The sequence below is a fragment of the Lycium barbarum genome, chromosome 7 (assembly GCF_019175385.1).
Source record: "Lycium barbarum isolate Lr01 chromosome 7, ASM1917538v2, whole genome shotgun sequence".
NCBI lineage: Eukaryota > Viridiplantae > Streptophyta > Magnoliopsida > Solanales > Solanaceae > Lycium > Lycium barbarum.
This window is the reverse complement of record NC_083343.1, coordinates 95,456,122-95,528,210: the sequence shown is the minus strand read 5'-3', so window position 1 is coordinate 95,528,210 and position 72,089 is coordinate 95,456,122. Positions and strand designations below refer to the sequence as shown.

The 72,089-nt window shown below is 39.5% G+C and overlaps 2 protein-coding genes and 2 long non-coding RNA genes across 6 annotated transcripts; 2 read left to right on the top strand and 2 right to left on the bottom strand.

The window, feature by feature from the left end:
• Positions 1-42,205: 42,205 nt before the first annotated feature.
• LOC132601618 (uncharacterized) lies at positions 42,206-44,405 on the top strand. Its single transcript, XM_060314699.1, has 2 exons — positions 42,206-43,013; positions 44,248-44,405. The coding sequence occupies exons 1-2, from the start codon at positions 42,206-42,208 to the stop codon at positions 44,403-44,405; spliced, it is 966 nt and encodes a 321-aa protein (XP_060170682.1).
• A 1,745-nt stretch (positions 44,406-46,150) lies between these two features.
• On the bottom strand, positions 46,151-55,121 carry LOC132603591 (uncharacterized). The gene is made up of 2 exons (XR_009568425.1): positions 54,417-55,121; positions 46,151-46,433 (listed from the first exon to the last, which is right to left on the bottom strand). It is a non-coding gene; the product is annotated as an uncharacterized LOC132603591 (long non-coding RNA).
• LOC132603590 (uncharacterized) lies at positions 47,377-51,462 on the top strand. 3 transcript variants are annotated; one of them, XR_009568422.1, is made up of 6 exons: positions 47,377-47,778; positions 48,230-48,391; positions 48,794-49,188; positions 49,377-50,007; positions 50,443-50,544; positions 51,151-51,462. It is a non-coding gene; the product is annotated as an uncharacterized LOC132603590 (long non-coding RNA). The 3 variants fall into 3 exon arrangements; XR_009568424.1 differs by lacking the exon at positions 48,230-48,391 and having other exon boundaries at positions 51,151-51,461; XR_009568423.1 differs by lacking the exons at positions 47,377-47,778; positions 48,230-48,391 and adding an exon at positions 48,446-48,611 and having other exon boundaries at positions 51,151-51,461.
• Positions 55,122-63,704: 8,583 nt separating the features above from the next.
• On the bottom strand, positions 63,705-65,118 carry LOC132601617 (uncharacterized). The gene is made up of 3 exons (XM_060314698.1): positions 64,961-65,118; positions 64,394-64,836; positions 63,705-63,928 (listed from the first exon to the last, which is right to left on the bottom strand). The coding sequence occupies exons 1-3, from the start codon at positions 65,116-65,118 to the stop codon at positions 63,705-63,707; spliced, it is 825 nt and encodes a 274-aa protein (XP_060170681.1).
• Between the last annotated feature and the right edge of the window lie 6,971 nt (positions 65,119-72,089).

Sequence of the window (72,089 nt, the reverse complement as noted above, 5' to 3'; positions counted from 1 at the left end):
ATTTTGGTTGTTGTCGTAATGAATTCTATGATGAAAATGATGGTTTGGTAACTTGAAAGAAAGTTGTCGACGTGTAGGTTGTTGATCTAGTTCATGAATTTGAAAGTAAGGAATGTGTTGTTGATGTTTTTATTTAACTTGGAAGGTTGCAGATTGTGTTGTGATAATCGGTTGGAACCTAAAAGAAATGCCGTTGAATTATGTAAAACAAGTTATTAACGTTAGAATGCATTTTGAGTAAATTGTTGAAGTTTGGAGATATGATTGTTGGCATAGTTGTTGATATTTTGGCCGAGTTCCATTCTCGGGTTTGTTGTTGATGATTTAGCCGAGATAGACTCTCGGGGGTGGTGTAGTTACAGGGGAGATGCTGCCGAAATTTCGGTAGAATATAAGTGAATTAATTTGAAAAACTAAGACAAGTATATATCGATGAATCTAATGATTATGTCAATTTTCTTAAATGTAGATTAGCAAGGTTGGACAAATAGGCGTAGCTAGTTGGTCGTGAGACAGGTATGTAAGGCTTACCCTTTCTTTCTTTGGCATGTCTTAGAGCCCAATAAGGTATGATATGCATCTTGGGGATTACTCTATTCTGTGATTCCGAGTTTGATTATGATTCGTATTCACTCTTTTTGATATGTCTCTATGATTTCTTAAGTTCTATTTAATATGTTTCCGAGTCTGCCTATGATTCTGATTCATTTCTGATATAAGTATGTCCGATATGATCGAGTCTGTTATACGATTGAATAATGAGATAAGTATAAAGAGTTTTGTTTCTGAAAGAATTCTGTAAGTTTTAATGTTCCTAACCTTCCAAAGGATCTCGGATTTGCTTTGAAACGCTTATGGAATGTTCTGTACTTCAAACATTCACAACTTTCCCATACGAAGTCGGGTTGACCCGAAACTTGTTTCTGAGCCGTCAGATGTCGGTAAGTGTACGTATCTATCGGGTCTTGATTTGTGTGCATATGGTTTCGCACTACTCTGTTCGTGCAAGCTTCAGTTTGGATTTCACTGAGCCCGAGCCAGTATATGTTCTCGTGCGTACTTCTCTGCATTGTTCACCGCGTCCCTCTCACTTGCAGGCCGGGTTATGTTATATGTATGTTATGATGATATGGGGCGGCGGCCAGGATGGCATACGATTCTGTCACCGCGTCCCGCAGTAGAGGGCCGGGATCTGTTATTTACATATCTGATATATGACTTTGGCATACGATGACTCTGTTCACCGCGTCCCTTACTAAAGGGCCGTGATTTGTTATATGCATATATGATACATGATGTCTGCATTTATGATGATATATGAGGTCAGTACTCATGATCTGTATTTGGAAAGTAAGTATTCTGATACTCTGGACGATTTACTCATTTTCTGTACTTACTTTTGTACCGTTATTCCGGTTATGTTTCTATTTTCTGTATTTCATGCTTTACATACTCAGTACATATTCCGTACTGACCCCCTTTCTTCGGGGGCTGCGTTTCATGCCGCGCAGGTACACCCAAATGAGTAGAAGTCGTTACAGAAGATGTTCCAGTGAAGTTGGCAAGCTCCACTCGTTCCTGGTGTGCTGCCGAGTCCGAGTACATGTGTTATGATGTCTGATTATCGCTAGAGACTTTGCAGACAGAGTCGTGGGTATAGTGCGTTAGTTTTGTAAGCGGCTCCATCAGCCGATGTGTTCTTCTGTGTTATATGATACACTCCATATGTTTACAGATTTTGTTTGGTCTGAGCACTACGACAAAGAATATTTCTGAAAGCATTTATTTTATCATAATTGTCATTTTTTGTTTAATTAAATGTCCAAGGAATTACGTCTGTACTAAGAGTCAGTGGGTTTGCTCGGCTCCGAATAAGGGGTCGGGTGCCCATCACACCCTATTAAGGTTAGGGTGTGACAACATAAAGGTGCCTTTTCCGTCGAGGGCAATCAGGTCATACCGCCAATGAATGTTTGGCTCTTAGGAAGATAGTCATAAGGCTAATCGATGAAAAAAACATCACCAATCTTTGGGGGCCTCATTCCATTGTGGTTCATGAAACCATCTTTCCAAATGAAGGAATCATGCTAAACACTCATATTTGGCGTTATGACTTCACTGTCTTCAAACATTCATATGCAGTATTTTTCAGAAATTGGCTAACACAGGAAAGATTCAGCCAGTCAGAGCTGTTTGGAGAGACTCGTCAGTAGGGACATGTCGAAGAATGATTTGCCTTTTCCACTCAGGGGCTCCGAGACATGACATTGAAGAATGTGAAGCTTTTAAGTTCGAGCTGGAGCATCTGGTCCACGCGGGAGAAATTTGGGTTGTACTCCCTCCTTAATATTAAAAGTAAAGGCCTCTTGGCCGGGAAGTATGGTTGAAGGACAAGCAACCACTTTTGATCTCAGGGAGAGATCACCTTTTGGGTAGATATTATAGAAGGATTGTTACACCCCGTATCTTCGAAGAAACATTTATCAAACTTGAAACATAAGTACGTTGAGTTATGATTAAGTAAAATCACTTTGGAATATAAGGGGGCATTATTAAGTATATTTAATGAGTGAAGGATGTATATAAGGTATACCGGAAGGTTTTATAAGGAAATGAGTGGAAGAAATGGAGTAGTACGACTTTGGAGAAAGGATGGGTAAAGTTTCGTGTGAAAATTTTGGTCCAACTTGAGGGAAGAATATCTCTTAGCATATGAAGTATTTTGAAGTGAAACAGAATCCTTAAATGAAGTTCGTCGAGTCTAGTTTCTAATGAAACAAACCGCTCATCGATAGGACATCGGAATAGAGAATTATGGACGTTACAAGTTCGGTTGACAGAGCAGAAACGCGTGCTACAGTAACTGCTACAGTGAAAATGGCTTTCCCTATGACTAGAAGTGTGAGAGTAATAGATGAATGCAGGATAAGTACGACGACTAGCAGGATGAGTGTTTCTCGGTAGTCAGCTCCGGGTACCCGCCATGGCCCCCTAGTCGGGTCGTGGCCAAAGTGGTATCAGAGCAGTTCCGTCCTAGGGTGTGTCTACGAGCCGTGTCTAGCAGAGTCTCGTTTATGGGTGTGAAGCGCGCCACACTTATAAACAAGAAGCTGCGGGAGCCTTTAGGAAAAATGACCATTCTTCTTCTTATGAGATCGTGAGATAGAGCCATGTTATAAGATTTTCTCTTCCCTAATTTTGTGTTATGACTTCAGTGATGCCGCAAAAAAGAAAAGCTACAGCCGCCCCGAAGGGCAAGGGTCAGAAACACGGATAGAAAGGGAGCCGCCAACTAATATAGAAGAAGGTGAATCACATAATGAGGCTCCATCTAACACCTCCCACACTCCACCTATTATAGAAGAACAAGAGGGAGCTTCAGTTCCAGCTCCTATGCCTACCGTTCATCCACCGGCTGCTTCGGGTCAACAAATGACCGAAGCTATTCATCTATTGACACAGTTAGTTGCCGTCCAGGCACAGCGGCAGAGTACGGGTCCAAGTGACAGAGCGGTTAGTACTCGAGCCAGGGATTTTATTAGTTTAAACCCTCCAGAGTTTTTTCGGTCAAAGCCGAATGAAGACCCGCAAGGTTTTATCGATCAGATGTTAAAAATATTGAAAATTATCCTTTCCTCCGAAACTGAATCCGTAGAGTTGGCATCTTATAAACTTCCGGGATGTGGCGGTTCTTTGGTATAATAATTGGATATCCTCCAGAAAGGAAAATGCACCTTCTCCAGTTTGGCAAGAATTTGTAGATGCCTTCATCTGCCACTATTTGCCAATCGAGGTCCGTCGAGCTAGAGCAGAAAGGTTCTGTAATTTGAAGCAAGGAAATATGAGTGCTCGGGAGTATAGTCTTCACTTTAATTCATTGGCTAGATATGCTCCGACAACTATGGTGACCGACATGGGAGATAGAGTGCACAGGCTTGTGAGTGGCTTAGGGCCACATTTGTTCAAAGATTGCTTGACGGCTTTGTTGCAAGAGGGGATGGATATTTCCCGTATTCAGGCCCACGCCCAGAACTTAGAAGAGCAACAACATCTGTAAAGGGGTGAGCGCGACATTGAAAGAGGGCAGAGTAAGAGGGCCAGATCTGTTGGTGCCGGCAACAACTATAGATGGGGATCGAGACAGTCGCATTCTAGATATTCAGGCCAGTCGGAGACTAGTGCACCTCTTCGGTTTGCAGGCAGAAGATTTGATCGCCCCGTTCATTCAGGACAGGGTCAGAGTTCAGGAGTCTCAGGTTCTCAGTTTGGGGGTGATCCTAGCTAGAGAGACCACCAGTGCCGCGATGCAGCCAGTCCGGTAAATTACATTTTGGCCAGTGTCGCCGAGGTTCAGATGCTTGCTATGTCTGTGGTCAGGCCGGGTACATAATGTGAGACTGCTCATCGATGAGTGGTAGAGTTGGGGTTCAGCCCACAGGATTAGCGGCTGGTTTTTCGTCTGTGCGCCCGATAGGGCAGACTCCCCAGATCCCGGCAAGTCAAGGTAGAGGCAAAGGGGGAGCGTCCAGTTCAGGTGGTACCCAGCCCCGTATTATGCCCTAGCCGGATGCCAGGATCTTGAGTGCTCTCCGGATGTGGTTACAGGTATACTATCTATATTCTCTCATGAGGTTTATGCATTGGTAGATCTGGGTTCCACATTGTCTTATGTTACTCCTTATATTGCTGGTCGTATTGGGGTGAAACCTGAGCCAATTAAACCTTTTGAGGTATCTACTCCGGTTGGTGATCCCGTAGTGGCTAGACAAGTATACAAGAATTATATAATTGTGGTATGTGATCACCAGACTAAAGTTGATTTAGTTGAGCTAGAAATTCTAGATTTTGATGTGATCATGGGTATGGATTGGTTGGCCTCTTGTTATGCCAATGTTGATTGCCGAATGAAAGTGGTTCGATTTCAATTTCCGGAAGAGCCCACGCTTGAATGGAAAGGTAATCCAGCATCTCCAAGAGGCAGGTTTATTTCCTACCTTAAGGCAAGAAAGATGATAGCAAAAGGCTATATTTATCACTTAGTTCAAGTTCATAACACCGAAGCAAAGCCACCGACTTTTCAATCCGTCCCGGTAGTGAATGAATTTCTGGATGTATTTCCAGAGGAACTTCCAAGTCTTCCTCCGGAGAAAGAGAAGTCCTCATTTGGAATTTCTATAGATGGAGTTCTTAGATACCAACACAGGCTATGTGTTCCGAATGTTGCGGAATTACATCATTTAATTCTAGAAGAAGCTCATTATTCTCGGTATTCTATTCACCCACGAGCGACAAAGATGTATCATGATCTCAAGCTAATGTATTGGCGGGATGGAATGAAAAAGGACATAGCAGAATTTATAGCTCAATGTCCAAGTTGCCAACAAGTGAAAGTTGAGCACCAAAAGCTAGGAGGATTATTGCAAGCAATGGAGATCCCAGCCTGGAAATGGGAGGTGATCAACATGGATTTTATTGTAGGGTTACCTCTTTCCCGAAGCAAGTACGACTCTATATGGGTGATCGTGGACAGACTCACGAAAGCAGCTCATTTTCTTCCAGTCAGAACCATGTACTCGGCAGAAGATTATGCAAGGTTGTATCTCAAAGAGATTGTGCGACTTCATGGTGTCCCGATATCTATTATCACAAACAGGGGATCACAATTTACAGCTAAATTCTGGAAGTCTTTCCAAGAAGGTTTGGGTACTCGGGTAAGGCTTAGCACAACGTTTCATCCACAAACTGATGGCAAGCTGAACTAACTATTCAGACCTTGGATGATATGTTACGGGCATGTGTGCTAGATTTTGGTGGTAGTTGGGATGACCACTTACCCCTTATTGAGTTTTCTTACAACAATAACTATCATTCAAGTATTCAAATGGCCCCGTATGAATCTCTATATGGAAGAAAGTGCAAATCGCCAATTGGATGGTTTGAAGTCGGGGAGACACAATTAATAGGTCCAGAATTAATTCAACAAGCGGTGGAAAAGGTTAAGGTTATCCGAAATCGATTATTGACAGCCCAAAGTCGCTATAAATCCTATGCGGACAATGGTCGGCGAGACTTAGAATTTCAAGTTGATGATTGGATATTTCTGAAGATGTCACTAATGAAGGGTGTGATGAGATTTGGTAAGAGAGGAAAGCTAAGTCCTTGGTACATTGGACCTTATAAGATTATTCGCAAGGTAGGTCAAGTAGCTTATGAATTGAACTTACCCTTAGAACTTGAAGTAGTCCACCCAGTTTTTCACGTGTCAATGCTCCGAAAATGTGTCGGGGATCCTACTAGGATCGTACCGGTAGATGATGTGCAAGTGATAGAAAAGTTGGCATATGAACAGGTACCCATTGCCATACTAGATAGGCAAGTACGAAGACTTAGAAACAAAGAAGTAGCTTCAGTCAAGGTTTTATGAAGAAATAATAACCGAGAATAAATGACGTGGGAAGCGGAAGAGAATATGAAGTCCAAGTACCCGCACTTGTTTTCACCCCCGGAAGAGATCCAAGATGAGGCATTACCATTATGAGGTAGATACGCTTCATTTTCATGTTATTGGTCGTGTGTGGCCATAATTTCTTGCTATTATGTTGTAGCCCTGTGAGGCATTGTTATTGGGGGCTGTTATGATAGGATGGTAGTGCCATATTATAGGGGAAACTCTGGCGAAATTTTCGTAGAATTCCCGAGAACTTAACATTTGAGGACGAATGTTTTTAAAAGGGGGGAAGAATGTTACACCTCGAAAAAACTTCATGTCGTAGCACAGTGAATAGACTAATGCAAGGTGAGAAGTATATGATATTTTTATAAGTAAGAAGTGGTACCTAACAATTCTAATTGAGATTTCAAAAATATTCGAGGCAAGAGAAGAAAGTTCATCAGGGCATGTGAAGTATAAGCCGAGCTTTGAAAAGGTTTTGCAAAGTACCGAACTAATGCTGATTTAATAAGGTCTTAAGGAAAAGTTATAACGCTCCTTAGATTGCTAATGAAGTGTTAAACAAGTGTTAAGAAGGTTCCATAAGGATTGGAGATCAAACGAAACAACAGAAAAAATTTCGGAAAAGTGGAGTTATACGACCATTTATACAGTCCGTATAAGGGTCCGTATAACCCAACAGGAAGGATGCTTTCCATGATGGTGAACCACAAACACTTATACGGACCGTACAATGTTATACGGACCGTATAATACACGACGTGCTGAATAAGTTGCAAGTATAAATACATATTCCCACTCTTATTTTCTCATTCTTTCCACTTCTCCATCTCTCTCAAGACTTCTAGAGGGTTCTACATATTTCATCAACACCAATTAAAGGCAAATCAAAGATCAACTTCATCAAACCAAGGAAATCAAGTGCAAAACGCTTACTAGGGTTCATCCAAGACAAGAAATCTCTTGGAAGTAGAACTAGGGTTTTGCTCAAGTGAAGTGTTTCCACCTAAAGCTCATTCCCACACTATCAAAGGTAAGTTTTATGATCAATTCATGTTATTTAGAATATTGAGGGGTTGAAATACTTGGATTATACAAGGAAATAGAAAATGGGTTACAAACATGAAAATAGTGACATTATTGAGTAACAGCTTAATATGAATCATGATTCTTGATATGTTGTGATTATAATTATGTTATAAATGACATTACGAACACGGAAGAAACACCATACGAGGATGAATGTAATGTTGTATTACAACCATATTTATAGATGATTTGAACTGGAATTGGGAGACTTGAATAATGTAAGGTGGATGAAGATTGTCAATTATGATATGATAAATGTTATTATTGAAGTTTGGGAGTTGATATATGATATGGAGGAAGTTGTATAAACAAAGGAGATGCTTCCCAATTTTCTTGAGCTTTCGTTCAAGCATGCTTATGTTATCGATTATCTAATATTAGTACGAACTCTCTTGAAGGTAGAAACGTGGATATTGAAGGGGAACGTTCAAGTGATAGAGTAGCTAATCAAAAAGGTATGTAAGGCTAGTCCCTTCCTTCTAAGGCATGATTCTGATGACATGATTTCCCTATCTCTTCATGACTTTCTTACATTCCGAAAGCTATGAGTCCGATTTTGATAAAGAGCGTCATATGAGATAAAGATAAGAGATACCTTATGAGCACGATAATGATGATGATGAGCCTAAGTTTAAAGATCCTAAAGTTCATGACATGATCACTGCCATTAAGCTAATGATCCTCATACGACCCCTTTGATGTGGCTTATTGTTGTTACACTCACCTTATCATGTTAGTTCCTTTAAGGTGAGGCAGAATGCTTATGAATATTCCATAATGGGATCGGGGGTTCACGACCTTACGTCACCCCGGTAGATTTACAGTTTGTTTTGAGTTTCTATGCATGATTCATGATAATTATATGATGATGATATGACACCGTACCTATATGACCGGGCAGACACCGCTAAAGTGTGCAGCGTATACACCATGTCTAGATGGCATGGGCAGGAACCACTAGTGGGCGGCATGAGATGGTTACCCCGGATGCGGGAGGCCTGGGCGCGGGCTAATGATGATCACACCGTACCTATATGGTTTGGCAGCTTATATATATATACTAGTTATGTGAGACTCAAGATATAAAAGTAGATATTTTAATTAAAGAAATATAATTTGTGTTAGTACAAGTGTACAACAACAACAACAACCATATACCCATTGTAGTCCCACAAGTGGGTAATTACGTTAGTAATAAATAAATTTCACGTACGTATATTTTCAATATATGAAAGCAAAATTTTCATTCACTCCTTTAATATTTTAACTTCCATTTTGATGAAATTATTTACTTCAAATTAAATGTGGATCTAGAATTTGACATTTATAAGTTATGTATCCTAATTTTATGAAGTTATTTAGTTCTAAATAAATAATCTATACATAGTTAATGAAATTTTAAGACAAATACATAATTTAACTTGTGCAGTGAATGGAGCTGCTCCTCTCTTAATTAGGGATTAGGGGTTCCAACATGGATATGAAAAAAATCTTTGGAGGAAGCGCTTCCCCCGAATAGGTGCGATACAGTGCGAATTATCTGGATTAATTGAGCTCAAATGCGGATATCGAGCACCGAACAATAAACCAAAGAACATGAAAAATGAGGTAGGAGGTTCGATAGCTTTTGAAAAGTAGACATTAAAAACAAAAAACAAAAAAATTGACTTAAATAAATAAGATTAGGACCTAAAAGTAATTAATTAAAAAGTTTTAAAAAAATTTAGAAATTCTTGTGAGGACTACAAAAGTCCCTAAGTTTGCTCTTATATGTAGTTGTAATATATATATGTATACATGATATCATGACGTTTATGAAGTAAGTTAGCATGCATTATTTAGTCTTAAGTGACAGTCAGTTACAGGTTGTTCCTCACTTGACGTCTCCTTGTTTCATTGATATGTATTATTATTCATGCCTTACATACTTAGAACAATGTTCGTACTGACGTCCTTTCTCTTTGGATGCTATGTTCAAGCCCACAGGTAGACAGGGAGGTGGCCCAGATTCATAGGAGCTGGCCAGCAGATTTGCGAGAGCACTCCATTATTCCGGAGGTGCTATTTGATTTATTGTTTTATGTACATATTTGGGCACGACGGGGTCCCATCCCGTCCCGTCCTTATGTCTAGTACTTTAGTAGAGGCTCATAGATACGTATGTGTGGGTTATATGGTCTCAAGATTTTCCTCATTGTATATATATTATTTTGATAGCTGGAGGGCTTATGTATATAAATGTAGATATGCTTCAAAGTGAAAATGGTTTTCAATGTGACTAGAAGTGTGAGAGTAATAGATGAATGCAGGATAAGTACGATGACTAGTAGGGTGAGTGGTGCTCGGTAGTCAGCTCCGGGTACCCGTCATGGCCCCCTAGTCGGGTCGTGACAATGTTAAGGCTAGTCCCTTTCTTCTAAAGGCATGATTCCTTTCTTATGAATCCAATAGATATTTTCTAAATGTCCCATGATCCCTTTCTGTGAATCCATCAATGTTTTCCGAGAATGTTCTTATTCTCAAAAGCTAGAGATTCATGAATCATAGAGTTTTATGATGCTAAAGATAAGTGTGTTTTATGATGACGAAGATCCTATTTCTAAAAATTCTTATGTTATAATTCCTTACATATTTTCATAACCTCCTTACTTCCACAAGTTAGAAGTTCATGATACAAAGGCGTGACTTTTTTCCTGATAATCCATAAATGCTTTCCAAAATGTCTGTATTTTCCAAATCAGAGATTTATGATTTCGTAAACTCTTATGACAACAATGATGGACATGTTTTCACAATGATAATGATGATGTCAAACATGAGAATATTTCTATGATGATTATGATGATGATGATGATGATAATTTCATGTTTAAAGGTCCCAAGTTTATGATTTATAATGATCGTTCCTTCAAGGTGAGGTAGAGCGATGATGATTGTTCCATAATATAAATCGGAGGTTATCGACCTTACGTCACTCTGATAGAGTCATAGCTTTTAGTTGGGCTCACATGCATGCTTGATGTATGATATTAACACCGTGCCTATACGGCCGGGCAGCACCACTACGATGGGCGGCTATGGATAATGATAGTAACACCGTGCCTACATGGCTAGGCAGCACTGCTAAGGCGGGCGGCTTATACACCGTGTCTATATGGCACAGTCAGCACCACTAGTAGGCGACGTAAGATGGTTAACCCGGACATAGGAGGCCCAGACGTGGGCTAATGATCATGCTACATATATGTATATGAGAAATGTTTTCTTTAAAGTTAAGCATGCATGGTATCTGCCTTAAGAGGCAATCATATGTACAGGTTATTTCCTTACCTCATGTTATGCTATATATTTCTGATTATGTTATTTTTCATGTTCGGTATCTCTTACTATATTATTATTCATGCCTTACATACTCAGTACATTACTCGTACTGATGTCCCTTCTTGTGGATGCTGCGTTCATGCCCGCAGGTTCAGATAGCCAGCCGAGTGAGCCAGACCAGAAGGACCTCTTTCCAGTTCCAGCCAGCAAGCTCTATTTGGACTAGAGCTCTAGCCTTTTGGTATACCTTTTGACATGTACATATATGGGTAGGGTAGGGCCTTGTCCTATCCTTTTTGTAGTCTATATTCCATAGAGGTCTATAGACAGAGTATATATAGTGGGGGTCGTCAGGTGCTTTCAATTGTCCCTTAATTTTGGTGAACATTATATACGATGACCAAGTTGGTCTGCGTTGTCATCCTCTGCTATTATCTTACATATACATATCCATATGCATGTTTCGTGGAATTATAAGATAAGATCTATCGTATAAATGCTACCGCGAACGGTGTCAGTGGAATATCAGTCAAAGTGGGCCACCAAGTTGTTTATTACAGCGTGGGAGTGCGTTTTGGGGTGCTCGATCAGTAGTGGTCGGGTGCTCGTCGCGGCTCATCGGTTTAGGTCGTGACAAAAGTGGTATCAGAGGAGTTCGTCCTAGGGATTGTCTACAGGCCGTGTCCGGTAGAGTCCTGTTTATGGGTGTGAAGCGGGCCATACTTATAAACAGTAGGCTGCAGGGCATTTAGGAATCATTGACCTTTCTTTCTATCTTAGATCGTGCAATTGAGCCAGAGTCTAGGAAGGATCGCTTCTGACCCCTTTTTCCTATAGGTAAGCACAAATTAATAAAGATGAAAAGATCAGCCTCAGATAGTGGGGGTGCTAAGAAGACCCCTAGAGTAGATTTAGGACCACAGGCTACGGGACCGAGCAGGAGGAGGCTTAGCGATTCCATCGAGACGGATCCCTCTGAGGACCCAGCGACGATTCCTCTAGAGTTTCTGACTTCCATAGAGGAGGATCCGTCGGAGGACAGTTATGGCACGGACCCGTCTGAGGGTTCGTATGGGACACCGGAGGAGGAGATTCCCGAGGCCGTAACAGCTTCTCCTATGGTAGAGCACTATGTCAGGCTAGCTACGCCTGAGAGTGTTACTGATTATTCTAGTCCATTATCTTGGCTATTAGTAAATCAGGAGTTGCCCGATTATCCGTATCCCTTGGACTCAGATGAGAGAGATGACGAAGGCCAGACTAGCAGATGGTGGGAAGACAATGATGAAGAGCACACTTCACTTTATAGCCCACCAGATTAGGCTAAGGACCGATCGGCTATAGGTATATGAGTATTTTATTAGAATTTCCTATGTATATGCATTTACTGTAGGTTATTACTTAATAGCGGCGAGCGGAAATCCTAAAGGGACCAATAACAAAAGTATTTATAAGTAACTACGATCAAGGTGTTTTCGCCACCATTGGGAATCTTGAAATTTGGGATGAAAAGTGGTCATACATGCAGATCGAAGGTGATTATTGAGGATTTCAAAGGCCAAATTAACATTTGCTTAGTCGGAAGAGTAAGAGATCCCTTTTAATCCGGAGGGAGATGCATTGAGAATTTATTGGAATTCCTTAGAACTTCAACTTGTTCAAGGTCATGCGATAATGGTCACGCAGTAGGGTGGATGCGATCGTACCAGCACTAGCACATCGGGTCCCATTAGCACTCCAAGGTTAAGCGTGCTGAGGTGAGAGTAATACTAGGATGGGTGACTCTCTGGGAAGTGTACTAAGAGTCCTACAAATTCAGACATAAGAGACAGATGAGAAACTAGAGTAACCTAAGGGAAATTGGAGTATGCGGAGTGGTTGGAATCCCTAAAATATCGCGAAGGATGAGGCAGACTAGACCGGTAAAGAGAAAGAAGGTGCATCACAACTCTAGAATTAGGACAAGTTTGAATAGTATTTGGAAATACTTTGTAAGCGAGGCGTTAGTGTGTGTGTGTGTATATATATATATATATATGCGTATGACATCCCATATGTGGCTACGCCAACCGAGATGTGTGTCCCAGCAACCGATGTTGCTATATACTGAAGGCATTAACCGAACAGGGTAATGAAGTTCAAGTGACAAAAGTGATACAAATGTTACAAGGTAAGCTGATGTTATTTTCACCACAGGTTAGAGTTGGAAAGTCCTAATGCAATAACATCAGGGAAAGGAAGAAAGTGAGTATATAGAAAGTAAAGAGATTAGAATGTCTTGAGAAAAGCAAAAAAAGTGTAAGAAACGAGGGTGAGTAAAGCTTCCAAGAGAGACGATGGGCAAGGTAAGGGACTATTTGGATAAAATTCGAAGGTAGGCATGCGAAAGGGATAAAGTGTGGTAGTATGGAACAATAGATGAATGTGTGGGGTCAGAGAACAGACTTCGATAAGTGGGACTAAAGGATAGTAACCACAAATAGGGATGTGAAGTAAGAGAGAGAATGATCAGGCCCTGCAACGATACAAAGAGATTTCCAGCTCTCGAGAGGTATATAAAGGGATAAATGTGTAGTCATACTGACATGGTTGCCTCGAAAACGGAGAAGCTTTCCTAAAAGATGATTTAAGAATAGAATGGATTTGCATATTTAAAGGAATATTTCACGAACTTCAGGGTCGATACTATAAAATTACAAGTAGAGAAGGGCGCTCGGGGAGGAAGGAACTCAAGGAAGGTTTGAGAATTAAAGTAGGAAAGGTACACTAAGGGGCTGGTCAAGAGGAAAGGAGAGAAGAAGAAGGGAAGAAAAAAAAATTGAGCAATCACCAAGGACAAGCGAGAGGATAATGAACTAATAAAGATAACCAGGAGGTAGTACATCAATGGCATGGGATGAGAATAAGGAATACCGAGATTCGATTATAAAGGAAATAGAAGGATATATTGGAAATATTCATGAGTATGGACTAGCCTTGGTAGCAGGAAGGAGATGAAAGAAGAGAGTATATTTTCAAGGATTTCATGACACGAACAAGAAGTGGCAGAACACTGGAAGAGGTACAACGCATAGGTGGGATGCAAATAAGTAGTCAAGGAAAATTTCGGATAAGTGAGCTAAGTGAATAAAAGGATTGATAGTGGAAGTGGAAGAGTGTAGAATATTAACTCTCAATGATAAATGGTAGATGTAAAGTGAAACAGGAAACTCAGAGTAAGAAGAATTTCAGTGATAATTGTTGTGGAGGAAGACACGGGATAAAAAAGAGCAAAGTGTGACCAAACGCTCCGTAAAATGTTTTGATGGATTCCAATGTCCCCATTAACCAATTGAATTCAGGAAATGTTCAGTCGTAAAAGGTAGAAGTAGAAGGGCCTTAAAAAAAAAGCAGCGAGAATGGATCTGTAATGCATAAGCGCTTCGTTTAAATGCAAAGCCCTCGATTAGCAGAAAGGAAAAAATAAGTCAAGCTATACGATATGAGAATTCCAATATTATAAGAGGCCAAAAGAGTTGGAGGATAGTTAGGGTTGGTCGATGACTACTGATACTCGGGAGTTACTAGTGTATAAGAACACCCTTAAAAAGGGGGGAAGAGCAGATCTAGTCCTGAAACGAGGTATGCCATGGTCAAAATTCCAAAAAAAGAAAGATGTTAGCTTAAAGAGGCCGAAATTCGGGACGTAGTGGCATATCAAGAATGCATTAAGAGGGAGTAGAGATGAATTAAAGATAAGCATACCACAAAGCAGGTATGAAAGGAAATTATAAATGGATCAAGAGAATACTTCATGCGGACATGAGATATGATATTTCTAGACCAGGGAAATTTGTGCCGCACCTAAATAGGTAGCGACGTATCCTAAAGAGTAATAAAGAGAGTAAGAAAGGTCTGCAAGCTAACTACAAAGAGAATGACAAAATGGATGATGAGTACAAAGGACACTTTGGGTTACAACGGAAGAAAATCTTGATATTAAAGGAAAAATATGAGAATCTTAACAAAAGAAGTAACGATAAGCGGTGTGGCGATCTCTAAATGGAGGAAGAATGATATGGGTGTAGATAGAAAGGCAGCAGCATCACTAGAAATTAGAAAGTATATCACGAGTCACTAACCATACTGAGTATAAGGGTATGTCCTATAGAATTATATGAACCATCAGCATAAGGTTATGTCCCGCAGATGGGAATGGACACACCGAAAAAGCCAACAAGGAATGACAGCTAACTAAGTGATCACTGGAATAAGGAAGTCAAGGGTAAGTATACCATACTGATGTTGGAAAAGAAGCTGTGGTAAAGTGAGAATTGCCCTAACTTTATAATTATAAGTTATATTGCAAGATTTGAGGCAAAGGAATTAAAGGAATAGTTTTGACAAGAACTCTAAGATATTGTGAGCTATAGACCAATTCGAACTATGATTATTGGTTCATCGCAATATATAATCCCGGTACGAGGAATAATAAAGATGGTGATGGAACATTAGGAACCGTTAAGAGGTTGTATTGAGGATATGGTTATAACTGATCATGGAAAGGAATTAAGACGGATGGCTGAAGAAACATAACTGTTAAGAGTAAGGATTTGTCACTAGCAAAGTACCGCTGAACAAGCAATTGGACGTTAGTAGAAGAAAATTTACGATGAATTAGAGAGCTTGGCTGATGAATTACTAGGGAATAATCTAGCACGTATCTAAGCTCAATGAGTACAAGTAGGGATAGCCAAGATAGTATCGGAGGAGTCAACAAAAGAAAGTGTTGTATTCGAGCAAGGGAGTTATTCGTTAATAAAAAAATGAGGAACGAAGAGGAAGGACGTTTGCAGGATGGCGAGTAGCCATGGTGTGGCCAGTTAAACCACAGGAATCCAGACAGAATGAGAATGGAATACTAGTTGACTTGTTATTATATATATGAGGTTTGAGGACTGTACGACTCACAAATGAATTTGATAAAGAGCTAAGAAGAACATGACGAAACTGACCAAATTATAGTATAAGTATATGGTAGTCGAACAAAAAGATTCAATGAGGCTATTGAGGATCGACGCACTACACCATTTGAGGACGAATGTTTTTAAGGGGGGAAGGATATTACACTCCGTATCTTCGAAGAAACATTTATCAAATTTGAAACATAAGTACGTTGAGTTATGGTTAAGTAAAACCACTTTGGAATATAAGCAAGAATTATTAAGTATATTTAATGAGTGAAGGATGTGTATAAGGTATACCGAAAGGTTTTATAAGGAAATGAGGGGAAGAAATGGAGTAGTACGACTTTGGAGAAAGGATGGGTAAAGTTTCGTGTGAAAATTTTGGTCCAACTTGAGGGAAGAATATCCTTTAGCATATGAAGTGTTTTGAAGTGAAACAAAATCCTAAAATGAAGTTCGTCAAGTCTCGTTTCCAACGCAACAAACCGCTTGTTGATAGGGCATCGGAGTAGAGAATTATGGACGTTATAGATTCAGCTGACAAAGAAAAAATGCGTATTACAGTAACCAACCTGCTTCAGTAAACTGCTACAGTGACCTGACCCGAATTTGAACCTCATAAAAGGGGAAAAACCACATTTTTTTTACCAAAAATCATATTTTAGAGCTCAGCACATATAGGGGTAATTTGGTCATAAAAAGTTAAGAGCATTGAGTGATTTTAGCTAATCAAGGCTCGGATAGTGCGTAGTTGTGATCACGGTATTATTTTGTGTTGGATTTGGCTTGGATTCAAGGTGGAATCTTGATGATATTATCGTTTTGACAAGAAAAAGGTATGAATCTTTATCTTTTGGTATTGTTTAACGCTTATTTACGGAGATAAAGCCGTTAAATAATGGTGTAGCGAATTTGTGAAGGGAGAAATGGGATAAATACTGTGTGACGTGTTTTATGGAATACTTTGATGTTACCAATAATGTTATTGATGTTGGTATTGTTGTTATTGTTGTTGGTTGTTGAATTGAGATTTCGGGCTTGGCATATAAACATGGGAGATTCTGCCCGATTTTCGGCAGGATATAGAACAGTTTAACTTGAATGCTTAAAACAAGTATACTACAATGAGTCTAATGATAGTGCGAATCCTCTTGGATGTAGATTGTGAGACCGAAAATAGGTGGAAGAGCCGAGACGTGAATTTTCAGGTATGTTAAGGCTAGTCCCTTTCTTCTAAAGGCATGATTCCTTTCTTTTAAATCCAATAGATGTTTTCCAAATATCCCATGATCCCTTTCTGTGAATCCATAAATGTTTTCCAAGAATGTTCTTATTCTCAAAAGCTAGAGATTCATGAATCATAGAGTTTTTATGATGCTAGAGATAAGTGTGTTTTATGATGACGACGATCCTATTTCTAGAAATTCCTATGTTATAATTCCTTACATATTTTCATAACCTCCTTACTTCAACAAGTTAGAAGTTCATGATTCAAAGGCATGACTCCTTTCCAGATAATCCATAAATGCTTTCGAAAATGTCCGTATTTTCCAAATCAGAGATTTATGATTCCATAAGCTCTTATGACAACAATGATGGACATGTTTTTACAATGATAACGATGATGTCAAAGATGAGAATATTTCTAAAATGATTATGATGATGATGATTTCATGTTTAAAGGTCCCAAGTTTATGATTTCAGTGTTATTATGAGAATGTTGAGTATTTCATGATTTTCTTGATGTTATTCATTGTTGTTAATCTCACCTTATAATGATTGTTCCTTGAAGGTGAGAAAGAGCAATGATGATTGTTCCATAATATAAAGTGGAGGTTACTGAACTTATGTCACTTCGATAGGGTCGTAGCTTTTAGTTGGGCTCTCATGCATGCTTGATGTATGATATTAAGACCGTGCCTGTACGGCCGGGTAGCACCATTACTGTGGGTAGCTATGGATAATGATAGTAACATCATGCTAACATGGACGGGCAGCACCACTAAGGCGGGCAGCTTATACACCGTGTCTATATGGCACGGGCAACACCACTAGTGGGCGGCGTAAGATGGTTACCCCCGATACAGGAGACTCGGACGCGGGCTAATGATTATGCTACATATATGTATATGAGAAATGTTTTCTTTAAAGTTAAGCATGCATGGTATCTGCCTTAAGAGGCAATCATATGTACAGGTTATTTCCTTACTTCATGATATGCTCTATATTTCTCATTATGTTCTTTTTCATGTTCGTATCTCTTAATATATTATTATTCATGCCTTACATACTCAGTACATTACTCTTACTGGCGTCCCTTCTTGTGGACGCTGCGTTTATGCCCACAGGTTTAGATAGCTAGCCGAGTGAGCCAGACCAGTAGGATCTCTTTCAAGTTCTAGCCAACAAGCTCCATTTGGACTGGAGATCTAGCCCTTTGGTATACCTTTTGACATATACATATATGGGCATGGCAGGGCCTTGTCCTGTCCTTTTTGTAGTCTATATTCCATAGAGGTATGTAGACAGTGTATATATAGTGGGGGTCGTCAGGTGCTTTAAGTTGTCCCTTAATTTTGGTGAACAATATATACGGTGACCAAGTTGGTCTGCATCCTCTGCTAGTATCTTACATATACATGTCCATGTGCATGTTTCGTGGAATTCTGAGATAAGATTTATCGTATAAATGCAACCGCGAATGGTACCAGTGGAATATCAGTCAAAGTGGGCCACCAAGTTGTTTATTACAGAGTGGGAGTGAGTTTAGGGGTTCTCGATCAGTAGTGGTCGAGTGCTCGTCGTGGCTCATCGGTTTGGGTCGTAACAAGGATCCCCTTTTTAATTTTACACAGATTTGTCCCCCTCCCATATTTTGTAAAAGAAACTACGTCTGACCTGATGTCCCGCGGAGGGATACGTAGGAAGCCCCTATAGGGCCTGATCTGGGTAGGGTAAGTAGGAGAGTCTTTATTTTTATGTAAAACAAACTACGAAAGGGTCTGATTTCCCAAGTAGGGATATGTAGGTAGTCTACATAAGATTCGGTCCTTGTATCTTATATGTATATATTCCTTACTTAACAAAAGCCAAAATACCCGAAAACCCGATACAAGAGATTATTCAAGCATTAAATTCAAATGTATGATAAGTTGTGTTATACTTCCTTTACATGCTTACTCTGTGCGATATTTTGTTTATTTTATCTTGATCTAACAACTAACTTTGTTACCTTTGAGTGATTTTTCATCTTATAGAAGAGAAAGTTGATCCGAGCTCACACTGCATACTTTATGAGATCTAACGCTGCAATAACATCCCTATCCCAATAAGACCGAGGCAAAGGTATACTAACTGGTATACTAGAAAATGAGCAGAACCAAACTAACCTCGCTCTTGGAGAGTCGCCTGTGGCCAAACCACAAGGACCCTTGCCTTCCGAGGATATAATCATGCTACTGTTAGAAAAGGTCGCCGATATTCAGGAGAAGGCAGCAAGAACTGAAACAACTAATGCTGCTAGGAAGCATCCACTGCAATGAGAAGGCCTCCGCCGCTTCCATCTCTAAGTTCTCCATTACCCGACCATTTCCCCACCTATCCCGCTGGGACCCCGCACTATTTATCGAACACATTGGCACCTCGTACCAAGCCCCACCCCCAACCGACACTAACCGAATCCCTAGAACCACACATTCTATTCCTTCTTACCAAATGCCATAAAACACCCATACAACTTCGCTACACAAACACTGTTTCGCCACTAACCACAAAAGCCACCCACGCGCCCAGAAATCACCCTGCCTATCCAACTGTTTCTTTCCATACACCCATCACAAAGATACCTTATCAACCGATCACCAAGATATTGACTACTATAAAGAGATGGAGAAGGCATGGAGGGCCGAGTAGGACAAGCGCAATAAAGAAATAGAGCTCAAAATGGCCGAGACGTTGGAACAATCCACGAGATCCACTCGAAAGGCTACGGGCTTAAGCTATGATGACCTATGCATGCCTCCCGACTAGGATTTGGCCGAAGGCTTCAAGGTGCTGAAATTTGAAATGTTCAATGGAATGGGGAAACAACCAAGCACTTATCATGAGACTATTTAGTCAGAGTTTGACTGCTGAAAGATTCTGCTTCAACATGGAAACAATGCTGGACAGGTATTACCTAGAAAAAGTGAAGCAAAAATCCACCGAGAACTATCGCGAGTGCGCGAGTAGGTAGAGAACCGAAGCTTTCAAGTGCAACCACCTATGGGGGAGGAAGAACTAGTTTTATTCTTTATCTGTTCCTAAGAAATATATTTCTACGATCGAATGCTTTCAATGGCTGGGAGGATATTTTCCAAACTTGTCAAAATGGGAGAGGCCATAGAAGATGGCCTTAAATCAGGGCGATTTGTGAGTGTAAATGGTTGAGCTACTGGAACAAGTTCGACATGAATTTCTCGAAAGAAGAAGGAAGACGTGGCAAAAGTCTCCCATACCGCCGGTCCCAGACTCAAAAGGAAGGAGGATTTTCAGTCTCCAATAGACATATATTCTTCACCACCTCCAAATGCCTACATAACTACCTCATACAACCCAGTGCCTGTTTACTATGCACAACCCACTTTTCAAACACCACCGCCCACTTACCAAGCTCCACAAAATACCTTCCAAACACCACCGCCTACTTACAAAGCGCCACAAAATACCCCAAACACCACAGTCCGCTTACCAAGCTCCACCAAATACTTTCCAATCACCACCAAACTATAAATCTTCCCCCACTTTCTTTTGGACCCTTGTTGGCACTTAATTTTTGACCTCCCATAATTTATTTTAATTACCCAGATTCCTTGGATATTAAACAGAGTGACATATGTATTTTTCTACAAGTCAAAATGATTTTATAAAATTATTTAGATAATGTTTTCCATATTTTTTGGGAAAATAACCTCTATTATAATATTAAGTCATGTTTATAAAATAACTTATATCTTTAAATATGAAACATTTGCTAATTTTAATCAAGAAAAAACAGTTTTGAAACAATTATTTATTTGATTGTTGGAATTAGCAATTAGCAAGTATTTTACTCTGTTTAATTCAAAGAATCTAATTATTTAAATGAATGTCATTTTACCATCAGCCTTTAATCTATTGCATATGCATTTTGTGCATTTTATTAGAATTAATAATAATTAATTAATTAATTGTTTAATTCTATAAATTTTCTGTTGCGTGGCTAATAGCGGCTATAATTGAAATAAGCAATTGTAAACTAATTCTAACCTCAATTGAAATGATCAAATTCATTGCTCCAAATCAATTAAGGTCGTTGTTGTAAATTAGCATTTAGTTGTTTAATTAAGCCAAATGTGGACATAATTAAAATGACCTATTCCATAGGTTAGAATCAATTAAGGTTATAGTTGCAGTTTGAACCCGTTTACATGATTAGTCATGTTGGGTTGCTTAATTAGCCATGAGCTGTCATGTTTGACCGCATTTGAGGAGTTCAAATTGATTGACCTTCTTAATTATGACCATTTATTTAAATTAGTATAGAATTACCTTTATATATATATATATATATATATATATATATATATATATATATATATATATATATTGTTGCCCCCCCCCCCCTCTAATCCTTTTAAAGCTGGCCAGGCCCAGTCCATTAATGGACCGACCCAGCCAAGCCACTATATAAAGGGGTAACACCCCTCGTCTCACTTCCGTTCTCAGCAAACAGGCCTTAGGGTTCTCTCCCAAAGAGGAGGTAAACCCTAGGCACTGCCTCGCTTATTTTCTCTCTCCTACATCATTGCAACACTGGAAATAGCAAAGATAAGGGCCTGCATGGTTTTTGCAGCTGTGGACTTGACCGAGAATGGCAAGAGCATTAAATGCTCTGCCATTTCTCAACCACTATTACCAAAACTCAGCTCAAACACAGTATTACAACCTCTTTTTTTCACTTTGCTTTTGCTTTACAATAATTGATTAACTGAGTTTTCTTAATGGTTTTTGTTGTTATTCAATTTTGAACTCTGGGTCCTCATTTGCTCATGAGGAATCCAGTAGATCAAACAAAGGAGGCTTAAATATAGCCCTTTATCTGTTGTTTGTGCCAGATCCGCACCAAACGTTGATGATTGTGAGGAAAAAAGTCAAAAAAATGGACTTGTCCCACATCGATGCGCTTAGGGTTTGAAGGATTTGGGGTTTTCTACATAAATGGACCCTAAGTTACATTGTTAGACAAGCTTTTTGACTGAGTATTCACATATATTCAATCATATACTTGAAATACCTAAATTTTAGGGCTTTCAGCTTTAAAATTTTAAGAGTTCAAGTTAATAAAATTTTAAAGTCTTATCCTCTATTTTCTTGTGTGGATTCTATGTTCTTGAGCTTGGGTGGAGGAACACATATCTCCAAGTCCATTCTCGATAACAGGCTGCTAAAAAAGGAGGTAATCTCTTTCCCTTTTTTTTTAAGCATTTATTAGCTATTTTCTGCTTATATGTGCTAGATTGTTTAGTGTAGTAGTGTTAATTGTTAGCTTAGTTATTATTCATATGTGTTTATCATTCTTGCCTAGCATGTTTATCAATTGCTAGTTTTAAGCCCATTTGAATCCTGTTTAGCTATGTTTGCTCATGTTTAAATCCTATTTAGTTAGGTTGATGAGTATTAACTTCCTGTTTTAGTCCCTCTAAGTTGTTTTAGTTTGTTGTTGATGGCTGAGTCTTTATTATGTGGAACTAGACCCTGCTTATGTGTTAACTTAGTCTAAAATATTGTCTAGCTGCCGTTTGTCCTGTTTAAGTTTAGCCTGTGCTAAAGATAAGTTTGTATAGTCTAAATTACATATATGTGTTTAGCATGGGAATGGGACTATCTGCTGGTGTGTTTCTGTCACGACCCGACTAGGGGGCCATGAAGGGTACCCGGAGCTGACTACCGAGCACCTCTCACTAAGCAAATCATCACACTCAACCTGAACATATATAATCTCCCAAGCAACACATATCTATATACATAAGCCCACACGGCTACAAAAATGATATACAAAAGTACAATGTAGTCATCATGGGACATCTACTACCCACATGTACGTATCTACAAGCCTCTACTAGAACACTAGACATAAGGACGGGATAGGACCCCGTCGTTCCCAAATATGTACACAAAATAAAATACATCAATAACTGGCCCCTCCGGAATAATGAAGTGCTCTTGTATAGTTATTGATGGACTCCTATGAATCTGGGCCACCTTTCTGCTACTTATGGGTATGAACACAGCGTCCAAAAAGAAAGGACGTCAGTACGAACATTGTACTGAGTATGTAAGGCAACAATAATAACATATCGAAGAAATAAGGGAACATCAACTAAGGAATCAACCTGTAACTGAAGATCATTTAAACGAACCAATGTATGCTAACTTACATCATAAACATCATCATCATATCAAGTATGCATATGTTAACTGCCCGATCATATAGGTACGGTGTGATCATCATTAGCCCGCGTCCAGGCTTCTTGCGTCTGGGGTAAACATCTCATGCGCCCACTAGTGGTGTCTGCCCATGCCCTCTAGACATGGTGTATATGCCGCCCGCTTTAGAGGTGTCTTCCCGGCTATATAGGCACGGTGTAATCTCATCATCGTGTACATCTCATAAAGCATGCATAAGAATTTAAAGACAAACTATAACTCTACTGGGGTGAAATAAGGTCGTGAACCCCCAATTTCCATTGTGGCATATTCATGAGCACCCTGCCTCACCTTGAAAGAACTAACATTATAAGGTGAGTGTAACAACAATGAGCAATATAAAAGAATCATGTAAGGATCATTAACTTCGTAGAAATATCATATCATGAGCTTTAGAGTCTTTAGACTTAGACTCATCATCATCATTATCATATTCATAACATATCTCTTATCTTTATCTCATGTGAGGCTCTTTATAAACATAGACTCGTAATTTTCAGAGTGTAAGAAGGTCATGGAAAGATAAAGAAAGCCATGTCATAGGATTCATGCCTTAGAAGAGGAAGGACTAGCCTTACATACCTTGATGTCGCTCTAACTTATCAATTTAAGCGTTTTCCTCCAATGTTCACGATCCTACATTCAAGAGAATTCGTACTAGATTTAGATAATCGGAACCATATTTCAACTTAAGCTAAAGCTAATGAAAATTGGGCAGCATCTCCTTTGTTTCTATAACTTTCTTCGTGTAATATAACAACTTCCAAGCGTCAACAACACACCCACAATATCATAATCAATAAACTTTATTAAGTTGGCCATTATTCAATTCTTACTATTTCCTCTCAAAGTCATCCATAACCATGGTGGTTCCCCAACATCATATTCATTTACATATCATGCTTCTCCAATATTTTTAGTATTATTTATAACATAATTATACTCGTAACGTGTCAAGATTCATGATTCGTGTAAAGATACTACTAAAAAAATACTACTATTCTCATATTTGCAACCCATCCTCTACTTCCTTTCATAATCCAAGTCTTTCAACCTCTCAATGTCCTAAATAACATGAAATTATCATAAAACTCACGTTTGATTGAGTAGGAATGGGTTTTGGATGGAGATGGTTCACTTGGAGAAAACCCTAGCTTCAATTCAAAGAGATTTCTTGACTCCAAGCGACCATAGAGAGCTTCCTTACTCTTGTTTTTCTTTGGATTGATGATATTGATCTTTGATTTGCCTTGTACTTATGTTGATGAAATATGTAGAACCCTCTAGAAGTCTTGAGAGAAGTGGAGAAGTTGAAAGAATGAGAAAATAAGAGTGGGCACACATTTATATACTCAAAAGTGCTCAGCCCGTCGGGACTTATACGGACCTTTATATGGTCCGTATAACATTGTATGGTCCGTATAAGTGTCCGTACTTCACCATTAGGGAAAAAATGATTTCTGTTAGGTTATACGGACCGTATAAGTGGTCGTATAACTCCACTTCCCTGAAACTATTTCCGTCATTTCGTTTGATCTCCAATCCTTAGGGAACTTTCTTAGAACTTGTTTAACACTTCATTAGCAATCTAAGAAGTGTTATAAATTTTTCTCAAGACATCATTAGATCAACATTAGCTCGGTACTTTGGAAACCCTTTTCAAAGCACGACTTAGACTTGGCATTCTTCAACGGACTTTCTTCATTTGCTTCAAACGTCTTTGGAATCTTAATGAGAACCGTTAAGTACTACTTCTTTCTTGTAGAAACATCATATTCATCTCACCCTGCGTTAGTCTATCTATCGTACGACGACATGAAATTTTTCGAGGTGTAACAGTTTGCCTAAACATGATTAGTTGGATCAAATGTTTCAGTTAAATGAGTAATGATTTATCTGAGATTAGCATAAAGACTGTTGGTTGTTTGTTGACTTAGCCTGATAGAATGTTATGTAATTAAGAAGTAGTCCTGGTCCAAATTTGGATTAAGCTTAAAATCCTTTTAGTGATAACTTTATATAGTGTGATTATGTATGCTTAAGAGTTAGTTGAAAATGGGATCTGGGCATGTTGAACTTGGTTTAGCATCATGATAGAGGCTATTGTGTATTATTTGGTTTTAAAAAAATGTTTAAGCTAGTTATTTGATAATCTGATGATCATGTTTTGGACTTGGATCTTGAGACTCTTAATAGGAAAATCTGGTATATATGCCTAAGCTGATATCAAACATGTTATGATAAATTCCTCTTTTGTGTTGAATGTGGCATAAGCCCTTAAGTTGATTAAGTGTTCTTATCTGTTGAAAGAGTATTCCCATGCTACATTATCTGCCTATTGGAGTCTATTTTTAAGTCCATGCATATCTCTTTTTAACTCTAATGTTATTAGCACATGATAATAATATGATGATTATGTTTTTCAGAAATAGTAGTGAGGTTTAGACATGCGTTTAGGGGTCTGACTATGATGTTTTCCTATCATGAAATAGTTTGTAAGGTGTGTGCATGTCCTTTTCTAATTGCTCCTATATTGAACCTGTGTTAGTGTGCATTCATAGGTGCTTGTTTTGCCCTTCCCATAACACATGCCAAGACTATGTAATGACCTGCCTGGTCGTTATAGCGGTTTTGACCCATTAACCCTTATTGACCCTTCCCTAAGTCTCGTTAGCATGATCTATTACTTAATGAAGTCATTGGGTTGGTTCCCGCAAGGTTTGAGTGTAAATTGAGTCACTAATGGAGAAGCTAGTTAAGTTAACGAGTTAGAGTTAACCACGGTAAACGCCGGGTTAGGATGACCCCGTGTCAATGTTTTGGAAGTTCCAACAAGTTAATATGATAATTTTGAAATTCTCCACAAGTTTTGGTGAGGTTCTGAAGAGTTTCAAATGGGTTTGGGTTTTGTCGCGCTCGTATTCGATGTTTTTGCCGTAGGTTTTTGGTTAGAAAGTGCTCCACATTGTTCAAATGACCTTTTTTTAGTGAGGTGTGAACCATTAGATCCGTATCATAATTACGAAGCTATAACAAAAAGAATCGTCGCGTTTCGCCTCCGTATGAGGGAGTTATGACCATTTTCGTTCGGGCTGTTCCAGAAAGTCCGCTATAGCGGATCCATGGCCGCCATAGCGGGTCTGCTGTAGCAAACCTAATAACCACCGCAGAGGCCGACGGGGGCAGAATACCCTCTTTTTATATTCCAACTCCGAACCATTACCTACAAGACCCCCAAAGTCAATTTTCAAGAGAGAGAGGCAAACTTCATTCCATTCATTGGTGAAAGCATCTTGGACGGTAAGTCCCCACCTTATTTGTTCCTTTCCTTCCTTCTTCAAGTTTCATAATTATTTTAAGGTCCAAAAATGGTGGGTGAAAATCCTAGAACCTTAGAATTAGTAAACCCTTAAATAATTGATGGGTTGTTGACTAATCATCTTGGAGTATAGATTATCACTTTTTAGGAAGGGAATTTGATTTCTTATGGTTAAAATTGCATGTTGAGACTTAGGGTTCTAATAAAAATGGAAACTTTGTCCTAAAATCTGTTTGAAAGGGTAAAATTGATTAGAAACTCATGAATTGAAGATTAATGATTGTAGAGATAGAAGTTATGATAAATTCACCATTAAAGGATGGTTTCATCCATTGAAAAGTGTAGAAGTAAGTGGGTCTTCTTCCCTAAATTATTGTTCTTCTTTAAATAGATGGTTTGATTCTTACTTAGCATCATATTGTTAGAATTTGACCGTTCTAAGGCGCTTCGAAAATAGAAGGCTTGTGTGGAGTAGTTCGTGGCGCCTATTCTACATTTGAGGTAGGTTACGACTTACCTTAGTTAGACTTTGATTAACGAAACATATGTATTGTGTAGAATAGATGGGAAAACCATGATTAGGTCTTCGGACATGGTGTTTTGGTTGGATATTAGCTAGGTTTGGTATGACTTTTGATTTTGTGGGCTCGTCGCCATTATATTATGTACTGAAATATGAGGTGTAGTTGTATTCATATTGTGGTGATTCAGGATGGATTTCTATTTGGTTGATTGTTGTTGATGGTGGCTTGTTGCCCTATTATTGTGATTAGACTTATTACCTAAATTTTCGTGTTGTACTCAGTTCTCTCTTATTGTGATACATATCATCGGAGAAAGGTAGGATACTGAGTTTAGACCTGACACATGATTTATATATTTATGATAGTATGTAGATAAACACTTGATGTATGATTTACTGTTGATGATAATATATAGACAAATAGAGCATCTTGGTGATACAGGACTTTGTTATGAGCGTACTTGTTATATGTGGAAGTAAAGAGGGACATAGACTTTTATGTTGGTTGAGGCGGTTTGTATGATTCATTTCATGGTTGAGTTGGTCTAAGTCTTGATATAACTTGTGGCTTTGTGACTTGTACCTTCACTGTTGCTTTATTGGTTTGCATTGATTTACCATGTTTACACTCATTTATGTATTCATACACTCATACATGATGGAAATGGTTCGAAAATGATTCATGAAAGACTTGTCGTATGATGCCTTGTGTTTGACATTGATACTGCTAACTTTTCATAGTCCATACAAACTAATGAACTGGAATACGTTGAGACAAAAATTGTGATATGAAATTAATGAAGAAGTTAATATAATTTTCTTGTTGAACTCGTGATACTATTTCATACATGGTACTTGATAATCAATCATTAAAAGTGATGTGAAAATATATATATATATATATATATATATATATATATATATATATATATATATATATATATATATATATATATATATATATATATGAAAAGGCACCTTTGTCCGTATGCTTTCTATGATCATTCAGTGCTCATGCCTTCATTTGAACTCTTATGTGACATTTCATTCCTGTTATCCCTTTAATTCTGTTGGTGCATGTCTCTCTTTTGAAGCATAATTACATTAAGATTTGGCTAAGTATAAGGACCTATGTGGACACATATGTGATCTGGTTGAAAAGGTTGTCACTTGATACGCAGTTGATCATAGGTGTGACTTACCTAGGGCTAGGAAAAAAGAGGATAAGGCTTGGAGTTTTAGTCAAACTCATCCTAGTCCCCTCTACTCTAGGTTGTTGGGGTTCCCTTCTGTGAAACTATACACCATGGGACCCTTTAAGGCTAAAATAAGTAGAAATATATATACACTGCATGATTAAGTTGTCTTTTGAGGATCAAAAAATGACATGATATACCTTATTTGTCAACTAATACCCTGCATATGTTTGCCATTGAACTTTGTGTACAATGCATATCCTGTCTGCTACATCTTATTCTTTCTTCTTTTGGGAATCTGTCTTTGTACCCTTTAAATGAAGCTCTAAAACAATAAGTAGAACAAAATATGTCTTTAACTGAGTTAAGTGTTAATTTCTGTTTGAATATATAGGGAATATACCTGAATATACTAGGTAGATACAGTTTCAATATATCTTTGGTATATAGGAACTTGTATGCTGAAGTATTAACATGGCACACTACCTATGTGGACTCAGAACTGTTGGTTGTGCATGATAATAGTGTTGAATTGAGCTTGTTCCTTGTTTGTTTGCTGCATTAGGCCTTGTCCCTTTACATTTTGGGCTCATTCTTTTGTTTATCTTCGTTAAGGTTGTATTTGGGCTTGTTTTCTCTTCATCGTGTTGTTGGGGTCCCCTCTACGTGTTGAGTTTTGGTGTTTGGGCCTGTCCAGTTGAATTTTGGCGAGATTATCCATCTGGGCTCTGAATCTCTTTAGTTGTGATTGATTTGGGCCTGAGATTTCCATAAAGTATTTCACATGTTTCTTTTTCTATGTATGTGTATTTGGTCCGTGTTTTATTTTGCTTACTCAAATATTTGATGCTTTAGTTTAAATGTATAGACCTTTGCTAATCTTTACCCTTTTTATGTTCCATGTGATCCAATACTGGGCCATTCAGGCCACTCTCTACATTTGAACCTTGTTGGGCTAAAGGCCAAACAATCCTTTCTTCATCGGGTTCGTATGGCAAGGGAGGCTAATATTGTCTTGAAGGCCCAGTTATGGGTGAAAGCCCACCAGCCTAAATTGTCTTGAAAGCCCACCAGCCCACCAGCTAATATTGTCTTGAAAGCCCACCAGCCCACCAGCTAATATTGTCTTGAAAGCCCACCAGCCTAAATTCCTTCTTTTCTATTCATATTCATGTGAAAAAAATGTATTGGTAAATACTTGATAATTATCGAAACCCGTGTGAATGTTAGAACTTAGGGAACACATAGTATTTAGGGAAGTCACCTCAAACATCTTTAAACTTAATCCTTTTTTCTTAAAATTCATGAGATTTAAATTACTTAATTTTATATGGTTAAGTTTTAAACTGTTTTAATGACAAGGTTAAATGATCTTCAAAAAATGGCTAAGTAGTAATTTTGGGCCTTCCGCCATATTAGTTGAAATTTGATAAATGTTATATTTTGGGCCTTAAGCCCGTGATTAAGTGGAACTGCCTAATGGGTCTTTAAATAACTAAATCTGAGTTAGCACAAAAACTTATTTCAAAAGGCGTTGTAAAATGATAAGAGATAACTTTGAAAATTTGGGTTAATCAATAAAAGAGGTACCAAATTTGGACATTTTCAGAACTTTAAAGAACGATTTTTGGGCCTAGAATGAGTTTTGGACAGCCTGAGAATTGGACTTGGATATAATTTTGGAGAAAGGAAAGACCTTTGGGCCTGGAAACCCAACACCGAATTTGGACCGAAAAAACTGACTTATTGGACCAAACATGAGAGCAAGATGGATTTGGGCCTGGAATATTATTGACATGGTGGGCTTCAATGCTAAAACCGGACTTAAATCAACAACTTGTGGTTTTCTTTATCTATATACATGTATAAAATCGGAGATATACTCCATATTTTGTATATACGTGCAATAAAACTCGTAAGAACTAAACTCATTTTACTAGGACTAGAATAGTGATCACTCTACTCGGGAGAAATCCCGGGTATGTCCTAGTCCGACAATAAAGTGAGTTGAACACTTGCGCAAAATTTTTAAACCCAAAACCCCCTTTTTAGGGGAACTTTTTACCAAATGTTTCTCGAGTTTTTGATACAAACGAATGACATTTTTTGTGGAAAGCTAATTTTTTTTAAGCAAATAAATACATTAATCACACATTGAAGCTCGTAGATCAACTGTATTCTACGAAATTTTAATACTAGGGTGCGTAAAACCTTCCCTAGGGATCACCAGAACCCTTACTTCGAACTTTGGTACCAAAAAGATTTCTCTCTTGCTTGAGAAATCTTTCACCTGATTTTCCTAGTTTTCCTTTAATAAATTAGGTGGCGACTCTAAAAATACTAAAATCCAATTAGAGCACCAACAACTTCGTAGTAGCTTTTATGCCTTAACCGGCGTATAAGCGAACCGTTACAGATGGCGACTCTACTGGGGATTTTCTAGGTTCTAACCATAATGTTTTCAATATAATGTGATTTTAACTGTATTTATTTACTTATGTTTTTAATTTCCACAATTATAAATGTCATTCATCTCATATCATAAACTGCACCACTCCTGGCAAAAAGCATGGTTTTAAAGGGGAAACGCGGGATTGCCGTCTAGCTTTCACTAAAAAACCTGAAACACCCTTTCTTTGGAACACGTTGAACGTTAAGTTGGTGTGCGGTTACCTAACGGCCGACAACGGTTCACCCCGAGTCGTCCGCTTGGGTCCAAGGTCAATTCAAAAAATCCACTCTTACATATGCCTAGGTTAGAGCTAAACAAAATTCAAATATGAAGTAGACTGGGTAGTTTGGATATTTTAGACATATCCAAACCTGATAGGAAGACTAGCCTGTGTCAAGTACGATCTATGGCCCGACAAACACTGCATCTCATCTTATATGCTATTTGGAAACATGTAATATGCCTATGAATAAAACCATTGCCTTGAGAAATTAACCTTGACTTGTGTTTTGTAGATGTCGATCAACTTGTGTTTCGACATGGTTTTGACTACACCAAAGTTGCAGTGCATTTGGTGCGGCCAAATGTCCCCGGAGGAGAAAAGGGGATTTCGTGTCATTTAGGAATCTGACATCCATCATGACTATGACGGGTTGCAAGGAATTAATACAAGTAATCATCGGGGTTTGGGACAGAGATAGGATGGTTTTTTGATTTGCGGACGACATCGAGATGACGTCTACCTTAGAGGAGTTCAGGGATGTGTTGACTAGTGTAGGCTCGGGATTGAAAAGAAGAAAAAAACCCGACCAAAATGCCTTAATCCCAGAAAAACCCACCTGCTCCCAAATTTGCAAAATGCTTTCCTTGAACTATGCCAATTGGGCCCACGATCCAACTATACCCTTTAGAGAGATATAAAACAGGTTTGGAAGCCCAAATGGATTTGTGGAGCATCCCGGGGAGTTCAAGACTTATGCCGAATGGACGACCACCATACCTTTAGCGCTGACCATTTTTTTTAGGAACCATGGTTTTTCCCAAAGATTGGTCCTTATCCATAGACACTCGAATCATTTCGGTCACCCATGCCATCTTCTACGGCATAACCTAACAAGAAGAAACTAAATACTTTGACCTAGCACTAATCATCCTAGCCGATTTGTACCGAGACTTGAGCCTCTGTCAAAACCATTACAAATGCCTCCAAGGCTATAACTTACTCCTACAATGGTGGATCCTCAAGCACATGATTAGAGTTAGGGGTGAACAACACTTAAGTATGCCAGCCGAAAGATATGGCCTCTTGGATTTTTGTCCAAACTTCGGGGAGAAAATAGACAAAGTTGGACATTCACCTTTTCCAAGTGGAAAGAGAAAAGAGTTCAACGGATGCTCCACGCCATGTCCGATAAAGTTATAGTTAAGGGTAGAAAGTTTTCACTCGTACCGCTTATGGGGATCCGAGGGATTCGCCCTTATGCACCTGTTAGGGACTTGAGGCAATTTGGGAGGATCCAAGTCATACCCTAGGTAGGAGGCATGGGAGATTTTATTATTGACTATGATATCGATAGACCACCGAGGGCTTTGGATTGTGTATGAGAATGGAAGGGTCTCATAATTTGGGATCCCGATACCTTAGCCGAAGATAGGTTCCGTTCGGGTTGTGTTGTGGGGTATAAAGATTGGTTGAGGGCCGCCTTACAAGGTACACTTCCTCCCAGACCTATTCTCTATAGTTGTGTGCAAGATAAGGATTCACAAGTCGAGATTCGAGCCCATTTAGTTCAAAAGAGAGCTGACGTCAGAGATGCCAAGTATTTGGAGAAGATTGAGCATGACAAAGCCATCATAGAGAGCCTGAGACATGAGTTGGAACTTACTAATGACTGTTTGGTTGAGCTCGATGATCGGATGAAGAAGAATTTAGATGATGTTGCTCTACTGACTTTCACACAGAAGGGATTTTTGATGGAAACCACTTCGATATCAGCCCATCCTCATATCCAGACTACCCTCCGAAAGGGGAAGAGGGCCAAGAACGATTGAGATCGGGCTTCATCATCCACCACCGGAGGAGTTTTTTGCTTTTTTACTTTAAGCACTGTCTCTACTTTATCTTTTGTACCCCTCCGAGGAAGAATATTATTATTAATGATTATGGGGCAATGGTTTGATTCAAATGACACATATATATTTCAAACGATTAGTATGTTTAGGAACACGAGTAGTGTAATTTTATAAACTACTTTGTGTGACTTACTTGCTTTCACATGTTTCGCTTAGATGCTTAATTGATCTCAAGTACCGCCCACTCTCCCAAAGAAAAATAATGAAAAAAAAAAAAAAAACCCGTACTGAGTCTAGCAGTCTTCTCAGAATCTGAAGATGAACACCAAGGACGCACTAGAGCTGGAAGTTATGAGGAAGAATGAGGTCTCGCTTCGCCGAAAGATTCAGGATCTCGAAAAGAAAATCCGAGCAGTCAAGGCCAAGATCAAAGAGGCTGATGAGTTAATGGATTCGGCGGAAAGTCCGCCCAAGGAACCAATTGAAACTCAAGGAGAGAATGTCCTAGACAAGGGAAAAGAAATCCTTCCCGAATACATCCTGAAAATGGAGGAGTCCGAGGAGGAAGAAATGGAATCGGACCCGCAGGAACCCACTTGGCCATCGAAGGAAGCTGCCTCCGCTGCGGCACTTAGCCCAAAAAGGGAAGGAACTTCTGTTGCTCCATCATGTCCCAGGGGAGAGCCCGAGGAACGGATTGATCATGTCCAACGAGCCTCACTGGAATGGTGGGATATTGCACTTAAGGCGTTGGATTGTCCCTACTGCATCTCGCCTAAGCACATAACGAGCGAGGAGATGTTGATCAAGTTTCAAAGCAAAGGGATAGTCAGTATCAGCTTTGACATGTTGCCACCGTATGCTCTGGTCATCGCGCACAAGAGATGCCCTTATCACAGGTACTAGGACGGGCACACTATCAACGAATGTTTGGCCTTCAAGAGAAGGCTAATCGAGCTGATAGATAAGAAAAGCATCACCAAGATGTGGGGCCCACAATCACTTTTGGTCCACGACAACATCTCCCCAACCGAAAGAATTACGCTAAACACTCATATTTGGCATTATGACTCTACGATATTTAAGGACTCTTACGCTAGTATCTTCCAGAAATTTGTCAACATCGGGAAGATTAGCCCTATCAGAACCAGAAGTGCTCAAACTGAAGGATTTGGCTGCCGCAAAATGTGTCTGTACCATTCTAGAGCTTTGGGGAACGACATAGAAGAGTGCGATGCATTCAAGTTTGAGATGGAGAACTTGGTCCAAAAAGACACCATTTGGTTGGTGCTCCCACCTCAGTATTAGAATTTAGGGCCTTTAGGGTCAGAAAAGGGTTGAGTGGGCAAACAACTTGTTTTGATCTCAAAAGAAAGGTCACCTTTTGCGTAGTTTTAGGGGATCCCATTTATTGTACTTAATACATATTTGTTCCCCCTATTTTCTGTAAATGGAACTGCACTGACCTAATGTCTCGAGGAGGGATACGCAGGAAGCCCCTATCGGGCCTTGTCATGGGTAGGTTTTAAGGTAGGGAGTCTATTCTTATGTAAACCAAACTACGAAAGGGCCAGATTTCCCGCGAGGGATACGTCGGCAGTCTACGTAAGACTCGGTCCCTATATATTATAAATATTATAGTTTCCTCACTTAACAAAGCCAAAGTACCCAAGACCCGATACAAGAGATCAACTGAGCATTTAAATCAAACATATGATTATTTGTGTGCTAAGTGATTTTTACTTCCATCTATGTGTGATATCTTGATTATCTTTCTATTCCTAAAGAACTAACTCTCTTTGCCTTTGAGTTATTCTTTTCTTATAAAAAGAGAGGTTGATTCATGTTCACACTGGCATACTTCATAAGATCCAAAGCTACGATAGCATCCTTATCCCAACAAGACAAAGGAAAAGCAAAATGACCGGTACTTATGAGAACAAAACTACTCCTATTAACATTGCTCTAAGAGAATCGCCTCTGCGCGAACTGCCTGAGTCATCACCTACTGAAGACGTTATGAAAATGATGTTTGATGAAATCGCCCATCTTGAAGAGGAAGTGGCACGAAACAAAGCTGTTAATGCTGCCTGAGAGGCCCCTGCTGAAGAAAGAAGGCGTCCACCGTTCTTTCCATCTCTGAATTCGCCATTACCCGACCACTTGCCCTCCTGATCTATTGTGACCGCCATACCATTTATCCTAATCGACGAGCACATTGGTGCCTCCCAACACACCCCACCACCACTTAACACTACCCAAATTATCAAAACTGCTCACTTTATCCCCTCTTACCCAACACCATAAAATACCCATCCCGACATCACTATACAACCAAGCATTATCTCGCAACCAACCGCCAAAACTACCCCTACCCACCGAAATCGCCCAGTTGTTTCCTTTCACACACCTGTCACCCCAAGCACCTTTCTACCTGATCAAGAAATTGATCATTACGAGGATATGCAAAAGGCATGGAAGGCCGAGCAGGAAAAACAGGAAGAAAGGCTTGAACGGAAGATGATTGCAATGTTGGAACGGTCCATGAGAACCACCCTCACTGGCACATGCTTGACCTATAACGACTTGTGTATGCATCCAAATTTGGATTTACCCGAAGGCTTTAAGGTGCCTCATTTTGAGCTATTTAATGGGTGAGTAATCCGAAAACGCAACTACAGGCCTACTGTGACCAATTGGTCGGCATCCGAGATAACTAAGCAGTTATTATGAGGCTGCTCAGAATGGTTCACGGAATAAGGCATACGCTGTTGGATCACATGGGAATACATAGCTGCGGGCTTCATAGAAAGATTCTCCTTTAACATGGAAATGGTACTGGACAGGCACTATTTGGAAAAGCTCAAACAGAAATCCACCGAGAACTTTCGCTAGTATGCAAGTAGGTGGAGAACAGAAGTTGCCTGGGTACAACCGCCAATGGGCTAGGAAGAATTAGTGTCAGTATTTATCGGTTCGCAAGAAATGGACTTCTATGAAAAAATGCTTTCAATGGCCGGAAGACCATTCTTCAAACTGGTAAAAATGGGAGAGGCCATAGAAGATGGTCCCAAAAAGGGCCAAATCCTAAGTATGACTGGAAAGTCCGCTGGGTCAAGCTCAACCGGGTTTATAAGGAAGAAGAAGAGAGACGTGGAAAGCATATCCGGCCCAACGCCCAAAAGAAGGGAAGAGTTATGAATGGAAGCATACGCTTCACCTCCCCCAAATACTTACATAGCTGCTCCTTACAATATGGTGGCCGTATATTACGTGCAGCCGACCTTCCAATCACCACCCTCGAATTACCAAACCCTACAAAATGCCTTCCAATCATCTCCCCCGAATTACCAAGCTCCACAGCCAAATTATAAAATTCCCCTACCCCCTTACCGTCCTCCACAAAATAACCAGTCCAACACCTACCAAAATCAGCCACCACCAAATACCTATAATGTGCCACGTAATAACTTTGAAAAGAAGCATGTCCGCATGTTCACTCCATTAATGGAATCACAGACTGATTTGTTCAAAAGATTGAGCGTGACAGGGATGATCCAAATGCTTCCCCCAAAGGTTGTTGACCCAAAGAACCGATTTTACCGAGCTGACCTGACATATACCTACCATTCTAATGGCATAGGACACAGTAATGAGGATTGCATCAATCTCAAGTATAAGATATAAGACATGATTGACCGAAAAGAGATTGTACTCCAAACAACTCCTACGAATGTGAACACCAATCCCCTGCCAAACCATGGTAGCAACGTGATACATATGATAGAAAGAGAAGAGAATTGGGTCGCAGTTAGGCCCACAATCCGAGAAGCTATGAAAGAACTTGAGCTCACGATAGCGTCGCTTTATCTACAAGAACGCCCATGATTCAAAGTGCTAATCCCAGCGCCAGTTGTGGCACATGTGGCCCAAGCAACCCCTGCACCAACTCAAAAATAATTTGTGGTCCAAGTTGCTGCCGCCCATGGAATTATAAGATCCGGAAAATGCTATATCCTTAAGATATAGCCCAAGTAGCACCCCGAAGAGAGGGAAATCAGAAAAGGGTAATCACTGCGGGTGAAGTTGAAGATTTCCGGTGCCGGATGCAACCCAAAGAATACTCTATTATGGAGTACCTAAAGAAAACACCGGCTCAAATCTCGGTGTTGGCACTTTTAAAAAGTTCACCCCAGCATCTCTTGGCACTAATGAAGGTGTTAGAGGAAGCCCATGTCCCAGCTGGGACGAGTAGTGAAACTGTGGCCGAAATGGTCGCCCGTGATGTGGAAGAACACCAAATTACCTTCACGGAAAAAAAGTTGGCCAAGGAAGGCACAGATCACAACAAAGCACTGTACATCACTGTCATATGCTGCAACAATGTAGTGACTAGTGTGCTGTTCGACAATGGAGCGGGACTCAATATTTATCCTGAGTCTACCCTAGCTCAGCTAGGATATGACCTTGGAAAGATTCATCAAAGCCACACTAATATAAGAGCATTTGACGGAGGCCGATGTGATGCCACCAGAGTAGTTGACCTGGACCTTCAAATAGGTCTAGCAGAGTTCACTACCGAATTTCAGGTTATGGAAATACCTATCAACTACAATTTACTCTTGGGGAGGCCATGGATCCATATGGCAGGAGCAGTACTGTCTTCACTTCCCTAGTGTCTGAAATTTATCTAGGAGGAACAAGAGGTGATAATTCATGGAGAAGCAAGCATGCACAATTACCCGGATAATTCTGTGCCGGTCATCGAAGCGGGACCCAAAGGAATGGATTTCTATGTAATAGAATTCATGGGGGTTGCCCATAAAATAGAATACCCCGAGACTCCTATGTTGGAAGTGTATAAGATGATTGTTTCAACTATGTTGTTGAACGAGATCGAACCCGGGAAAGAATTTGCACGGCATCACTAAGCTAATTCACCTTCCCCAAGACAATTGTCATTTTGGATTAGGATATGTCCCAGCTAAAGATGAGATACCTAACAAGAATAGGTAAGTGGTTTGCGGAGAATCTCTGCAAACCCACTCCAAACTTGTACCAGTTATTTTCTAACCGAATGCCTATGCCAGGCGATGCTGACATTGAAGAAGGGATAGGGATGCTATTTCGAGAAGAAGGTTGCTCAGTAATCTTAGAAGAATATGCAGAATTGCCCATCATCAGAGATGCAGATCTGAGTGAGCAGCTATCCAATTGGACCTCTACCCCGTTACTGGCTCTTTGGTAGAGAAACATGAATTGATTTTGAAAATAGGGAGAATCGGTCGAGGCCCGATTACTCACTTTTTATCACACTATGTACCTCGTAATGTTTTCAAAAACAGAAATGGCTTGACGTTGATCCAAGACAGGACCACATTTTTTACTTTTATTAATCTAAATCAACAAAAGCCTCGGTTTAATCAAAATAATTTTATTTATTTATTATGCATGCATGTTTTATACTAACATACTTTGCCTTGAATTTTCAGCAATAAAAATGATAAAACAACCCTAAATGTCATGACATGTTACGAAACGAATGAGTAGGGCAACATAGAAGAAGAAGAGTACGAGGGATACGATGAGACCACAATGTTACCCAAGGGTCTCGTGGAAAAGGTAGAGCAGTTAGAGAGTGAGCGGAAACCAAACATGAACGAAACAGAAGCCATAAATCTAGGTGACGAAGAGAATGTCAAAGAAATAAGGATAAGCACACACTTAGAGTCACCTTTAAGAGAAGAATTGATAAACCTACTGAAGGAGTATGTGGATATCTTCGCATGGTCATATGCTGGCATGCCAGGGCTAAGTACCAGCGTAGTATCCTACAGATTACCTATGAATACGGGTTTCGCTCCTGTAAAATAGAAAACCCGACAAGTCAAGACAGACCTCAGTATCGGCATCAAGGACAAGGTAGAAAAGCAAATCAAGTCCGGGGTAGTAGAAGTAACCTCATACCCCACCTGGTTGGCCAACATAGTTTCGACACCCAAAAAAGATGGAAAGATAAGGATTTGTTGTAACACCTCGTAACGTCGGACGAAAGTTTGACTCATAAGATGATAATATAATGGAACCAATATGAGGGTTATAGGAAGTGTTTTGAAAACCAATTAAGTCATAAGAAATGTCTTTGGGCAAAGAAAAGTTGGAAGCCACTCTATGGGGCATGTTTGCAAGTGAGTTTATGGAAGGTCTTACTTCCAACGACCATAACCCCGCAATTAATTTGGATTTTGGGAAAACTTCCTTGATGAAAGTTGTATCCCCTTGAAATAGCTTTCCAACGGTATATTATGGGCCTCCAACGGACATCTGTGCAAAGAGCTATGCCCATTATACGACAGACTGTCCGAGCAGAAGAATTTTGACGGACCATTTGACGGTCCGTAGAACATTTTGACGGTCCGTAAAACATCTATACGATCCGTCAAATGGTCACAGAGAATCATATTTTGCTGGTCAGTTTTACGGTTCATTTTGACGGTCCGTAAAACAATTATACGGTCCGTCAAATTGACTCAAGCCAGCGTAAAATAGTCACAGAAACTCAATTTTTGCTGGGTAATTTTACGGACCATTTTGACGGTCCGTCAAACAGTTTGACGGTCCGTAAAAATGGGCGTAGAATTGCCCGATGGGTCAGATTTTAAGATATTAATAAGAGACCCAAACTCATTTTTTTTCATTCCCATTTCTCCTACACGACTCAAGGGTTCTCTAAAACCATCCAAACACTTCATATGCAAGAATCCAAGTGAAACTAAAGATCCACTTCATCAATCCACAAACTAAGTGTGAGAAACACATCAAATCCATTCAAGTCAAGAAATTCCATGAAAGGTGGAACTAGGGTTTTGTTCAAGTGAAGCATTTCAACTCAAGGCTTATTCCTACAATAACTAAGGTAAGTTTTATGATGTTTCATGATGATTAAAGTGTTGATAAGTTCTTGGGAGAATAGTAACTAGGTTTGATAAAGAGAATTATATGAACTATGCTAGGGTTTTTGGATTGTTGACTTGGGATTTTTGTATTCATATGGGTGATGGAGAATGATGTTAATTACATCTAATTAAGATTGTAGAATCACCTAGGAGTAATAGAATGGGAATTGGGTGAAGAAATCACCATTAATGGAAACTGTGGAGCTTCATGCCCACTAAGTGTTTGATAAAATGCTTAGATGATCAAAGCATGAATATTATTGCTAATATAGAATCCCTTTGACTTGTATTGATATAGATCAAAGTTGAAAGGGTTGACGAACATTGTATTACGCTCAAAAGATGGAATTAAGGTATGTGAGGCTAACTATCTACGTTAGGGAATATTCATGATTCCCCCTACGCCTAATTCTTCATACTTATCTGCAATTTGACTCAGAACATAGTTTAGCCCTAGTTTCATGATATGATATAGAACTGTTATCTTCTAGGGTTGCAGTTACAGAATTCGTTCATGGTTGTCACTTTGAACATCATGAACTCAGTACGTAATCTTTATAGACTTATGCATTGTTATCACATGAGTCTCAGTCAGTATATAACCAGTTATTTGCATAAGTCCTATAATCAGAAACAGTTATCATGCTATCAGCTATAGCCAGTCTCAGTCGTGTAAATTGTTAGTGTTGAACACCTGTATCTGTATTTTTGGGCCCTAGGCCACAGTTTATGCATACGTATTGCTTGGGCCAGAGGCTACAGTTTTTGTGCACATTATTTGGGCCCCAGGCCACAGTTATATTTACAGTTTTACAGGTGATTCTTCATCCAGAACAGGGAGTACTTCAGCTTCTTGCTTTCCTGTTTAGTTCAGTTTCAGTTTTCAGTTTCAGTTTCAGTTCCAGTATTTTATTGCTTCAGTTGCTTTATATACCAGTACAATTCAAATGTACTGATGTCCCTTTTTATTGCTTGGGGGCCTGCATCTCGCGATGCTGGTAACGATACACAGGTTGACGACTCAGCTAATTAGGAGTGCACGTATCAGCTACTGGTGAGCCCCACATTCCTTCGGGGCGTTGTCAGCTATCCAGTTATTTCAGTTTATAGACAGCTCTAATATTCAGTACTCTTAGAGGCTTCATAGACACAGTTCAGACAGTCAGACATTTATTATGTTAGCCTTGTTGGCAGTTGTTCAATCGTTTTGGTTTAGCCGTGTTGGCTACAGTCAGATATATTTCAGATTGTCTAAGTATTTCCGCATTATGATTTCAGCCAGACCTTTCGTATATCATCATGTGTTTAGTTGTTTCCATATTCAGTCATGTTTTGATATCACATGTTGATTCAGTCAGCCAGTTGGTTCGCTCGGTCACATGCAGTCAGGCACCGGGTGCCGTGTTACGTCCAGGCCCAGGTTCGGGGCGTGACATTTGTGTGGATTACCGGGATCTCAACAAAGCCAGTCCAAAGGATAATTTGCCACTGCCAAACATCGACATACTCATAGATAACTCTGCCAAGCACGAGATACAGTCATTTGTGGATTGTTTCGCTGGTTATCATCAAATCCTAATGGATAGAGAGGATGCGGAGAAAATAACCTTCATCACTCCATGGGGAGTGTACCGTTACAGACTGATGCCCTTCGGCCGTAAAAATGCCTGTGTAACCTACATGAGAGCCATGTCTAATAGATTTATAGAGAAATTGAAATGTACTTGGACGATGTCATTATCAAGTCAAAGGAAAACTCGGAGCATACTACTTATTTGAGGATATTCTTCGATAGGCTCCGAAAGTTAAACTTAAAGTTGGACCCAGCTAAATGTGCATTCGGGGTACTGGCCAAAAAATTACTAGGTTCATAGTCAGCCGAAGGGGCATAGAGCTAGACCCAATAAAGATTAAAGCAATCCAAGAATTACCTCCTCCCAAAACCAAGAAAGAAGTCATGAGTTTCTTGGGAAGGTTAAACTACATTGGACGATTCATAGCTCAATCCACTATCTTTGTGGAGCCTATCCTCAGGCTTTTAAAGAAAGACGCTCCCACAAAATAGACACAAGAGTGCCAAGAGGCATTTGATGCTATCAAGAGATACATGTCCAATCCACCAGTTTTGGTACCACTAAGGCCGGGGAACCCACTGTTGTTATACTTATCTATTACTGAAAATGCCTTCGGTTGCGTGTTAGCACAACACAATGAAGAAGAGAAAAAGGAATGTGCCATCTACTACTTGAGCAAAAATTTCACTGCCTGCGAGACAAGATATACGCTAGTGGAGAAAACCTACTCTGCTTTAACTTAGGTGGCCTAGAAATTGAGACATTATTTTTCTTCCTACACCATACACCTCATATCCAAGATGGATCCATTAAGGTATATCTTCTGTCAGCCCATGCCCATCGAGAAGTTGGCCAAATGGCAAATATCTTTGAGCGAATTCGACATTGTATACATAGCACAAAAGGTCGTTAAAGGACAAGCCTTAGACGACCTGCTAGCTGAAAGTCCTGTGGATGAAGAGCTCAAACCCCTCGACACTCATTTCCTAGATGGAGAGGTATTAGCCATAGAAGAGGAAGCAGTGGAACCATACACAGGCTGGAAATTATTCTTCGATGGAGCAGTCAACTATAAAGGTTCCGGAATAGAAGCAGTTCTAATATTGGAAAATGGGCAACATTACCCAATGACCGCGAAGCTCAAGTTCTGTTGTACCAATAATATGGCTAAACACGAGGCCTGCATTCTAGGCCTCAAAATGGCAATGGATATGGAAATCAATGAATTTCTGGTCACTGGAGATTCTGACCTACTAACTCATCAAGTACAAGGCGAATGGGCCACTAAAAATAAAAAGATCTTGCTGTACGTAAACTTGGCACAAAGACTGTGTAAGAAATTCAGAAAGATTGAGTTCCGACATACTCCAAAAGCTCAGAACGAATTTACCGACGCACTGGCAACAATAGCGTCAATGATCCAACATCCTGAAAGCAGTCACATCGACCCAATAAGGATAAGCTTGAAAGAAGAGCATGCTCATTGTTGCCACATAGAAGCAGAGCCAGATGGCAAGCCGTTGTACAATGACATCCAAATATATTTAGAGAAACGAGAATACCCCAAAGGAGTTATGACGGGACAAAAAGAAGACCATCAGAAGAATGGCAAATGGTTTCTTCCTGAACAAAGAAGTGTTGTACAAATGGACGCCGAATTTGGGTCTGCTTCGATGTGTAAATGTCAGTGAAGCCACCAAACTTCTAGAGGAAGTACATATTGGGACACGTGGACCTCATATGAATGGATTTGTACTAGCAAAGAAGATTCTACGAGATGGATATTATTGGATGACCATGGAAAATGATTGCAGCAAATATGTGCAAAGGTGCCATCAATGCCAAATCCACGGTGATCTAATCAAGATTCCTCAGAGTGAGCTTAATGCTATGAGCTCACCATGGCCTTTCGTCGCCTGGGGAATGGACGTCAGTGGACCCATCGAACCCACAGCCGTAAATGGGCATCGATTCATTTTAGTCACCATCAACTACTTCACAAAATGGGTGGAAGCAACATCACACAAGTCAGTGACATTTCATGCAAAACCGTATCATATGCCGATTCAGCATACCCGAGTCCATAATAACTGACAATGGGGCCAATATGAATAGCCATTTGATGAAGGATATCTGTGAGAAATTCAAGATCACTCACCGAAACTAGACAGCTTACCGGCCACAAATGAATGGAGCCGTAGAAGCAGCCAACAAGAATATCAAGAGGATATTGAGGAAAATAAAAGACAATTACAAAGGGTGGCACGAGCAGTTGCCTTATACTTTACTGGGATACCGTACCACAGCCAGAACTTCAACAAGAGCAACTCCACACCTGCTGGTCTATGATACTGAAGCGGTTATACCTGCCGAGGTCAAGATACCTTCCTTAAGGATCATCCAAGAAATAAAATTGGACAACACTGAATGGGTCCGAGCTAGATATGAGCAACTTTGGCCTCAAAATTTCACGCAACTCAGAAGATTCGGCACGGGAGTTCGTCGATCAAGATTTAAACTGGGGTAGTATTTTTGATAAAAGGTCTCAAAAATTCCGTGCGAAGAAGCAACGAACCCCAGTCACAGATGAAGGGATATCCCTCATTCAAAGCACGTGTCATGACAATTAACATTATAGCTTTCAAAACAACATATTTATTTCCCTACAAATTAGATATCTTTATGGTAACTTTACAAAAATGATTTTTTGCGCAATAAAAATAAATTCATCTTTCGAATACTGTAGCCGAAGCGGTTTCGAGTACAGAAAGTCGAAGATGCGACAGCGCCGGCAACACAAATGAACTTTAAATAGGAAAAAACTAACCCATTTCTGATGCAGGTCCCAGGATGTTGGAAGATGATCCTTTTTCTAACTCTGCTTCCTGTGCAGGAAATGGCTCGCCAAAGAAGGTCATGACCGCTGTTGAGATCAGGGCAAATTGTTTAAATGCCATAAGGGCAAAATATTCTAGCCATAAGGGCTACAAAGGGATTTAAATGCCACACGGGCAAAATATCTAGCAACGAGGGCTACAAAGGGATTTGAATGCCATAAAGGCAAATACCCAACCACGAGGGCTATAAAAAGATTTGAATGCCACAAAGGGAAAATACTTGGCCATAAGGGCCCACGAAGAACAAAAGGTCGTAATGGTAAAATCTTTGGCTGACGGGGTCATAGTAAATCAACACAGCATACTTGACCAAAAGGGTCACAGTCGACATAAAGGATGAGAGAAAGACGATTTAGCCAAAGGGGTCATATCTGTCATTCGCATCACTTCTTCTTATTTGCCACGAGAGCCATTGCATATTTATTTTCTATTGCCAAGAGGGCCATCACTTCTTCTTATTTGCTATAAGGGCCATTGCGTATTTATTTTTCTGTTGTCTAGAGGACCATCACTTCTTCTTATTTGCCATGAGATCCATTGCATATCTACTTTTCTGTTACCGAGAGGACCATCACTTCTTCTTATTTACCATGAGGGCCATCACTTCTTCTTATTTTCCATGAGGGCCATTGCATATCTATTTTTCTGTTGCCGAGAGGACCATTCATACAAACATGACAAGAGGGTCATTTATACAAACACGCCAAGAGGGTCATTCATACAAACACGCTAAGAGGGCCATTCATACAAACATGCCAAGAGGGCCATTCATATAATTTCCAAAAGACCATTCATAAAAGCTACTAGATATCGTCAAGAGATAAAGCGATATAAATCCGATCAAGTGACTGCAATATTCGCTCCGAGAAACAAAGCGATGTAAATCCGGTCAGATGGTCGCAGTATTCACTCCAAAGATTAAAGACGATGCAAACTCGTTCAGGTGATTGAAGTATTCGTCATCAGAATCCACCAACGTTACTCAGTAGGTAGAAGCAGATTTACGGCCGCCAGATAGAGCAGGCTAACCAAATCAAATCCATACATATGCGGAGCAAATGTGGAACTTCTTCTTACGCAACGGGTCGAGATAGGGTGCCGATGAGAGTAAAGATCTCCTGTCAGGACTTGGAAGATCACTCCGAACTATGCTCAGCCACACAAGAATGTTTTATCTGCTTATCTGCTTTGCTTTTATTATTCTGCAACCGGTCGAACACACACCGGCACACACATAAAGGTGTTCCCGTATAAGGGATATTCTTTTCCTCCAATCGAATCGAACTACAAGTGACATGATCCCCAAGAACAGGGATATATAGGCGGACTCAATACCAGCGAGTCAATCATGCTCCGATCAATCACACCCGACCTCCCAGTCTTGTAACCAGGGAATTCGAGATCTCTTTAAATTTGCATTTGGAAGTCATAATTGAGTCGAACTACAAATATCTTGAATTCTCATGAAACCTGAGATATGTAGGAAGCCCAGAAACCAGGGTCCGGCCACGTATTTGAAAATTGCATAAAAATGAGAGGTAGAGTGAGTTGGGTTAGTCAAAAATCAGGGTTAGTAAATTTCATTGCTCAGGAATGGCCTTGCCATCCCTGAACACCAAAGGGGTAGTTGTTGACACATAATTCTTGACCTCCCATAATTTATTTTAATTACCCAGAGTCCTTGGATATAAAACAGAGTGAAATATGTAGTTTTCTACAAGTCAAAATGATTTAGATAATGTTTGCCATTTCATTTGGCAAAATAACCTCTATTATAATATTAATTCATTTTTAGAAAATAACTTTTATCTTTAAACAACGTATGTACTGTTTCCCTAAGATGTCTAGTTCAAACCATAACCGATTCCAATAATAATGTGAGTTGTTTTTACAAGTACAAATACAATACAACATTTTAAAAAAGATGGAATAACGTAAGTAATGTAGGAGGGATAGACTAGGGGTGTACCAAACCCCTAGTTAACCATTTTCACCCATGGTTGTGCCTCAATGTCATTTTCACCCATGACTGGGCCTTCAATATATATTAGCTTCCCTTTTTTTTCTCGGACTCAATAAATCTTTGAAAGAATTTTCCTATTGGGCCAAAGGCCTAATAGGGTGGCTGGACCTAGGCTCAAATGGCCATGCAGTAAAGAAAGAAACAAGGACCCTGGTTAGTTTATATTTTACTGATCTTATCACATACATGGCTGTACACACATACATATTATCCTATCTATTCACAAGTAATCTAGTACACATATGCACTTCCATGCCCGTAGACTTTATTAGAGAAGACTTAGGTGGTGGGGAGGAAAAGTCATCACCATCCGCATTCCTGATGCCGCACAAGTTCCAAGGGGTTTCATGAACCTCTAGCATGGCTGGTCACCAAGGGAAGGTTCAGACCAAGCCCCCTTAAACTGCTTTGTTCTCCCAACAGATACAGCCATGGAGGACACAGATTTTTACATATCCATACACAGGCTTGGAATAGATAGAACAAGTCTAATGCACATTATTATAGGATAGCCATAAACTAATAGGAACAGGTAAAGAGTATGAAGAGAGGAGATGAATGGACAATGAGCAGATGTAATGTTCTAGTAAACTAAAACCAAGACAACTGAATATAACTTAGACAAGGGTGAAGTAGCATACATGGATATAAATGTGATCAAAGCTAGACTGAACCAAACTATCACAACATAAGAACCTACATAGGGGTAGCATAAATCAAAGCGGTCTTGAACCAAGTAATCATTATGTAAACAAAAGAAGTAAAGGCACATAGACATAGTGGGATCAAGAGTAAGCTACATGGCATAGATAGGGGATAGCCAAGATACAGATTAGGCATATGGATATAGGGTAAGAAAACCTCTGTACTAGTACAATGCAAACAGAAATGAGCAGACTTAACATTTACAGAGGGCATATAGAGTTATTCATATGATTCCCACAACAAGTATAGATGACCTATGCACAGCCAAAGTAGGTGTCCGCACACCTTTATATGCCATAATTTTGAGCCATAGATAATTCTCACACATGATGCAAGAGATGTGCAGGAAGACAGGGTTTGTAACTCTCACTACAACAAAATATGCTTTTAGCGGCATATATTTTACGGCAATAACTTTATTGCCGCTAATTGTATTCTAGAATCATTTATTATGGGCAATAGCAAACTTTAGCTAGTAAGCTAATATATTTTGTTGGGGCTATTACTATATTTGTACATATTCTTTTACTATATTTTCACATATTCTGTTAGGAAAAAAAAAGTTGCCTCGAAACTCCAAAAGATTAGTTCATTTACCTCCAATTATTTTTATTCTCTGAAATTCAAATAGACGATCTCTGTCTTTATAACGCTCTCTCTTCTCTACCGTCCCCTCTCTTTCTCTCTTTCTGCTCTGTATTTCAAAATCAATAATCGCCATGGCTTCTGTAAGTTAAGCTCAAAATTTGTATGTATGCGTAGCGTATATTCGAATTTGTGTTTGAATTTAGTTGATTTTTTGTGAATTTACCAGATTTGATACTGTAAGAGTTTTCTTTGAGAAGTGTTGTTTGGTGATTATGTGATTCAATTGATCATTTTATTGAAATTGATGATTTCAGTGCGATATTTAGCAGTAAGTTGAGAAAAATAGGGCTTTTATTGCTGCTTTATGTACTCAATTGATCATTTTACTAGAATTGACGAGTTTTTGTTTGATTTTTGATAGTAAGTTGAGAAAATAGGGTTTTGATTGCTGCTTTATGTGATTCGATTGATCATTTTAGTATTTTACTAGAATTAATTAGTTTTGTGTGATTTTTGACACTAAGTTGAGAAAATAGGGCTTTGATTGCTGGCTTATGTGACTCAGTTGATTATTTTACTGGAATTGATACTTTTTCTTTGATTTTTGGCAGTAAGTTGAGAAAATAGGACTTTGATTGCTGTTTTATATGACACAATTTATCATTTACTGGAAATGATGGATATCCTACAATCCGAAATTTTACTTCTCAGAATCATGCATAGATTTCCTTCGCTATTCACCATTAGTAGCCGAGATGTGCCAAAATTTTGAGGTAAGAAAATGAAAATCCCTTAGCGATTCAGGATTTCTAGTATTTATGATTTCTTTTGGCATTCTGTAATCTCCTTTTGAATATCATGTGATTTTTTATACTTCTCTGGATATCAGTTGTATTATTAAAAAGAGAAACTTACGTATCTGAATTGAAACAATTAATTTGATTATTGTGGATCTGATGTAGATTAACATTATTGTGGATCTTATGGAAGAAGGTGATTCAATATTGTATTAGCAGAGTTCCATAAGTTCTTTCTAGAAGATCAGTAATCTGATTGGAAAATCAAATTATTTAAGTTGATTTTGTTTGGGATTTCGTATGTCTCCTATTGAATATCATGTGAATTATTTCGCTTGATTGATTTTGATTGTTACCTTTTGATTGTGTATGTTATAGTTCATGGAGACCAAGAGAAGCCACCATTGATAACTTATCCAGATTGGGCTCTAAATCGTAAGTGAGAGTTTGTGTTTCAAAGTGAACTTGTTTGATTTGTTTCAAAGAAGATACTCGAGCTCACTCATAGTAAATTTCCTTTCCTATTACATCATTTTTCGACATTTTGCTAGCTGGAACTGTTAGTTAATTTATATCTGTGATAGATCTATGGCCATGTTGGAGTTGGACTTATGATGTTTCATCAGCTTAGTGGTATCAATGGAATCTGTTTCTACACCGGTAGAATATATGATAGATCTATGGCCATGTGGGAGTTGGACTTATGATGTTTCATCAGCTTAGTGGTATCAATGGAATCTGTTTCTACACCGGTAGAATATTTGAGTCCTCAGGTATCAATTCCTCAGTGTCAAATATCATTTTTTTATATCTCTCTTTCTTTCATTTTACTCTTCTTTGGTGTGTGAGTGCGCACGCGCGCGTGTGCGTGTGTTACACATTAATTTCAGTTAATTATATTCTAATTTAATTATTTTCCCTCACTGATTCATAGTTTCTAAGTTGATTTTTGTATATCTAGGGTCGGAGTTTTTTTCTGCGAAAATCAAATGATCACTCCACCGGCTAGGGATGGAGCCCGTTATGATTACCTCATCAATTTCCTCTTGATCAGCGGCAGTGGTAAGATTTTTTTATAAGTTTCGTGGTCTGTAGTCCTACAATCTTGGTGTATAAATATGACGCTATCATACTCCTTAGTTCTAAGTAAATATGTCAGTTGTTCACACGTCAAAGAATGTCAATTTAGTCTTGCCCTTTTCAAAGTTTAAACGCATCATAATTTACTACAAATTTCAGGTTTTGCAACTGTGACGTTTGGCATAGGACTCAGTAAGAGTTGTTACTCCAATTACATAAGCCCCCTAGAGAAACTGTAATATTGATTCTTAATAATGAATTTTTGTGGAATGCCAATGACGAGTTCATGGTGCTTAATCTTTAGTACGAAATCTTTGCATGACCTAAATTTTGATGTACTTCGCCAGTGGATTGATTGCTTTCTTCATTTCTTGTGCACACTATCTGCGGTTGTTAACTGTTTTTTAGGTCTTGGTTACTATCTCATTTGGCTATTTTTATGGAGTACGAGGAGCCAAAGGTGGAGAACTTTTTGCTAGAATAGCACTGCTGCAGATTTTGTGAAAGATGAGGTTATACATATATCTCTAATTGTTTGTATTATTCCTATGCTTGATAAGAATAAGATCTTATACTTATCATCTACATTTTTGTGTCAACAAACAGTAGGTTCGCTTCTTCTTTAATAACTAATATTCTTGTCAGCTACTATCATGCTATAGTAAATTTGAAAAATATTGACATTAATTACAATGATTGCTGCTTTTATTTTCCTGTAAAAAATGTTGTCACAAGGATTTGAAACTGGAGAACAATTTTCTTGATGTCCTTTACGATGGCTAAAAATTTGCGATTTTGGTTATTCCAAGGTTTGTCCTGTTTTCTAGCTGAGAAGCTTGCTTATGTTACATTTATCATGGCATTAGTTCACTTTTATATAGTCTATCAAGTAGTCTGGATCATTTTTGTCATGCCTAATTTATTTGGCATCTATTTAACTTTATTAGGCTATAGATGGAATAGAGGATACACGTGCAAAAGCTTACATGTTAACTCGTACAAAACGTAAGGATGGTAGACCATTGGATGCGGATTCTTCAAATACAGTTGTAAGATTTCTTATACCATTTTATCTTTCAATACTGATTAAGCTTATGAGTTTGAGCTTTGTTGTTGATGCTGAAATCATTGATCAATTGGTAGGTTCAGGTGTGAAAATTATGGTTACCTGACTTAGTTTTGAGCTTTAAAATTGATTGAAAAAAAAAATCTGGACATCGAAAGCTTTTAATTAGGGGAATAGTTGACTGAATTGGAACTGGTACCTTGTTTCAAAACTCAGCCTAATTACTAGTTTGGGAATTGGTTCCTTGCTTGATTCTTATTGTTAGCTATTGTAGTTCAATTGTTAAAATGAGGAATTGGTGAGCTGCAACTGATCTGTTGAAGTTTAAAGCAAGAAAGGTCCAGGAACCATCCAGTTTGTTTGACTGGTTTCCTTTGTTAAAAAAACAATTGTGGTTGGAACAATTTAGAACCACATACTGTGTTTTAGAAATTTGGGCTAAATCTACTGGTGTTGGAGTTGAATTCCTCACTGATGTATCTTTAAATTGCTCAGTTCTTCCATCAATTTACTGCTTCTAAGTTTCATTACACTGATTTTGTACTTTTCACATGGCACATGACTTATTTTTCTCCATTATTTCTGGCAGCATGTTTTCATACAGATATCGAATAAAGTTTGCTCTATTAAAGATCCTCCAGATATTACACATGATCGTGATCCAACCTGTCATAGTTTCTCTAGGAAAAGAAATAATGGCTCATTTCCTTGTTTTTCCATTGTTGGAACACATTCTTATTGTTTTGATAATTCATACTTTTGTATACCACAAGAACACAAGAGGTGTATGTATTGAGTTTGATTGTTCTTGTTTTAAATGAATGACATTTTGAGTTTGGTAATTCTTCTATTACTACCTTCAAATTTATTTCTCTTGTGATTTTTGTTGTTGATGCTATAAAAGGGTGTTGGTTAAATATGTGAATTAAGGTAAATTCATACCAATTTTAGCCCATAATGATTGCCACTAAAATAGGTCTCCTTTACTGGCAATAACAATTGCTTGCTGCTAAATAAATGCCGCCAAAAGAAATTAATTTTAGTGGCAATTATATGGGTCTATACCAGCACTCAACATAAATGTCACTAAAAGGCTTTAGCGACCCTGGATCTAATGACATTAACTGAATTGCTAGTAAATGCTTTTGCGGCTAAAAGGAAAATCTATTGCCGCTAAAAGCATGTTTTGTTGTAGTGTCTAGTGAACATGGTATGGATAAACTTAAGCAGATGGATCTGAGTTCTCTAATTGAGGTAATCATTTTCCAATAAGCAGCACACAAGGTAAGTAACTGATCTCTAATCACTATGATATCAACAGAAACAGGGTACAGGCAGATCTGATTATGCCAGGAAAATATAGGAAGAGTCATGGCTTTTCTAGCTTAATAAGCACAAGTGGGATGATGCATTGCCCTCAAGATCATTTAGTTAAAGGTCAAGACAACAACTAGAATACAGGCAAGGTCAAGTATAAGCAATGCCAAGAGATTTTAGGTCCAAGTGATTCTATGCAAGATATGCAATCTTTAAGTATAGCAACTATATTTTCATACACACTTTAAACAAGCAGAAAGGCAAGCAGTCCCAAGGGTACACAGAAGATTGAATATTTTTAAAGCTCACTTCTGTTGCTATTATGCCCCTGGCTAGTGCTTAATGTTGTGCTAAGGAGCGGTGCACTATTCAAACAACGCTAGACTCATTTATTACCCTTTAACCAGGTTTAGACTAGCAAGATTAATGACACATCTCAGAGGTTCAAAACATGGTATATTATCTAGTGTATAATAAAAACAAAGCTAGCTGTATTCCCATGGCATCATACTGCTAAGTTAAATTTATACTAATCTACTCCTCTTTCCCCTTTTAGGTATTCTAGTGTTTTAAAAAAACCAATTCAAACACAAATGAGACTAAACTAATTCATACAAAACACTTATGTGAGACTTAGTCATGAATCAAGCCCAAACAGATATTAAAGGGCCCTCATAACTTATTATACTATCTAAATAAGACATTTTGACTCATTTTTAGTAATTAATAATCATCTACCTAAATGAAGTCTTTCTCTTTTTCCAATTTTAATCAATGCCTACAATTCTCAAACTACTGTGTATCATCTAGTTCAGACAACTAATCCCTAAGGCATACCTGAATAGGCCAGTAGGTTTATTTGAATCCAAACATCAAGCATCATGACCAAGTTAATGATCTAGGTGAACAACCATTAATGTAAAAGGAAGTTCAATTTTTAAGATCCATTTAACTCAATAATGGAGAAAGGCAACCAGGTGTGTAAACATGGTAAGTTGCACCCCATAGACCTGTGGGATATGTCATGACAATCTTTTATATGGGAAGAAAGATACTATGGACCAAGTGAGGCTTGGTCCTTTCTCAATCCTCTCCTAAGATGTCTTTAAAAGACTCCCCCATTGTCAAGTGGTTTATACTTACATATCTACACTCATTGTCCTCTCCTCTCATCCTTAAATATGCTAAGGGGATTGAACAGCTAAGATTGTAAAGCCAAGTTAGCTTAAAATTTTATCTACAAACCTGTTTTGAACTTTCTTTACCCCAACAGGACTGAAAGGACCCTATATGTTTAATCTCATTTTAGGCCTAAGCAAACAGTGTTGTCAAAAGTCATTTCCAGACCCTGTTCCTTATCAATGTACAAAACCAGGTTTCATATTTTTCTAAAGACAAACTTCAATATCTTAACTATTCAAGACCTAGCAAAGTATAACTAGACCTGCTTTACTTCACCATCTTCATACTACTTTAAATTATCCAACTAGACATTTAAGGTCACCTATTAAACCAGGGTCAGTCCATGAAGACACATTAATGCAGATGCAAGAACTTATAGAACACCAGCTTATTTTCATAACACAAGTTGCTTCACCAATTTAGACTGGACACATAATAGGGCTGGGGAAAAAGAATAAAGAGATTAAAGGCAACAGAACAAATTTTCAGATTCTTGATAACTATTCTCTCCCATTTTACATCTTTCAATCCTTAAAGAAGCCACTAATCAGGTTAAGACTTAGCAATCACTCTACTACGTTAGCAAAACTGATTAGATTCATTTCACTTAGCTTCAATTTAGACCTGATCCTAAAAGGTTTACCCTTTTCTTTTCAGTTCTATCAAACCCTTTAAAGCTTAGGAATATGTACTAGTTTCAAGATATAAGACTTGTGATGTGGGACTCATCAAGATAGGTTTGCGAATACCATATATTTAAGCCAAACCAAGTTAAACAGAAATTGAAGGAATCAAACAAACCAAACCAGGTCCATATTCAAGTCTTTAATCACATTAGTTTTAGATTGCTAACAAGATCTGGGTAGTTTAAAGCATATTATGGTTTAAACTAGGTGGAACATGATCACAGATGCTTCAATTATTAGTTAACCAGCCAAAAAGCCAGACTGAATCAGACTCCATTTCCAATTGCAAATTAGTTGAGAAAAACTATTAGCTAATCCTGGTTTTATCTGATTCTGTGTGGGTGAGGTCATTTAGGATGAAAAAAAAACATGTTCAAGATACATCAAACACATTATTACATAGCTTAAGTTGAAGCATGAAGATCACATAAGCAAAACAACCTACTATGAAGACTAATCAACCCGTGTTAGGCCGGTTTCAACATGACATTCAAGATGGTTATACCATTTACTTAAGTTAATCATAAACTAAGCACATAACTAGATAGGATAGCACTTAATTACATGAACCAGCATTAGGAAACACTAAGACCCAAGCAGATTAGCTAGTGTAACATCCTTAGAAAAAGCAAAATCTAAATAAGGGAAAACAAAAATGATAAGGAATTACCTTTTATATGCACAGCCAAGAAAAGAATGGACTTTGGAGCCTTGTGCTTCCAATTTCAAAACTCAGGCACACAGAATATAGAACAACAAAAGAAAATAACTTTAGAACTTAGGAAAAACTTCAAGTTTTAAGGTCAAAGTTTAAAATTTTTATACTGAGAATCTTAAAATCGAGATTTCTAGCCTTTTGAGGTTGTCAAAACTTGTGAAATGGTGAGGGTTGAGGTTCTATTTATAGAACCCCAAAAATATTTCAAAGGCTAAAATTACTGATGTGGTACAAACATCATTTTTTCATAACTAAACATTCAATACACGAAATTAACGATCAAGATCTAAAGACAACCAATGTATAAAGTCAGATCTGATCCATTTTAGGACTATCCAAACCAAACCCTTATGAACCAATAAGAATCGAGGTCGTACAGCCATAAATAAGAAACAAAAATGTCAAAAATCGTATTTTGATTCAAGAAATAAAAGGAAAAAGCAAATAAAAGGGTGATTACTACTGTGTTTGGATGGAATTCAAGTGCTAACAATATCAAGCATTGATTGTTTCATAAATTTAGTCGTACCAGGACCGTTAAATCTCTGCGAAATCTGACCCTTTGCCATTTTGGGCAGGAGAGAGGAGATGGACCCTAGGCGGCACCTAGGGTTTGCGTGGAAGAGGAAAGGAGAGAATATACTTGTTTTTGGTGTAAATAATTAGAAAAATGAAAGGGGTTAAACCTCTTAGGTCTGATCGCTTCGTTTGGGCTGGGTCGGTCCAATCTGTTAGGCTGGATCGGGTCCACAAAAAAGGGATGGGGGGCCTTAATACTATGTATATTAATTAAGTATACATACATATATTTAGTATCTATACGTATATAAAGGGCAAAAATGGGTAAAACAAATGATGGGTAAAAATTACACGATGACTGTTGACCATAATTTTCATTATAACAAATTTGGGGCGTAATTAATCTACTAATTAATTTTAAAAATAATTAAATATGAAAATGGCCTTAATTTTGTGAATATGGCCTTAATTTATTTTAATCTAACTGATTATATCAATTATGGCCATATTTGGCCTAATTAACCAAATTTAAAATTAAATTGCAGCAATGACCTTGAATAATTTGAGCCAATGAATTTGGTTTTTTCAATCAAGGCCATTAAGAGAATAATTTTACTAAAATGACCCTAATTTCCTTAAACCATGAATTGGTTAATTTAATTGTCGCCATAACATAAAACGATTAAACAATTAAAAGTTAATTTGCAATAATGACCATCTAATTGATTAATTAGCCTAATTAAAACATTTATGGACAATTACAAATAATTTTGACAAATTATACAAAATTAGAGATTAATTGGTGAAATGGTCAATTATTTTAATTACTCAAACTCCTTGAATTGAAGGGAACAATATATTTGCTAATTTTGATTTTTGACAATTTAAACAATTAAATTATTAAAAATTGATTTTCTCTGATTATATCTAACTAATGTCCCATAAATTTCATAAAAGGTACCAATTAATTTCTAAATAATTTGTGATGTCATAAAAACCTTTTTACCAATTTAAAGGAGTAAAATATTGACCATAACAATTTATATAAAAATCCCACCCTTTAAGGTGCATATCTCATTTTTTTATTGTCCAAGGACTCTGAGTGATTAAATAAATTATGGAAGGTCAAAAATTAGGTGGCAACAAATGCCCCTTCAGCATCAGGGATAGTGGGACCATCCCTGAGCAACAAAATTTGACTCACCCTAATATTTTATGGACCCAACTCATTATTCCTTTCATCTTCATGCAATTCGCACATATGTGGCTGGACCCTGATTTCTGGGTTTTCTACATATGTTGGGTTATATGAGAATTCAGACTGCCTGTATTTCGACTCAACTAAGAACTTCTAAGTGATTTGGAAGGAAAGTCCTGAGACCCCAGTGTTGTGACCGGGGCTCCTCCGGACGTCTGTTAGAATGTGACCAACCCTCTAGTCTTGAGTTCACCTACATATCCCTGGTCTCTGGGAATCAGGTCACATATAGTTTAACTTTCTAGAGAAGAGTATGTCCCTTATGCAGGAATATCTTTAGATTTCCCGGTGTGTGTTTGACCTGATGCGATTTTTAGTAAAGAAAATAAAAAATAAAAAAAGACAAATTGTGGCTGAGTCTGAGGTTGGATGGCTTCCAAATCCTGGCCGGAGAGCTTGACTCTCATGGGCACCCTATCTTGACTGGCTGCGTAAGAAAAAGTTCCACGTTTGCTCAGTAATTTGTCTGGATCTGGTTCAGCAGATCGGCTCCTTTCTGGTGGTTGTGTGCCTGTTTCCTAGATTTGATAATATGCAGTTATTCCTCACGGAATTTTAGATGAATGGCCCTCTCTGCTGTTTGCATGAATGGCCCTCTCGACAATTTGAATGAATGGACCTTTTGCCTTGTTTGAATGAATGGCCCTTTTGGCTTGTTTTAATGAATGACCCTCTCGGCTATTTGAATGAATGGCCCTTTTGGCTTGTTTGAATGAATGACCATCTTGGCAATTTGATATGAATGGCCCTCTCGACTTGTTTGATATGAATGACCCTCTCGACAGTTTATATGAATGGCCCTCTTGGTAGTTTGCATGAATGTCCCTCTCAACTTGTTTGATATGAATGGCCCTCTCAGCAGTTTGTATGAATGGCCCTCTCGAAAGTTTGTATGAATGGCCATCTCGGCAGTTTGTATGAATGGTCCTCTCAGCAGTTTGTATGGATGGCCCTCTTGGTAATTAAATAAATGAATGGCCCTTTTGGCATGCATATGACAGATATGGCCCTTGTGACTGGATAATCTTTCTTTCGTCCACTGTATTGGTTGTTGATGCTTGTGGTCGGACATGCATTTTCATCCTTGTCATGACTCTTTTGGTCGTGTGTATCTTTATGCTCATTCATTGTGACCCTTTTGGTCTGATATATCCTTGTTATTCATTCTTTGTGTGACCCTTTTGGTCGATTATGTCTTTGCGTTTATTTGCTTTGTGACCCTTGCGGTTAGATGTGGCTTTATTACCCATTTTTTGTTGTGACCTTTTTGGTCCTTCTCTGCTTGGCTGAGTTTGCTTTACGCCTTTACTGTGAATAAGCCGGTTGATGACGTGCCTGCTATCCTGTTAAAAAACCTGCATCCACAAAAAAATTGTGAGTTTCCTAAGAGGCCTCCCGTCCGGTGTCTCTTCTTGATGCTCCTTTGAACCCTCTTGGGTTCGATGTTTCAAGAGATATTTTGGGATGTACTTATGCTACTTTTGAAAATCTAGAGTAAAATTTTTATAAAACATGCGTTGTTTTTTCCTTAGAAGAAATGTTTATTTCATTTTTGTTTGTCATGACGCATGTTTTCTTCGAATGATGTCTTCTGGCTCTCCCGGGAGGTATGATTGTTGACTTTTGCACTGGTAGAATTTTTGAGACCTTTCTCAAAAATTCTGCCCCGGTTTCAGGATTTGCTCTGAGTGACCCTTGCTTTGTCTTGTTGTGCAGGAATTTTTGAGGCTCCCTAAAAAAATTTTCCCCAGTGTATCACTTTACTTTGCCACTTTCCTCGTCGAGTTTTGATAGGAATTTTTGAGGAAAACTAAAAAATTCTGCCCCAGTGTAGGGTTGACGTTTAGCCATCTCATATGCCGATCCTTGTGCTCTGATCTCGTTGGCTTTATCTCTGAGGCCACCTAAGGATTTCTCGGGTTTTTCTTTTATGATAACCGAGCTCGAAAGCGCCTACATATCCTGTCATAGCAGTAATTTAGGTCAAACGTAGTTCAAAAGAAAGTAATTGAGTTTGGTTTCTATTAATAATGTGACCAGGTCCGCTATGGACTGCCTACGTATCCCACTGTGGGGAAGTCAGGTCATTGTTTAGTTCATTATATAGATGATTTGTTTTTTCCTATTCTATATGATTACAAGCAAAAGATATGATTACAAGGAAATGATATTATAATTACAAGTAGATACAATCCTAAACATAGTATCTCTTGAGTGCGTCTGCATTGATAGCTTTGGGCCATTCTTGTCCGTCCATCTCGGCTAGGACTACGACTCCTCCTGAAAGTACTTTCCTGACCATGTATGGACCTTGCCCGTTTGGCATGAATTTTCCTTTGTATTCTTCTTGGTGGGGGAAGACTCGCTTGAGCACGAGTTGAATTTGGAAGAGTCGGGCTCTGACCAGCTTGTTGAAGGCGCGGGACATCCTTTGTATGTACAGCTGTTTATGGCATATAGCCACCATTCTCTTTTCACCTATCATGGCTAGTTGCTAGTAGCGATTTCTAACCCATTCTGTATCATTCAGCTCTGCCTCTTGGATGATCCTGAGTGAAGTGATCTCTATTTCTGCAGGTATAACTGCTTCTATACCATAGACAGGGAGGTATGGGGCTGCCCTGGTGGAAGTTCGAGTTGTCATTTTGTATCCCAACAAGGCATAAGGCAACTGCTCGTGCCAATTCTTGTAGTTGTAGATCATTTTTCTCAAGATTCTTTTGATGTTCTTATTGGAAGCCTCTACGGCTCGGTTCATCTATGGTCGGTATGCGGTAGAGTTTCTATGGGTGATCTTGAATTGTTCGCAGATGTCCTTCATCAAATGGTTGTTCAGATTGGCACCATTGTTTGTAATGATGTATTGCGGTACACCAAAATGACATATACGATTGTTTTTAATGAAGTCAGTCGCGACTTTCTTGGTCACTGACTTGTGTGAAGTTGCTTCTACCCATTTGGTGAAGTAGTCAATGGCGACTAAGATGAAACGATGTCTGTTGGAGGGTGATGGCTCGATGGGTCCTATGATGTCCATTCCCCATGCCACGAATGGCCAAGTAGAGCTTATTGCATGTAATTTTGTTGGGGCGGGAGGGGGGGGGGGGGACCTTGATTAGATCCCCGTGTATCTGACACTTATGGCACTTTTGCATGAATTTGCAGGAGTCGTGCTCCATGGTTATCTAGTAATATCCTGTCCTCAGAAACTTCTTAGCAAGAATGAATCCATTCATGTGGGGTTTGTATGCCCCTGCGTGCACCGCTTTTAGTAATTTTATAACCTCTTCGGCGTCCATGCACCTGAGTAACCCAAGGTCAGGGGTCCTTTTGTACAATACTTCTTTGTTCAAGAAGAAGTCATTAGCCAACCTCTGCCTTCTGATGGTCTTCTTTTGATTTGTTGAACACTCTGATGGATACTCTCCTTTCTCCGGGTAGGCCTTGATATCGGCATACCATGGTTGGCCATCCGACTTGGCCTAGTCATGGGCGCAGTGAGCCTTCTCTTCTCTTAGTGTGATCTCTAGTAGATCAATGTGAGTACTCTCGGGGTGCTGGATCATAGATGCTATCATAGCCAATGCGTTTGCAAACTCATTTTGAGCCCTTGGACTATGCCTGAAATCGATGTTTTTGAATCTCCCGCACAGTCTCTGTACCAGATTCACATATCAGAGTATCTTATCATTCTTGGTTGCCCAATTTCCTTTCACTTTATTTATGAGCAAATTGGAGTCCCTGATTACCAACAACTCTTGTATGTTCATGTCTAACGCTATCCTGAGGCCGAGGACACACGCTTCATATTCCGCCATGTTGTTGGGACATCTGAAGTTGAGCTTTGCGGCCATCAGATAGTGTTTTCATGTTTCTGATATTAACACTGCCTCGATGCCTGATCCTTTTTAATTGATTGCTCCGTCGAAGAACAGTCTCCAAACTGAGTATGGTTCTACCACCTCTTCTTCCATCACCATCAATTCCTCATCTGGGAAAAAGTCTGTAATGGTTCGAGTTTGCCATCGACGGGACTTTCTGCCAGCAGTTCAGCTAGGGCTTGTCCCTTGATTGCCTTTTGTGCTATGTATATGATGTCAAATTCACTCAGTAGCATATTCCATTTAGCCAATTTGCCCGACTTTCTACTAGCAGGTCAGCTAGGGCTTGTCCCTTGATTGCCTTTTTTGCTATGTATATGATGTCAAATTCACTCAGTAGCATCTTCCATTTAGCCAATTTTCCCACGGGCATCGGTTGCCAAAAAATATATCTCAATGGATCCATTCTGGATATGAGGTGAGTGGTGAACACCGATAGGTAGTGCCTCATCTTTTGAGCAATCCATGTCCGAGCACAACAGGTTTTCTCTATGAGTGTATATAGTGCCTCGCAGGATGTGAACTTCTTGCTCAAATAGTAGATGGCATGTTCCTTTTTCCCCTATTCATCATGCTGGGCGAGCATGCACGCGAAAGCATTTTCTGATACCGACAGGTACAGTAACAGAGGACTCCCTTGCCTGGGCGGCATCAGGATGGGAGGATTGGAAAGATATCTCTTGATTTTGTCAAATGCCTCTTGGCATTTTTCTGTCCAATTTGTGGGAGCATCTTTCTTGAGCAATTTAAGGGTGGGCTCCATAATCACAGTTGACTGGGCTATGAACCGGCAAATGTAGTTTAACCTTCCCAAAAAGCTCATGACTTCTTTCTTGGACTTGGGAGGTGGCAACTCCTGAATTGCTTTAATTTGGTAGGATCCAGTTCAATACTCCTGCGTCTGACTATGAATCCTAGCAATTTACCTATAGCCACTCCAAATGCGCACTTTGCAGGGTTTAGCCTCAGATTAAATTTGCGGAGTCTGTCAAAGAACTTACGCAAGTGCACAGTATGTTCTGAAATTTTCCTTAATTTTATGATGACATCGTCCACGTAGACTTTAATTTCTCGATGGAACATATCGTGGAACAGGCTAGTCATAGCTCTCATGTATGTAGCGCCGATATTTTTAAGGCCGAACGGCATCACTCTGTAATGGTAAACTCCCCAAAGGGTGAAAAAGGCTGCTTTTTCTGCATCTTCTTCGCTCATGAGTATTTTGATGGTACCCGAAGAGGCAATCCATGAATGCCTGTAGCTCGTGCTTGGCGCAGTTATCTATTACAATGTAGATGTTTGGGAGAGGAAAGTTGTCTTTTGGACTAGCCCGGTTGAGATCTCGGTAGTCCGCATAGATTCGAATCTTTCCGTCCTTTTTGGGTACTGGCACTATGTTGGCCACCTTAGTTGGGTAGGATGTCACCTCCACTATCCCAGACTTGATCTGTTCTCTACTTCATCCTTTATCCTGATACTCATGTCCAGCTTAAATGTTCGCGCCTTTTTCTTGACTGGGGCAAAACCCTCTTTGATGGGTAATATGTGGGCCACTATTTCTGTGCTCAATCCCGGTATGTCTGCGTAAGACAAGGTGAAGATGTCCACATATTCCTTCAACGGAGCTATGAGCTCTTCTTTCTGTGGAGCTCCTAAATGAGCACTGATTCATGTCTCCTTGACATCCTTTTCGTCATCGAGCTTGATCACATCAGTCTCGTCCATATTCAGCTTCTTCTTATCTTCTAATTCTTTCAACACTTCTACCAGTCCCTCTGGCATCATTGTCGCTTTATCGTATTCGTCGTATTCCTGTTGACTATTTTCCTGATTCGTTTCATGACACGTCATGACATTTTCGGTTGTTTTATTATGGTTACTACTGAAAAGGCGAGGCAAAGTAAAGTTAGGTTTATTATTGTTTGATATGCGTGGTTAGTTAGAAAAACCTTCATTATTATTATCTAATAAAGATAGCAGTTTTATGTAGATTGAGGCCTTTTATTAATTTGAGAGTAATTGGTTACAAACAATGATCCTGGTTCGGAACAACGTCTTCCATTTTTAAACATCAGGAAATAATTTAGAAAAGGTGATTGTTTGGGCCTCAGCCGACATCGCTGCTTTTAGCAAAAGATTTTAAAGAAAATCCATCTCTCTACCGAGGAGCCAAGAGGGGAGTAGATGTCCAATTATTCAAGCATTCTCTTGGATTCAGATTGCGTATGGTGAGCATCTCTTGGCTTTCTTCGATGATCGTGTAGCATCCCTCTCCTTGAAATAGCGACTCGAAACCAGCATCAGTTTCTTCTTCATTCAGTATTGGCATCTTCTTGGGAAATGACTGGTACAGACCTGGAATTAGACAAGGTAGATTCCCCATTCTGGTTACTCTCTTGATAGCCTTTTTGAGATCATCTTCGCTAGGAGTATACCCTAGACCGAAGTGGTAATTTTCTTTTGGGATTAGCACAGGCTCTGTTATCTCTTTGAGGTCCCTTCCTAGGCCCTTTCCTGTTTCAAAATCACTTCTCCGCATAGTGGAGGCAATCATTTTGTAAACTGCTGGCATAGGTTGTTAGACCTCTCCTTCCACATGGGTGGCCCCAATGTATTCCACCACATGAAAGTTTGACATGTGGGGATTCTCGTCGCTCACATGTATGATGTTATAGAGATATTTCTAGATATCCTTCTCAGTGGCAACCACAATTTCTCATTCCTACCATTCAAATTTTATGGCTTGGTGCGGAGTTGATGGGACTGCATCAGCAAAGTGTATCCAGGGCTTTCCCAGGAGCATTTGTAGTTGGCCGTGATTGCAGACAGGCCCAACTTGGATATGTAGATCTACTTCTACCAGGGAATCACTTTGGCATCCATCAAATCCTCTGACGTTCGTTCCACTCTGGCGGATTTTGCTCATGTCATAGTCGAGCTGTGTTAATATAGTAACAGGGCAAATATTGAGGCCCAATCTATTGTCCACAAGCACCCTCCCTATTGTCTTGCCATGGAACTCCACGGGATGCTAAGAGCTCTGTTGTGGGAGGTTCCTTCCGCCAGCAACTCCTCTTTTGTGAAGCAAATTTTGTGTTCCCCAATGATGTGGGCTACCAATCCAGCCAAGTCTTCGCTGCTCGTACCAGCTGGTACATGTGCACCATCTAACACTCTCATGAGGGCCTTCCTATATGATGAGGAGCTGGCCAGTAATGATAACACCGATATTTATGTCGGTATCTTCTTCAAATAGTCAACGATGAAGTAGTCTTTTGATTGCATGCGCTGCCAGAAATCTTTAGCTTTTCCTTTGGTTAATGCTCTCTTTTTGGGTGTTTTCTTTCCTTGTGGCATTCAGAGCCAACTCTTCTGGAGTGTAACATCTCCCTAAGCGGGTCATGCCTTGAGCCATGGCTGCTTGTACAGTGATTTGCTCTTTAGGGGTAGGTGCAATTTGTTGTGCTGTCTGTGCAACCACGAGTGTTGGGACCAAAGTCCTGAACCATGATATCACTCTTGTGGCTCCCGGCGTCGGCATCAATAGTTTGAAATTAGGGCGCTCCTGGAGTGTGAGGGCATCTACTGTTTTTTCCAGAGATTCGACTCCTTTAGGGACCAATGCTTTGCAAAATCCCAGTCCTCGTCCCTCTCAATCATGTGGACTCCGTTGTTTCCATGGTTGGGTAAGGGGTTTGTGTTCACATTGGGAGTTGCGGTTTCTAAGGTGATTTCTTTTTTGTCAATCAGATCCTGGATTTTGTGCTTGAGATTTATGCAGTCTTCTGTGCTGTGTACATTTCCTCCTGAATTGTAGGTACAAATCTAATCAGCCCTGTAGAATCTATTCCCTGGTTGTGCTGGTTTTGGTGGGACCTTCTGGATTAGGCCCGTGGCCAGTAGCCTCTCCAAAAGCCGAGCCCTGGGCTCGAGAAGTGTTATGAATTCTCTTGCTGGCTTTCTCTCAAAGAAGGACATAGAGCATTATATGTTCGGGGTGGTGGTTGATTTTTGTATTTTTGAGGTGGTTGGTATGCTTATGGTGGGTTATTTGGTGGTGGAAGGTAATTTTTTTGCGGTGGTGGTTGATAGGTTTGTTGTGGCGGTGTTTGGTAAGCAGGGACGGACACTAGATGGAGCCGTGTAAGCTGGTATAGTGGTGGTGAAGCTTGGCTATACGTAATACACAGGTGTAGAGTAATTTATGAGGGACGAAGTTATGTGGAAGGATTGCGGTTCTTTTGGGCTTGGGTTTGGAATGTGGGATATACTTGCCACATCCTTTTTCTTCTTGCGGAAGATTCCTGTCGTAGCTTGTCCAGATGTCTTATTGAGGACACTAGCTATATTCCAGGATTGGAGACCATCTTCTATGGCCTCTCCTATTTTGACCAACTCTGTAAATGACCTCCCGGGCATGGACAACATTATGTCATAGAAATCAGGCTTCTGAGACCTAATGAACACGAAGACTAGCTCTTCCTCACACATTGGTGGCTGTACACGAGCTGCTTCAGCCCTCCACCTGCTGGCGAACTCTCTATAGTTTTCTGTTAATTTCTGTTGGACCTTTTCAAGGTAGTAGCGGTCGGATACTGTTTCGACATTAAAGCGAAATCTCTCCATGAAACATTCTGCCATGTCCTCCCAGGTGAGCCATTGGTGCATGTCTTGAGTTGCGAACCACTCAACGACTTCTACAGTCAGACTACGGCTGAATAATCGCAGAATTAGAGGTTCATTTTTCTTAACTCCAATCAATCGGTCACAGTAGGACTAGAGGTGTGCCTTGGGATTCACTGTCCCATTAAACATTTTTGAATTTTAGGATTTTAAACCCTTCTGGTAAGTCCAAAACCAGATGTATGCACAAGTCACCATATCTTAGACTTGTAGCATTCTTTGCGGACCTATTAGATCTCTCCTGTAACTCCTCCATCTTCTTTTTCATATCTTTCTCACGGTTATCCTGTTCGTCCCTCCAAGCCTTCTCCATTTCTTCGTAATAATCTATTTATTTATACCCTGAGGAGAATTCATTTGGGATGTTTAGAGTGAAGATCGATACTTGGTGGGTGGTATGGTTGAGCGAGGAGGATGAGGTTTGCCTGGTTGGTGGGGCTGGAGCATGTACTTGGTTCGCCGGATTGATGAAAATCGACTGCGAACCTTGTAAGAAGGGACTGAGTGAGTGGTCCCTGGGATTTGAGTGTATTTTGTTGGTGGTAGGGTGCGGTAGGAAGGACCAGCATGGTTTGGGTTGGTGGAGCTTAGTCGATCGGGCATTGGGGAGCTGAGTGAAGGGAATGGAGGAGGAAGCCTCTTTTCCTCCGTCAAGGCATCCTTGTCCGCATCGGTTGCCTCATTCCTAGCCACCTTTTCTTGGATGGCCGTGACAGCAGTTAGTAATGTTACGATCACATCTTCTTGAGATGATACTTCCTGTGGATGTTAGGTATCTCCATCACGGAGAACAAGCTCATTTCGATTATCGGGTGTACCAGTCATCTTTTCTTTCCCTTTATCTGGAAGGGATGCTAACGCAGCTTTGGATCTCATGAAGTATGCCATTTTTCAGTACTACGCTAATCAGCTCGTTCTATAAGATAAGAACAACTTAGCAGTAAACAAAGTTAGTTACTTAACATAAAATATAAAGGCAAGATATGACATATTGGTATTTAAAGCTCACATAGCACATAAAGTCAGATATCAAAGCTTCAATATTTTTTGATCCTTTGTTCAAAGAGTTCGGACGTTTATGGGCCTTTGATGTTTGGATGGATCTCGGTCCAATGGGCTTTATAGCTGACTTACTTTGGCGAACCTTTTCCTGTTACAGAATTTAAACAAATACGCGCGGGGGGGGGGGGGGGGGGGGGGAGAGATTATAATTTATATTATATCAGGGTCGAGTCTTACGTAGACTGCCTATGTATCCCACCAGGAGAAATCAGGCCCTGTCATAGTTCGTTTACAAAAGAAGGATATACACTTTCCCTAAATATCCTTTGGGCTAAACCTAGCTAAAGACATCCCCATGTCAGGCCCAGCTAAGGCTTCCATGTGTATCCTTTCATAGGAACGTCAGGTCGGCATAGTTCCTTACAATATTTATAGGGGAAGGGGTAGCTTTTTTTATGCAAAAAATGGGGACACGTAACATCTACCCAAAAATATAACTCCGCGAGTCGCTGTCCTTACGAACTCGCTCTCTCATTTTCCTTTCTTATCAGTACTATAGTTGGAGGATGACCAAGATTTGTCCTGTACTGATCTTGTGCTCGAGCTTGAGCTTGAATGCGTAACACTCCTTTATGTTATGCCCCATAGCTCCGGTATGATACGGGCAAAACATTTTCCTGTTAGTCCTTAATGGCAGGGGCTCGTGAGCAGGTTCCATGAGTTTGATCTTTCTTAAAGTAGACAAAGTTGAGAAGATACAGGCATACGATTCCTCGAAGACCGTGAAATCATATTGCCAAATTTGAGTACTAGCAGTGACCCCTTTTCCAGGGATAATAGGTTCATGGACTAGTAGGGTGTGTGGCCCCCATAAAGTCCCAATGATCCTATCATCGATCAAGCTACAAATCTCTTCCTTAATCCCAGACACTCATTCATATTATGACTCGCCTAGTTGCGGTGAAAATAGGCACCTTTTGTATGCGTACACCAACTCGGGCTGTGGCAACCTGGCCGTAGTGGTGCAAGACACTCCCGTGGCGACCATCCTTTCGAATAGTTCCTTACAGGTGACGGGCCGTGGGGCCACTATGAATGGGGAGAAATGGGCTTTGAAGTCTATGCCTCACTGGGCAGGTTCGAAAGGGCCTGCCCTCTCAAAATTCTCTGATGCTATAGTAGAGTCCACAGGTACCAGCATAGGTGAGGCATAGAAGTCAGATCCCTCGTTTGTTGGGGAATAGTAGTCAGATTCGTCATCCACATCGTTCTCTTCTTCTTGAAACTCGGGAAACATCTCAAATGGTTTCTCTTCTCCTTCAACCTCTATGTCGATAGGCTCCAATTCTTGTTCCTCCATATCCTGGGGCTCTTCTTCTTTCTCTTCTGGTTCTTCTTCCTCAATGGGTTCAGAGGCTTCCTGTTGAGGCTCTAACTCCTCTTGCGGGTCTGATACCATCACCCATGGGTCTAACCAAGCTCCTTGGTTTTCATTCATTCCTTCCGGAGTCCCTTCTCTAGGTGTCACAGGCCTTCCTTCTAAGGGGATATAATTCAACACCAATTCTCTCACTTCTTTCGGGACATTCCTATAATATTGCTCTTGGGTATGCCTTCTGGCGGGTTTCAAACCATTTCCAGTAACCTATCTACCTCCTCAATTTTCTTTCCTATTTCCCGAAGGTGTTTTTCCATTTGTAGCACTTTATCCCTCAATGCCTCGGCTGTTTCTCCCAAAGTCTGCGCTTCTTGTTCTCTTTGATTCACTATTGTAAGTCAACCTTTAGTAGAGATAAATTCGGGTAAGTTTTAAGGTTTGTGGTTTTTCTTTGGGGTATGTGGTTTAGATCATCGGATCAATTGTACTCAAGCTTAATATATGATAACACACATAGCAAGTAGGCATATGAAGCACGTAGCAAGTATTCATGTAACACACATAGCAAGTAGGCATATGAAGCATATGATAACACACATAGCAAGTAGGCATATGAAGCACGTAGCAAGTATTCATGTAACACACATAGGTATTTATACTACTCGCGTTCTTAAGGCCTTTCTGAGTTAAGGCTCTCTTAATCGCTTGATATATGTAAGTGCCATTTGTGAATATGAACTATTGCCCCGTAAAATCATCATTAGTTAATAAGTAATACAAATATCTCCCCCAAAGGGATTACAAAGATGATGAAGTCGACATGGGGCTTGATACAAAATAAAAAATCAGCAGGGTCCTCCTCCAGCGGCTGATGTCGAGGCTTGGCTTGTCTTGGCCTTCTTGACCCTCCGAAGGGTGGTCTGAATCTGAAGTCTTGCTTGGTACATCTCCATCCTAACTATCTCCGAGTCTGTTTATTCTAAAATCTTGGCCAAATGCTCATCTATGTTTTCCAAACATTCCTTCAAATGCTCTTCTTCTCGGGCATCGTGAGGAAGTATGGGCCCTGGGATGGATCCACGGGTCAAGTGTCCTTGTAGCCACTCATAATACCTTGGGTCACATCCTGCCTCGAACCTTTCTGGAGCTAAAGTGTCTGGACCCCAACTCACACGACCATTCCATTCTCTGAGGATCACACTAGCATTCTTGATTTTTTGTTCTGTGTCCTCAATGATGAACTGCTCAGGGTTCCCTACCTGAGGTATCATTTGCCTTTTACCAAATTGCCTTAAAACCCGAGATGGATAATAAGGACGGATTCCTCCCGCTAATGGCACAAAGGGGAAATTTTTTCCCCGAACCACAATGCTTTCGGAAATGAAGTCAGGGAGTATCCAATGGATACAATTTTCAATCAAGTCATCAAAGAAACCAACCCAAGCACTTTTGGACATGAACCCGAGATCTGGACAGTAATCCACGAGGCGATCAATCCAGTTTTGTCAACTCTAACACTCGAACCTCTTTGGCCATGTTAAGGTGTTTGATAATACACCATTGTAGCAAAATGTTACACCCTTGGAAGTATCGGAAATGATTTCGGCATTCGTCCAAAGCCTGAAAAATGTCTGCCAGGATGATGGGTGCCAGGTCGAAATACTTGGTTTCTTGATCCTTGGTTATACCATAGAAGATAGCATGGGCCAAGTAGATCACTCGGGTGTCTATAGCAGTGACTCATTTTTCAGGAACACTATGGTGCCTAATTGGGTTATAGCAAACGCCAAAGGTCTGACGGCTTCTCATTCTTCTCTACTCTTGAATTCCCTTTTATATAGAGTATACTCGGTGACATCCCCGAACCTATGGTACAGATCCCTAAAGGCCACAGTAGGTCCTTGTGCCCAGAGCGCCTCAGTTAAGGCAAGAAAATTCATGATTTTGCCGACGGTAGGCCTTTGTCGGAATAACAGGTTGTGATCTGGCTCGTATCGTCTCCTTAGGCAGGTTCCGTTGTTATCTATGGCATCCCTAATCTCTTCCAGGGTCGGAGTCATTTCAATATCACAGAAACAAAACAACATTTCCTTGTCGTCCCAATGCCCGGCTAATACCTTTATTAGCTCCGGACGACCCTTCATTGGCATGATAGAGGGTAGGTGACCTAGAGTGTAGCTAACTGTCCTTCGATGAGTATCACCCAACCATTGCCACCAAGCTCTCAACAAGCCTAGAGCCTCGGTAACTATATCAAGATGGATTCTTCTTACCATCTACAAAACAAAACACGGTTAAGATTCCCCCATCCCCATAGGATCAATGGTTCATTACATAGGCATAAACATGTTTCTACGTAGCACATAGATGAAATGCGGTGCTCTTCGGATCATAGACCGTCCGAACACAGGGTGGTCTTTCTTAATGAGCTTTAAGTAGGTCTGAGATACCCAAAGCTCATCGAGGTATGAATGCTCTAGTTTAGCAGGGATTTGGCTTAGCTCTATCACGGTTTTTACTAGAGTGAGCTTTTCACAAAAGACCGGGAATCTGAGCTGACAATTGGGGCTCAACCGCTAGGGCTGTTGGATAACCACGAACCAACCCCGCCTCATTATTGTTCCAAAAGAAATATTTTGATTTTATACTGAAGGAATGACCCCGTGATCTGCGAATTCACCCTTGGAACAAAGTGTAAAAAAATGACAGGGGTGGCGGAGTTATGATCTGCATACAATAACAGTTAATAATTGCGGGAAAGTAAACACATAAACGGTTAAAGCAAATATACTCATGTTATATTGGAATCCTTGTGGTTAGAACCTTTAAGTCCCTAGCAGAGTCGCCATCTGTAACGGTTTGCATTTTATGGGCAGGGTTAGTATTCGGAATGCTACTTCAAACTACTTGGGGCTCTTTCGGACTTTGTTTTAAAAGAGTCGCCACCTAATTTTTAGAAATTAGGAAAACCAGTTTTGAATGATTTATTCATATACAGTGAAAAAGACTTCTTAATCCAAAGTTCTAGGTAAAGGTTCTGGTGATCCTCTATGAAAGGTGTTAGGAACCCTAGTATTAAGGATCCGTACTATATGGTTGACCTTTGAATTCCAACGTATGAGTATTTGCATGAACTGTTTATTTAGTATTTATTCCAACATTTATAACATCTGTCATTTGCATATCATTTTGAAAAGTATTGAATATATCCCCTTTACATATAGGGTATTTAGGTTTGGACTTATAATATCCGGATAAATAATTTCCTTTTATGTATAAGGAGAATACATGTTATTTATTAAAAGAGTATTAAAATTGTTATGTTTTTAATAACAAGCGAATATAATTCCATTCATGCTTAACTCATACTTGGCTCGGGTCAACTAATAATACGTTTAGAACATCTTACTTAAAACATTTACAATTACAGGTTTATTTTGACCATTTTTTCAGTTTATAAAGGGTTTTTATGAATTAGACACGTTGAATTCGTTCTTTTAAAAATGAATTGGGCTTTAGAGCAAAAATGACTTTTATTTATAAAAAGAGTTCGCAGTTTTTTCTGGGTCAAACCCAGATACATTTTCCTCATTTTTGAAAAAATCCGGTTTGAGATTTATCCATTTTTTGTTGACCGTTTGCTTCTAAAAGAGAAGTCATGTGGGCTCTGGCCCAGAATACTTATCTTTGCCAATTCAAACCCAGAAAAAAACCGTGTTTACTTCACTTATTGAAATAAATTGTTCAAAATTGTTTCCTCTCTTTTACTTTGAGTAAGTTATCATGCCATTTTGACCTTAAAAATCTCTTAGCCCTTTAACTTGTTGAAAACGTGATTAATCCTTTTTGTTTTAAGTTCAAAAAATCAGTACGCATAATCCGGGTTTTGAAAATTGTTTAAGGATCTAGAGTCAACTAAACGGCGTATGTGCCCTTTTCCTAAGATGTCTAGTTCAAACCATAACCGATTCCAATAATAATGTGAGTTTTCTTTACAAGTACAAATACAATACAACATTTTAAGAAAGCTGGAATAACATCAGTAACATAGGAGGGATAGATTGGGGGTGTACCGAACCCCCTAGTTAACCATTCTCACCCATGGTTGGGCCTTCATGTCATTTTCACCCATGACTGGGCCTTCAATATATATTAGCTTCCCTTTCCTTTCTCGGACTCAATAAATCTTTGAAAGAATTTTCCTATTGGGCCAAAGGCCCAATAGGGTGGTTGGACCTGGCCCAAATGGCCATGCAGTGAAGAAGGAAAGAAATTTATATTTTACTGATCTTATCACATACATAGTTGTACACATATACATATTATCCTATCTATTCACAAGTCATGTAGTATGCATATGCACTTCCATGCCCTTAGACTTTATTGGAGAAGACTTGGGTGGTAGGGAGGAAAAGTCATCACCATCCGTATTACTGATGCCGCACAAGTTCCAAGGGGTTTCATGAACCTTCGGCATGGCTGGTCACCAGGGGAAGGTTCAGACCAAGCCCCCCTAAACTTCTTGGTTCTCCCAACCAATACACCTATGGAGGACATAGACTTACATATCCATATACAGGCTTGGAATAGATAGAACAAATCTAATGCACAAAGTTATTGGATAGCCTTAAACTAATAGGAACAGGTAAAAAGTATGAGAGAAGAGATGAATGGACAATGAGCAGATGTAATGTTCAAGTAAACAAAATCCAAGACAATTGAATATAACTTAAACAGGGGTGAAATAGCATACATGGATATAAATGTGATCAACGCTAGAATGAACCAAACTATCATAATATGAGCAAGTACAGAGAGGTAGCATAGTTCAAAGCAGTCATGAACCAACTAGACATTATGTAAACAAAATAAGTAAAGGCACATAGACATAGAGGGATCAAGAA

Coding starts and splice junctions, on each gene's coding strand:
- LOC132601618 (XM_060314699.1), top strand. CDS start 42,206: ATGGATCCATTAAGGTATATCTTCTGTCAGCCCATGCCCATCGAGAAG. Junction 43,014..44,247: donor AGAAGACCATCAGAAGAATG/GCAAATGGTTTC, acceptor TTTCTGATGCAG/GTCCCAGGATGTTGGAAGAT.
- LOC132601617 (XM_060314698.1), bottom strand. CDS start 65,118: ATGGAGAAGGCTTGGAGGGACGAACAGGATAACCGTGAGAAAGATATG. Junction 64,837..64,960: donor GTTTTGGACTTACCAGAAGG/GTTTAAAATCCT, acceptor GCGATTATTCAG/CCGTAGTCTGACTGTAGAAG. Junction 63,929..64,393: donor GAAGAAAAAGGATGTGGCAA/GTATATCCCACA, acceptor CCTACAATTCAG/GAGGAAATGTACACAGCACA.